Source organism: Nicotiana tabacum, chromosome 19, assembly GCF_000715075.1.
Source record: "Nicotiana tabacum cultivar K326 chromosome 19, ASM71507v2, whole genome shotgun sequence".
NCBI lineage: Eukaryota > Viridiplantae > Streptophyta > Magnoliopsida > Solanales > Solanaceae > Nicotiana > Nicotiana tabacum.
Genome location: NC_134098.1, coordinates 127,444,040 through 127,516,128, shown reverse-complemented (window position 1 = coordinate 127,516,128; position 72,089 = coordinate 127,444,040).

Here is a 72,089-nt window from a genome sequence, read left to right as displayed (position 1 = left end):
AAAATCAGTGGACAAGTTGAGACATGAAGTGACCAAGATAGCAGCAGGTGGTGATCTTCCCTTTGACTTACTGATGGAGACAGATCCATCAGTACCAGCCAACCCAGCAGCACCATCAGTGCCAGTGGCACCAGCTAGCCAGTTTAAGGAGCCAGACCTCGCTATCCACACAGCTGAGGCAGTGTTACAGATGTTCACCAACCTAGATACTCCCCGAGCAGGGGATGATGAGATGCAGTTAGAGGATCCTGAGGGAGGTGATGTTCACCAACTCTCTACTCTTTCCCTTCCTTGTTTTTATTTTGTTAAGCATTGAGGACAATGCTTATTTTTATTTAGAGGGATGGAGTCTATTTTGATTTGACATTTGACATTGGCTTGTAATAACTGATAAAATTCTCTTTTTATTTTTATTTTGGATTATGTATATATTATTCTCTCTCTATTGATGTATATATGCTCTTGCCCTTTCTTGGTTTGTATATTCATTTTTGCTTTCAGTAGTTTATTTCATAGATTCTTTATTCTGTTTTCTTAGTAGTTTAGCTTCTTATTTACTTTAATAGCTTCTTTTTGATTTAGTAGCTTCTTTTTATGTTTTAGTGATCAATAAGCCTTTGGTTTTCTTAATGCCACGGTTCTTTCCAAAGGTGGTTTTTGTGTGAACCGGGTGACTCTTCCCAACGATGTATGGCGTGACAACCTTCTTAAGGGATTGAGTACGTTTTTTATGTTTAGGTAAGAACAATAGTAATAATGAATAAGAGGATCTAATTGAGTCGAACTAGAAGAGTCAAGCATGCTTCACTTGGTACCAACACACTTAACTACATGCTTATGATTAAAAACAAGTTCTTGGAAAGATATAGCTCTAGTTAGTGACCTTTTGACTCTTGTGTTGACTTAAGCATATCATCGAGTGGTTTAGTCGAACCATTAGTGATTTTCAATATCGAATTTGGTTGTTGTGGACCCTCGACTCTATCCTCTTGAACAATCCAGCTGTGTGAGAGGTGAGATGTTTTGTTGCAAGTCCACGTACCCGTGCGAATGATCTAGAACTTGTCCCAAATGTGTTTCTAGGCAAAATTTTAAGTTTTTTTTGGATTGAGAAGTGATTGTAGGCTCTCCTTGACCTGTTTTGAAATTTTTCATGGCCCACCAATGATGTTATCCCTAGTCAACCCTTTCAAGCCTAAAACCTTTCTAATTTGATAACCATGTTACAGGCCTTTACCTGTTTTGTAGTGACCCTTTCTTGGCGCCTGAGCTTTCCTTAACACTCATGAGAAGCAAGTGGCTAAATCATAAGTTCGGGAGAGAGACGAGGAGTTTGAAAGTGGTATCAAGGTACAAAAAGAGAAAAGAAATGAAGAAAAGGAAAGGCAAAGAAAAAGAAAGAAAGAACAAAAGAAAAATGCAAAAAGAATGTGAATAAATTGAGGAGTTGAAGGGATTCAAAGAAAAGCAAAAACGCAAAGCATGGAGAAAACAAAGAAGGATAAAATGAATATCATGACCAAGAAAGAGTGATGTCAAGTCTCTCTAGTTCCCCCAAGGAAAAAGAAAATGCCTCTAAAAGTCGGCAAAGCATGAGCCAAAAAGAGAAAATGGAGTGCTTAAGGAAAAATGAACCCGTTCTATTCCAATATTTCCTACCTTCTTCATTACATCCCGAAAAATCCCTACGTGATTTGAAGCCGAGTGAACTTGCATTAGTGGTGATTTACATTAGGGGCAAGCATATGGTACTTAGAGCCGTACTTGTGACATTCTTTTGAGAGAGATGAGCGATCTTTTCACAAATCCTTGAATTGAGTGCTACATTCTTAAGTGAGATAAGCTAACAGAGAGTAGAGGAGGAGGAGTTTGGGATCCACAGTGACCTACATGAAAGAGAGAACTTCCTTGATGAGTAAAGTCAAATCTTGATGCTCAAGTGTCACATTAGAACTATTTGTGCTTAAAACTTCAAAATGTTGCCTTGTTGATAATTCATGTGTGTGGGTAATTGTTGGTCCCAATTGATGTTTGTTTGATTCACCGTAGATTAGCTGGAATAGGTCCTATTTTGTGGAGGTGGGAATTACCTTATTTGCTTGAGGACAAGTAAAATATTATGTTTGGGGGAGTTGATAAGTGGGGATTTTGACTACTTATTTGTGCCTTTTGACTTTCATTTTAGTTCAAAAATATTTAAAGGTATTCTAGAAAACTGATGAAATATGCTTACTTGCAGGAGTATTGGAAAATGATTCATTACGATGAAATCCAACTCAAGAAGGAGTGTTTTTGAACAAGAACAAAAATCAAGCACACGGGCTCAAGTGCGGACCGTACAATTCTATTTGCGGCCGCAGAATATGAAGAAGAATCAACAAAGCTTCAGTGTAAAGTGCCGACCACACAATAATTGTGCGGCCGCAGAAGTCAAAGTTCAGAGAGTTTCAAATTCAAGCCCAACAAGAACTACATACCGCATTATAATTTTGCGGCCACATAAATCAAATGTGCGGCCGCACCCAGAATTATGCAGACCGCAAAACTCAAGAGATGCAGCAGCAATCCAAAATTGTGCGGGCCGCAGAATCCACTCCTGTCAAGATCTGAAGAAAAGTGCGGACCGCACACAGAATTGTGCTACCGCAAAACCTCCGAAAGGGCAATTTTGTCCGAAAATTCCGGCTTTGTATAAATAGACTACTTTCACGAAATTAGGTCAAGTTTTTGAACATCAGAAAGTCTGTAGCCATTTGTTTTTCTCATTTAGGCAAGTTTAGTTTATATTATTGATTTTACATTGGATTTTCATCTATTAATCATTCAATATGGGTTTTTATCATCTTTTCTTTTTATTTTCTTCAATATCCACTATGAGTAGCTAAATTTCTAGCTAGGGTTGTAACCCAACCCTAGTGTGAGAACCTAATGGGTGTTTGATTTAGTGCTTGTTTATGGTTGGGTGTGTATTATTTAATCTAGTTCTTGCTATAATTATAGAATTAATGGTTGCAAACATTGGTTCAAGCCTATTTGACTTGGTCTCTACTTGAGAAAGAGAGACTTAGTTTAGGAAAACTTGGCTAACAAGAGTTTGGGATGAAATCAAGAGATTGATAGTCCCAATTAAAGGGTTGAACCTAGAGATAATAAAACCCGACTTGTGCAATTTGTCAACTATTTAGTTCAATGCCTATTTGGACTTGAGAAAGCCAAATTTGGCAAAACCACTCTCTTACCGAGAGGTATTGAGTTGGTATTTGAGTATTGATTGCTATAATATACACCGGCCAACGAAACTCGCTCTAAAGTCCACAAATCGTTAGGCAAGCACCTAGGGGGAAGTAACAGCCCTAGACCTTTTACATATTTGAAAAAAAATAACAAAAATATTCTTCTCTAGTTTTATATTTTTCAATTGCAATCCTTAGTATAACTTTAGAAGTAAAATCAAAGCAAAGTTTGTGAAAGTGCAACTTAGACAATTCACGTGCTTAGACCAAACACAAAGCACTAATCCCATCTACGCTCCATGTGGATTCGATCTCGACTCCTAGTTGGGTATTATTATTGCAATCGACCACTTCACAACCCCAATTTGAGGTGTGACTTGGGCGAGAACACATGCCGCAGCATGTTTTATTGATTTATGCTATGATCGACTTGTTATAGCGCTTGGGCTGAAGGAGTCCCTCTGGAATTTGTACATACCCCCAGTGAGTGCAGGTACCTATTGAGTGCGAGTGCTGAGTGATGAGAGGAATGAGTGACTGTGAGGTTGGAGTGAATGGGAGGACTGACTGAATGTTACCCTGAGAGGATGCATTGATTCCATTATTGCTGCATTTTAGTTGTCATATTTCACAGTTTTGGAAAACTTTGAAAGACATTATTTCCGTTTCAGTCAAATTTGATATGAAATTGCTGTGGAGTTTTAAATGTCGAACTTGAAAGCATGCCTACCTTTTTATGTTGGAAAGTATTGTACATGGACTTAGCTGTGATGCCTGTCACTACTTTCAGTTCTTTATTTATTATTATTACTTGCTGAGTTGGTTGTACTCATACTACACCCTGCACAGCGGGTGTTGATTCTTTCACACAGTTGATTTTCCTGAGATTCAGAGGTAGCTGCCATGTTTCGCAGACCTTGTCTCTCCTTCCTTATCCTTTTGTTTATTGTATTTGGTCTCAAATTATTATTGACCATGTTTTTCAAACATGTAATGTATAGATGCTTATGTACTCAGTGACACCGGATTTTGGGTGTGTATTTATTTCCAATATTTGTGGGATTTACTCTTAAACTTAATTATTATGTTTTCAGTCTATAAAAGAAATTGTGGGTTATTGGTGTTGTCGGCTTGTCTAGTATTAAGATAGGCTCCATCATGACAGGTTAGGATTTTGGGTTGTGACACTACTTAAAGATTATCAGGTTGAAAATGACTTACTTCAAGAAGAAAATGTGGAACTTCGCAAACAAATGAAAAGTTTACACAAATCTTCCCGTCATCATTTTGATCGACCGAACAAGCGGGCACATTTTCTTAATAACTCCAAGTTTACTGACAAGGGATCTACTAGTAGATGCCCTACTTTAAACAAGTCGACTCAGGAAAGCTTCAAGTCGACTAAGGCACCTGCTGGTAAATACTCTACTTCTTTTGTTACATGACACTACTGTGGTAATTTTGGACATAAGGCATTTGCATGTAATTATGCCAAAAGTCATGTTAGATCAAAATTTGATTGGAGACCTAAACAGCTACATGTATCTCCAATTATACAAGCTACTAACCATGAAGGACCCAAAAAGGTTTGGGTACCAAAAACAAACTAATTTGTTTTGCAAGAATTCCTTAGTCCAGCCATAAAAAGGATCAAAGATGTTTGCATATTGGTTGGTCGAGGCACATGTTTAAAGATGCTTCAATGTTCTTACATATTCAATAGAGGATGAAGAAAATACAACGTATGATCTAAAGAAGTGACTGGTATCACTAAAGTTTATTCAAGTTCTTCTCGCTACATTAGGTGATACATATCTAGTTATTGGTTTAGTAAAGTATAGCCTAGTATATGCATATTAGTCACCTATATAGACTTTGAGTCCACTAGCTACATCACATGTTATTCTATTTTTTATTATTTTTTATCCATCACTTAGAGACTTTAAATAGCTTGAGTACATGTCTTGCATGAACTATGTCATTTGCATAAGATATAAGGACAAGCAAGCATGTGATTATATTGATATCGTACAAACTTGACTCATGCCTATATGTGTCTTAGATTATTCTTGAAGTGAATTATATGTGTGATATTTTCTTTCCTGGTAAGAATACTAATGCTTCATTCAAGTGAAGAAAGTTATTCAACCGTGAGGTCAATTCTTCACATGAAAATTTTCGGGCAATACTCAAAAGATTGAATAAAAAAGGTATGTATTTGTACTATTGATGATTATTCACCTCAATTGGGTTATGTTATTGATCTATATTAGAGAACAATTCATATGAGATATGATATGAAGAAAAATCAATTGTTGATTATGTTCATCCTTTTGGTCAAATTTCGATCCGCTATCATGGAAAGGACAAAAATTGGTAAGATTTTGACGTTATCTTCATTAGCCCTTGCTACCAGCTAATCTTATGGACATGAATTTATCTTATTGGGCTTATGTATCTTTGAGCAAGATTATGAATGTATATTGGTACTGGTACATTCATACAAGCTGATCTAGAAAATCCATGAGGAGCATTGCGGTGAATGATGTATTCTAGAAATACAAGAATAACTGAATAACGTCGAAAGAGTCACAGCGTGAGAGCCGACCAAATGTATAACCAAGTATATTCAAAAGCTGAGCTTGATGGCAAGGTATTGAGAAACAAAGGTAAATTTACAGTTCAAGGTTTCACAGCAAGAAGAATTTTATAAAGTTTGCAAGGTGATTGAATTTGAGAGTACAAGGGAGAATTAACATTCCTCTTCAAGTCTCAAGATAATGCAGAGCAAGAAAGGAAGTTCATTCATATGGCAGAGAATTCAAAAGAATTATTCAAGAGGCTTGAATTAGAACTTTATAGTACATAAGTGTAACGACCCGGCCAGTCGCTTTGAATATTATAACCCTGTTTCTCTATTTACTGCTCAAATTATGTCTTGCAATTAATTTATGACTTATAGAGTTACTTGGTTAGGGTCCGGAAGGAATTCAGAGTGAAATAAGACACTTAGTCTCATAATTGAAAATTTAAGTTAGAAAAATAGACCGGATAAGGACCTATGTGTAAGAGACCTCGAATTTGAATTTTGATGATTCCAATAGCTCCGTATTGTGATTTTTATCTTAGGAGCATGTCCGGAATATTATTTGGAGGTCCATAGTGGAATTAGGCTTGAAATGCCGAAAGTTAAAATTTTGGGAAGTTTGACTTGGGGGTTGACTTTTTGATATCGGGGTCAAAATCCGATTCTGAAAATTTGAATACTTCTGTTATATTATTAATGACTTGCGTGCAAAATTTGAGTTCAATCGGACGTGATTTGATAGGTTCCTAAGTCATTTGGAGAAATTAAAAATTTCAAAGTTCATTAGGCTTGAATCTATGTGTGATTCGTGTTTTAGTGTTGTTGGATGTGATTTGAAGGCTCGACTAAGTTTGTATGATGTTTTAGGACTTGTTGGTACATTTGGTTGGGGTCCTGGGGGCCTCGGGTGAGTCTCGGATGGTTAACGGATCAAATTTGGACTTAGAAGAAATAGTTGAAGTTTTTGCCCTCTGCAGCAATCGCACCTGCAGAAATTCCATCGCAGAAGCGAGCCTGGTAAGCACAGATGTGCAAATGGACTGTGGGGCAGTGGTCGCAGGTGCGAGGGAAATTCCACACCTGCGTGAGCGCAGATGCGGAGCGACGCGCGCAGAAGCGGCTTGCGCAGGAGCGCAAATAGGCGCGCAGATGCGAGCAAAGGCGCAGATGCGTGAGTTTTTCCGCACATGCAGTTGGCGCAGAAGCAGCCAAGTTGCCGCAGGTGCAAAAACCTCTGGGCAGTACAAAAACAGAGGGGTTCCGAGCTTTTGCCATTTTTGGGCATTACAAGCTCGGGTTGGGCGATTTTGAGCAAGGTTTTCATGTGAAAACTTGAGGTAAGTCCCTTGTGATCATTTCTACTCCATAATATTGAATTATCATCGAATAATCCGACTAGATTACATGTTTTTGAGGTATAAATCGGGGGTTTTGAACTTAGGGATTTGAAATAAGATTTGATGATTTGGAGGTCGAGTTGATGTCGGATTTTGGTAAAATTAGCATGGTTAGACTCGTGGTGGAATGAGCTTTCGGATTTTGTAACTTTTGTCGGGTTCCAAGACGTGGGCCCCACGGGCGATGTTTGAGCTAATTTTTGGATTTTTATGGAAAATCATTATTTTCTTATGGAATTAATTCCAATGAATTTTATTGACTGAAACAAATTATTTATGACCAGATTCAAGGCGTTTGGAGACTAATTCACGAGGAAAGGACATTGCAGAATAAAAATTTCACGGTTTGAAGTAAGTAACAGTTTTAAATCTGGTCCTGAGGCTATGAAACTCCGAATTTTGGTATTATGCGATTATTTTGGAGGTGACGCACATGCTATGTGACAGGCGTGTAGGCGTGCACCGAGGGGATTGTGACTTGGTCCATCCCGGAAAACTGTAAAGTTGAATAATTTGTTGTTAGCTATATGCTCTCCATGTGTTGATAAAATTTGACTCTAAATCATGTTAGAAATCATGCTTAGGCTATGTGATAGTACTGTTGGGACCCACAGAGGTCGTGTACTTGTTGAATTGCCTGCTAAATTCTATATTTACTCAGTCTCAGTTTTTACTTGCACATTTTATCTCAGTCTCTTTTCTTATTATTGATACATCATATCATTGTTGTTTGGGCTGATTTCATGATTATTGAGAGCACGATAGACTGGAGAGATTTATGACTGAGAGGGGCCAAGGGCCTGATTGTAAGGATATGTTTTAGATCGGGGCTGCCCGCCTGCAGCATGCCTTATTGGCTTATTATTGCACGTGAGTTGGCCATGCAGCACGTGAGTTGGACGTGCGGATCCTTATATTATTATTGCATGTGAGTTGGCCGTGCAGCACGTGAGTTGGACGTGCAGATCCAGATATTATATTATGGCACGTGAGTTGTCCGTGCAGCACGTGAGTTGTCCGTGCTTATAGAGCTTGGGCTGTAGGAGCCCCTTATGAGTCTGTACACCCCCAGGGAGCGCGGGTACCCATTGAGAGTGAGTGATGGGGGCTGGGAGCCCAGGAAGTGATGAGTGTTGGGAGCCCAATGAGCGATTGTTGTCCTAAGAGGTTGTACTTGATTTCCATTTGTTGTTACACTTAGTTGCTATCTGTTATTGTTGTGAAATCTCTGAAAGATTGTTGATATACGGATTACATGAACATGAACTGTATAAAAATTGATTTGACATTAAACTGCCAGATTTGATAGCATGTCTATTCTTTTGCTGGAATTACTGGAAATGAACCATAACTATGTAGCTCGTTACTATCTTCAGTTCCTTATTTATTATTATTACTTGTTGAGTTAGTTGTACTCATACTACACCCTGCACTTCATGTTCAGATCCAGGTGTTCCCGGACATAGCGGGTGTTGATCCTTTCGCGCGGTTGATTTTTAGGAGATTTTGAGGCAGTTGCCGTGTTCCGCAGACCTTGTCTCTCCTTCTCTATCTGTTTGTTCACTGTATTTGGTCTCAGACTATTATAGACTATATTTTTCAGACTTGTATTCATATTAGATGCTCATGTACTCAGTGACACCAGGTTTTGGGGAGTATTTGTATTGTATTTAAATATTATATTTTCAATCTTGAGAGAAATTGTGGTTTATTGAGATTTTCGACTTGCCTAGTATTGAGATAGGCGCCATCACGACGGGTGAGATTTTGGGTCGTGACAAGTTAGTATCAGAGCCTAGGTTACATAGGTCTCACGAGTCATAAGCAGGTTTAGTAGAGTCTTGCGGATCGGTACGGAGATATCTGTACTTATCTTCAAGAGGCTGCAGAAACTAAATTTCTGCTATTCTATTCTCCCACAGATGGTGAGGACACGTACTACCGGATCGGACGGTCATCCACCAGTTCCACCAGTTAGGGCCGTGAGAGGCCGGGGCCGTGGTGGAGGCTGGGGCCGAGGTAGAGGTCGAGGTGTAGCTCATACCACAGTTGGAACAGCACCTGTAGTACCACCAGTTATTCCAGCACAAGAGCAGATTCCAGATATAGTTGAGCCGACGGGGTCAGCTCATGCACCAATTGTGCCCATTGAGATTGCAGGCATTCAGGAGACTTTGGCCCAGATATTGGCAGCCTGCACTGATCTTGCTCAGGTGATTTCGGTTCAGGCCGTACCTGCAACTTCTCAGGCTGGGGGAGGTACTCACACCCCTGTTGCCCGTACTCCAGACCAGGTAGTACAGGGACTTCAGATACCGGGAGCGATACCAGCCCAGCCGGCTATAGTTGCTCAGGCCCCGGTAGTTCCTGTTATGGCAGATGATGAGAAGATGAGGCTTGAGAGATTTGAGAGGCTTCGACCTCCACCATTTAGCAGTACTGAGTCAGAAGATGCTCAGGATTTTCTGGATAGGTGTCAATGGATGCTTCAGACAGCGGGTATTCTGGAGACCAGTGGGGTCTCATTCACTACTTTTTAGTTTTCTGGGTCTGCACTCAGATGGTGGGAGACTTACGAGAGACGTAGGCCTATTGGCGCATCACCCCTTACTTGGCATCAGTTCTCCGTGGTCTTTTTGCAGAAGTTCGTACCTCAGTCCCACAGAGAAGAGTTGCGCAGACAGTTTGAGCAGGTTTGCCAGGGTGATATGTCCATGACGTGATACGAGATGACATTTTCTGAGTTGGCTCGTCACGCAGTCTGGTTGGTTCCCACTGATAGGGAGAGTATTAGGAGCTTCATTGATGGCCTCACATATCAGCTGCGATTACTTATGACTAGGGAGAGAGTATCTGGTGCTACTTTTGATGAGGTAGTGGACATTGCTCAGCAGATAGAGATGGTTCGTAGCCAGGGACGTGGAGAGAGAGAGGCTAAGAGGCCTCGTGGTCTGGCTGATTACAGCGGTGTTCCTTCAGGGGGTCAGTTTCACCGAGGTAGGGGTCATTCTTATAGACACGCTCAGACAGGTCATCCAGCTCTTCATGGTGCATCAGCTAGCCATGGTTCTTACAGTGCTCACTCAGGCCAGTCTTTATTCTGTGCACTACCAGCGCAGAGTTCTCACCATGCCTCGTCCGCACAGGCTTCTGTAGGTCATTTCTCGGGTTATCAGGAGCAACACTTTTGTCAGAGGAGGGGTTGTTTCGAGTGTGGAGAATTTGGACATTTTAAAAGAGAGTGTCCTAGGCTGTTGAGTGGGGTTTCATAGTGGAGTTCTCGACCGATAGCACCAGCACCAGCACCAGTAGTTGCACCACCCTCCCTGCCATCTCGGGGTGGGGGTCAGGTAGCTAGGGGTTGCCCAAGAGAGGGAGGCCGATCAGGTGGCGGGCAGGCTCGATTCTATGCTTTTCCTACCAGGCCAGATGTTGTTGCCTCAGACGCAGTGATCACAGGTATTGTTTTAGTGTGCCACAGGGAGGCTTCTATATTATTTGACCCTGGTTCCACTTATTCATATGTATCATCATATTTTGCTCATTATCTGGATATGCCATGTGAGTCCTTAGTTTCACCTGTTTGTGTATCTACACCAGTGGGCGATATTATTACTGTGGATCGTGTGTATTGGTCGTGTGTGGTAACTATTAGGGAACTGGAGACTAGAGTTGATCTCTTATTACTCGGTATGGTTGATTTCGATGTAATCCTGGATATTGATTTCGGTATTGACTTGGTACAGGGTATTCAGCCATTTCTATTCCTCCGTATCGTATGGCACCAATTGAGTTAAAAGAATTGAAAGAGCAACTTCAAGAACTCCTTGAAAAGGGGTTTATTAGGCCTAGTGTGTCACCTTGGGGTGCACCGGTTATATTTGTGAAAAAGAAAGATAGTACTATGCGGATGTGCATTGATTATAGGCAGTTGAACAAAGTAACAATCAAGAATAAATATTCATTGCCGTGTATTGACGATTTATTTGACCAGCTTCAGGGAGCGAGGGTGTTCTCCAAAATTGATTGGAGGTCTGGGTATCACCAGCTGAAAATTCGGGATTCGGATATTCTAAAGACGGCATTCAGGACTCGTTATGGCCACTATGAATTTCTTGTGATGTCTTTTGGGCTAACCAATGCCCCAACAACATTTATACATTTGATGAATAGTGTATTTCAGCCATATGTTGATTTATTTATCGTGGTATTCATTGATGATATTCTGGTGTACTCACGTAGCTAGGAGGAGCATGCACAACACTTGGGTATTGTATTACAGAGGTTGAGAGAGGAGAAACTTTATGCCAAATTCTCTAAGTGTGAGTTCTGGCTTAGTTCGGTGGCATTCTTGGGACATATAGTGTCCAGTGAAGGTATTAAGGTGGATCCAGAGAAAATAGAGGCAGTTCAGAATTGGCCCAGACCATCTTCAGTTACTGAGATTCGGAGTTTTCTCGTCTTGGCCGGTTATTATCGTCTTTTCGTGGAGGGTTTCTCGTCTATTGCATCGCCTATGACTAAATTAACCCAAAAAGGTTCTTCGTTCAGTGGTCGGATGAATGTGAAGAGAGCTTTCAGAAGCTCAAGACAGCTTTGACTACAGCTCCAGTATTGGTGTTGCCTACAGGTTCAGAGTCTTATACTGTGTATTGTGATACGTCGAGGATTGGTCTCGGCGTAGTACTTATGCAAGACGGTAGGGTGATTGCCTATGCATCCAGACAGTTAAATGTACATAAGAAGAATTATCCAGTCCACAATCTTGAGTTAGCAGCTTTTGTTCATGCCTTGAAAATTTGGCGGCATTACTTGTACGGTGTCCAGTGTGAGGTATATACCGATCATCGGAGTCTACAACATTTGTTTAAATAGAAGGATCTTAACTTGCGGCAGCGAAGGTGGTTGGGGTTGCTTAAGGATTATGATATCACCATTCTCTATCATCCCGGAAAGGCCAATATGGTGGCCGATGCCTTGAGTCGTAAGGCAGAGAGTTTGGGCAGCTTAGCATACTTACCGGTAGAAGAGAGGCCTTTAGCCTTGGAGGTTCAGGCCTTGGCTAATCAGTTTGTTAGATTGGATGTTTCCGAGCCGAATCGAGTTTTGGCCTGTGTGGTTTCTCGGTCTTCATTATATGATCGCATCAGAGAGCGCCAGTATGATGATCCACATCTGCTTGTCCTTAAGGACACGGTTCAACACGGTGATGCCAAGGAAGTCACTATTGGAGATGAAGGTGTATTACGGATGCATGACAGGCTATGTGTACCTAATGTAGATGGTTTGCGTGAGCTGATTCTCCAAGAAGCTCACAGTTCGCGGTACTTTATTCATCCAGGTGCCGCGAAGATGTATAAGGATTTGAGACAGCACCATTGGTGGAAGCGGATGAAGAAAGATATAGTTGGGTTTGTATCTCGGTGTTTAAATTGTCAACAGGTAAAGTACGAGCACCAGAGACCGGGCGGATTGCTATAGAGACTTGAAATTTCGGAGTGGAAGTGGGAGTGTATTACCATGGACTTCGTAGTTGGACTCCCACAGACTTTGAGAAAGTTTGATGTTGTTTGGGTGATAGTAGATCGGTTGACCAAGTCCGCATATTTTATTCTAGTCGGTATTAATTATTCTTCGGAGCGGTTGGCTGGGATTTATATTTGCGAGATTGTTCGCCTACACGGTGTCCTGATGTCCATTATTTCAGATCGGGGTACGCAGTTTACCTCACAGTTTTGGAGGGCAGTGCAACGAGAATTGGGCACACAGGTTCAGTTGAGTACAACATTTCACCCTCAAACGGACGGACAGTCCGAGCGCACTATTCAGATATTGGAGGATATGCTACGCGCTTGTGTCATTGACTTTGGGGGTTCATGGGATCAATTTCTGCCACTCGCAGAATTTGCTTACAATAATAGCTACCAGTCAAGCATTCAGATGGCTTCATATGAAGCTTTATATGGGAGACGGTGTCGGTCTCCGGTGGATTGGTTTGAGCCGGGTGAGGTTAGACTATTGGGTACTGACTTGGTTCAGGATGCTTTAGAGAAGGTCAAAGTGATTCAGGAACGGCTTCGCACGGGACAGTCTAGACAGAAGAGTTTTGCCGACAGGTTGGTTCGTGATGTTGTTCACATGTTTGGGGAGAAGGTTCTGCTCAAGATTTCACCCATGAAGGGTGTGTTGAGGTTCGAGAAAAAGGGGAAGTTGAGCCCTCGGTATATTGGGCCTTTTGAGATACTTAAGAAAATTGGGGAGGTGGCTTATGAACTTGCTTTGCCACCTAGTCTATCAGGTGTTCATCCAGTGTTCCATGTATCCATGCTCCGAAAGTATGTCGGGGATCTGTCTCACATTCTGGATTTCAGTACAGTACAGTTGGACGGTAATTTAACTTATGTGGAGCCGGTGACTATTTTAGACCGGCAGGTTCGAAAGTTGAGGTCAAAGAACATAGCATCAGTGAAGGTACAGTGGAGAGGCCAGCCAGTGGGAGAAGCTACTTGGGAGACTGAGCAGGAGATGCGGAACAAATATCCACACTTATTTGAGACTCCAGGTATTATTCTAAACTCGTTCGAGGAAGAATGTTTGTTTAAGAAGGGGAGAATGTAATGACCCGGCTGGTCGTTTTGAATATTATAACCCTGTTCCCCCATTTACTTCTCAAATTATGTCTTGTAATTGATTTATGACTTATCGGGTTAGTTGGTTCGGGTCCGGAAGGAATTCGGAGTGAAATAAGATACTTAGTCTCATAATCAAAATTTTAAGTTAGAAAAATAGGCCGGATATGGACCTATGTGTAAGCAACCTCGGATTTGAATTTTGATGATTCCAATAGCTCCGTATGGTGATTTTGGGATTAGGAGCGTGTCCGGAATATTATTTGGAGGTCCATAGTGGAATTAGGCTTGAAATGCCGAAAGTTAAATTTTTGGGAAGTTTGACCGGGGGGTTGACTTTTTGATATCAGGGTCGAAATCCGATTCTGAAAATTTGAATACTTCCGTTATGTCATTTATGACTTGTGTGCAAATTTGAGGTCAATCGGACGTGATTTGATAGCTTCCGAAGTCGTTTGTAGAAATTGGAAATTACAAAGTTCATTAGGCTTGAATCTATGTGTGATTCATGTTTTAGTGTTGTTGGATGTGATTTGAAGGCTCGACTAAGTTCGTATGATATTTTAGGACTTGTTGGTACATTTGGTTGAGGTCGCGGGGGGCCTCGGGTAAGTCTCGGATGGTTAACGGATCAAATTCGGACATAGAAGAAATAGCTGAAGTTTCTGCCCTCTGCTGCAATCGCACCTGCGGAAATTCCATCGCAGGTGCGAGCTCGCAGAAGCGAGCCTGGCAAGCGCAAATGCACAAATGGACTGTGGGGCAGTGGTCGCAGGTGCGAGGGAAATTCCGCACCTGCGTGAGCGCAGATGCGGAGGGACGCGCGCAGAAGCGGCTTGCGCAGGAGCGCAAATAGGCGCGCAGATGCGAGCAAAGGCGCAGATGCGTGAATTTTTTCGCACACGCGGTTGGCGCAGAAGCGGCCAAGTTGCCGCAGGTACGAAAACCTCTGGGCAGTACAAAAATAGAAGGGTTCCGAGCTTTTGCCATTTTTGGGTATTTCAAGTTCGGGTTGGGTGATTTTGAGCAAGGTTTTCACGTGAAAACTTGAGGTAAGTCCCGTGTGATCATTTCTACTCTATAATATTGAATTATCATCGAATAATCCGACTAGATTACATGTTTTTGAGGTATAAATCGGTGGGGTTTTGAACTTAGGGATTTGAAATAAGATTTGATGATATGGAGATCGAGTTGATGTCGGATTTTGGTAAAATTAGTATGGTTAGACTTGTTGTTGAATGAGCTTCCGGATTTTGTAACTTTTATCAGGTTCCGAGACGTGGGCCCCACGGGCGATTTTTGAGCTAATTTTCAATTTTTTATGGAAAATCATTATTTTCTTATGGAATTAATTCTAATGAATTTTATTGACTCAAACGAATTATTTATGACCAGATTCGAGGCGTTTGGAGACCAATTCACGAGGAAAGGACATTGCAGAACAAGAATTTCACGGCTTGAAGTAAGTAACAGTTTTAAATCTGGTCCTGAGGGTATGAAACCCCGGATTTTGGTATCGTGCGATTATTTTGGAGGTGACTCACATGCTATGTGACGGGCGTGTGGGCGTGCACCGATGGGATTGTGACTTGGCCCGTCCCGGGAAACTGTAAAGTTGAATAATTTATTGTTAGCTATATGCTCTCCATGTGTTGATAAAATTTGACTTTAAATCATGTTAGAAATCATGCTTAGGCTATGTGATAGTACTGTTGGGACCCACAGAGGTTGTGTACTTGTTGAATTGCCTGCTAAATGCTATATTTACTCAGTCTCAGCTTTTACTTGCACATTTTATCTTAGTCTCTTTTCTTATTATTGATACATCATATCATTGTTGTTTGGGCTGATTTCATGATTATTGAGAGCCCGAGAGACTGGAGAGATTTGTGACTGAGGGAGGCCGAGGGCCTGATTGTGAGGATATTTTTTGAATCGGGGCTGCCCGCCTGCAGCATGTCTTATTGGCTTATTATTGCACGTGAGTTGGCCGTGCAGGAGTTGGCCGTGCGGATCCTTATATTATTATTGCACGTGAGTTGGCCGTGCAGCACGTGAACTGGCCGTGCGGATCCTTATATTATTATTGCACGTGAGTTGGCCGTGCAGCACGTGAACTGGCCGTGCGAATCCAGATATTTATATTATGGCACGTGAGTTATCCGTGCAACATGTGAGTTATCCGTGCTTATAACGCTTGGGTTGTAGGAGCCCCTTATGAGTCTGTACATCCCCAGTGAGCGCGGGTACCCATTGAGAGTGAGTGATGAGGGCTGGGAGCCCAGTGAGCGATTGTTGTCCTAAGAGGTTGTACTTGATTTCCATTTGTTATTACACTTAGTTGCTATCTGTCATTGTTGTGAAATCTCTGAAAGATTGTTGATTTACAGATTACATGAACATGAATTGTATAAAAATTAATTTGACATTAAACTGCCAGATTTGATAGCATGTCTATTCTTTTGCTGCAATTACTGGAAATGAACCATAACTGTGTAGCTCGTTACTATCTTCAGTTCCTTATTTATTATTGTTACTTGCTGAGTTAGTTGTACTCATACTACACCCTGTATTTCGTGTGCATATCCAGGTGTTCTCGGACATAGCGGGTGTTGATCCTTTCGCGCGGTTGATTTTCAGGAGATTTTAAGGTAGCTGCCATGTTCCGCAGACCTTATCTCTCCTTGTCTATCTCTTTGTTTACTGTATTTGGTCTCAGACTATTATAGACTATATTTTCCAGACTTGTATTCATATTAGATGCTCATATACTCAGTGACACCAGGTTTTGGGGAGTGTTTGTATTGTATTTAAATGTTATATTTTCAATCTTGAGAGAAATTATAGTATATTGAGATTTTCGGCTTGCCTAGTATTGAGATAGGCGCCATCACGACGGGTGAGATTTTAGGTTGTGACAATAAGTACTTCTGTGAGCCGTCTACTTCTCTAACCAAAGAGAAATATGCCAAAGTAAGGTAACATGGAAGTATGCTTTGAGGATATTGAAACATTTTCTCAATTTGAGGATATCCTCGTATATCCTTTTTGGTAAAAATGATTCATTATCATCTTACCTCTTTTGTGTTTATCATTTATGTAATTTCAAATCTAGGATAGCATGTCTGCGGTTCGATTCTATAAATAGATTCAAAATTGTGTCGTACTACTTTACGTTATTAGAAGTCTAATAATTCTCTTTAAATATTTGAAATTATTTTTGGTTGACCTAAAATGAACTACAATTCCTCGTGTTTCGTATAGTCAGCAATGATTTAGTTACTCAAAAGTTTTTTCAACTGAATCAAACCTTTGGTATTAGTTACTTAGTGTTTATTATACTTGTCGTTGGTTTTACATTAGACTAGATGAATTAATGGATTGTGCATTTATCTAATTGAGAGATTCTTGGAACATCTATTTTTTGTTTAAATTTATTGAGCGTATGCGTTATTATTGGTTCTAGTAATTTACATCAAACAATATGTATAAAAGTTCAAAAAGCTCGAAAATTCAGGTAGAATGCATGGAGATAGGGGGAGCATAACTGAGGAATGCATAGAGTGAGGGGGAGTTCACACTTGATGTACTACAGGCATTTCGAGAAGATTACTTCGGGGAAGTAACCAGTTTATCTAGCTTATCCCATTACTGCCTTTAATTAAGTCTTTGATTAAATTTTCTTATTTTGTACTCAATGGTTTGCCATCATCAAAAAGGGGGAGATTGTTAGCTTCAAGGTTTCACGTATTGATTTTGATGATAACAAACCAATATAATTATTAATCAAAGAATATTTACTTGTTGTAATCTTATTCTTGCACATGCCTATTCAAGAAAGAAGATGATGGTAAAGATCCAAACAAATATGGGAAAGAGAATACCATGTGATGAATTTATCAAGGAATATTATTTTCAGAAATTTAATCTCCAAGCGTCATGGAAGGAATAATATTTGAAAGTCGTATTTCAAATATTGAATAGTTTACTACAATATCAGAAGAAGACTCGACGGAAATTATGAAAGAAAAGTTCTTAAATATCTTGAGACGAAGGTTGCTAAAATCCTGGAGAAGATCTATTATTTTGTGCAAGGAACATATTATATGAAAAAGATACTACAAGGACAAGGAAGAATATATTCTCTATGGAAAGAAAATATATTATGAATATAGTACAATCTAAATTATGGAAAGAGATTATTTTCCAAGATCAAGAAAGGAATATTTTCAATATAAGAAGAATATATTTTCTATGGAAAGAAAATATATTATGGATGTAATACAATCTATATTATGGAAGGAGATTATTTACCAAGATCAAGAAAGGCATATTTCCAATATAATAGGAGTTCAAAGATATATTGAGATTTTCATATTGAAGACAATAATCACAACCCAAAATCAAAGGAAGATGATCTTGAAATTCTTTTGGGTTGTCTACATAAAAGCTCATACTTGAAGAAGAGTTCACAAGTGTTGGGTTTTACTATAATTTCAAGGCAAACTATTAAAAAGACTTGCCAAGTCACTACAAGCTTTTGATATGAAAATAAATTATATTTTCAAGATCTATGTAAACAAGAAAAGTTGTAAATCAATTTTGAAAGGAAAGAAGGAGACAAAGCGAGATTTTATTTCCACAAGTTAAGAGGTAAGCATCGACCTGAAATTCAAAAGTGTTTACAGACAAGGATAGAAGAAGGAAAATAATGAAGTTGTACAAGATTAACCATAAATGAAGAGGAGCAAAACTTGGAAAGGAAATTTACAGTTATGAAGAAAAGAAGAAGCAATATGGATGGAATAAAAAGATTGCCTGGGATTTACTACACAAGAAAAGAATATTTATTTGTGGGAAAGAATCAAAATTAGGAAGAATATGTTAAAAGAGCACAAAAAAGATTTTCTTAAGAAGGAAAGCCATCATATATCACATTGACCATGATATAAGAATCATATATTCAGCATTAATGAGAAAAATTAGCAACGGTCATATTGGAAGCAACAATATAAGCTGAAGAGCAAGCGAGAAGAAGATTCACGCAGCCTTCTATAAAATTGTCTACCCAACTACAAGTTCTTTATTCTACCCTTAATAAGAATTGTAATTTACTTTTAGTAGATTTACTGTGTACACAAAAGAGTGAAGAGAGACAGAAAAATATTGGAGAGGCAGTGTGTCCTTAGAGGTTGTGTCATTATTCGTTTCTTTGGTGAGCGGATGAAAACCAAAGAGTCGTTGTTGGTGAGCGAGTAAAAATCAACCTTTTGCGTTGTTGGTGAGCGTGTTAAAACCAACCCTTGTTCGTTATTGGTGAACAAGTGAAAACCAACATTGTAAATGTTGGTGGTGAACGTTGAAAATCACACAAGCTGTACTTAACTCATATTACAAAGAGCTAAAGAGATAACCTCCTTGCAACCCAAGGGAACTAGAGTAGGATACCACATTGGTTCCGAACCAGTATAAAATTCCTGGTGTCATTCACCTTACTGCTTTCATATTTTATTATAAGCAATTACTGTTTATTGAGATAAGTATTTGATTGAATCGAAGTACTAACAATATTGTGCAGGCTTTCTCCGTATTAGTCGACTAGGTCTGAGGAGTAGTCGACTAAAAATTTAAAAAAGTTACAATTCACCCCTCTTGTACTTTCAGTAACAAGTATTACATTTGTCCTAAACTCGAGTTTTCGCACCATGGCTTGCTCTTCTTTAAACACCAAAACAAATGCGCCCAAAATATATCGTCCTATAGTATTGCCAACCCTGCCACCATAGGACAACATACCTTTGACATCCCATGTGGTAAAATTTGTGCATTCTTTTCTCATCAGTCACCAAGGAATATTATCTCCTATGGGTTAGAGGTTGTGCAGTTATAGAATTCAATATGCTTAGACTTGACTTATTGGTGTCCAATAATCAGAATTTTGATACAGGCTGGAAAGATTGTAACAAGTTGAACATGAAGTTGTGTAGTAAGAGTAATAATATGTATTCTTTAATATTTCCTTCGGATCGAGGATCTCATATAATTAAATTAACGGCAAAGGGTCTGATCTGCCCCTCTACTATTATCAATAGTTTAAATAAAATCTCCGTTATACTATTAGAGCATTAAAGCCCCTGTCGTTATACTATTAAACACAAATACCCTTATTTTAACAGATGGGCTATGTGGCAACACCAAACTCATTCAGTTAGTTCTAATATAGATCCGACCCAAACCCATTACCCAACCCGGCCCTAAAATACTAGACCCTTCACCCTTATTGATACGTGAATCCTTCACCCTTATTGATATGTGAACCCTAATTTGTTCGTTCCCTCATATCTGCAGATGTTCACTCTTATCTGCAATTATTATAACATAAAAATCTATTCCTCATTAAAGAAAGAAAAAGTTAACAAAAACCAAAAAAAAAAGTTTTAAATTAATCAAAAACCTAATTACCTAAGTGAACAAGCTCAGAAGTTTTGGTTATTTTTCTTGATGATCTCCAAGACTACTCTCGAAACACGTAGTTGTTACAGATTCCTCTGAATTTCTTGACGGAGTTCGGGGCCGCACGATTTCACTCTGAAAACCACGTGTTAATAAACTGAGATCAAGATTTTCGAACTGCAACACTTTTGCTGGTGCTTCATCTGAAGAATGACACCGCTTTTGCATCTTCGATCGCATATTTTGCGTATGATTTTGAAGCTTAAACACGTTTGTGCACTCAGATTCCTCATCAACTTCTGGTGACTTATCGAATAACTCCGGTATCGGGCTTAACGTGTCGCCTCGAAGGACGGTCTACACCGCCGCTTGACAAACGTGCCAATTGCCAGTCCCTAATAGTCCCACAACTCCGTTCACTGGGTTCACTGTCCTTCCAGCTGCTTCATATAGCAAGGATTGAATTAGTCCTGCCAATACTTCCAATTCTCAGTTCAGAAACAAAAAATAGAAGAGGGATTGAAAGAAGAAAGCAAAGAGAAATTGAGTTTAATTAGTCAACTTCTATACATGACAGTGAAATAAATTAAGTTTAATGAGTGGAACTAGAAATTGGAAATGAAGGACATGAGACCGGCACGGCCGAAGAACTTAGCAACAAAAATGGTAGCATGGCCTTGAGCTTCAGGAGTTTCAATCCATTGCAGATATGAGTGAACAAATTAGGGTTAAGGGTTAAGGGTCTAGTATTTTAGGGTCGGGTTGGGTAATGGGTTTTGGTCGGATCTATATTAAAACAAACTGGATGAGTTTGGTGTTGCCACGTGGCCCATCTGTTAAAATAAGGGTATTTGTATTTAATAGTATAGCGGCAGGGGCTTTAATGCGCTAATAGTATAACAGAGGTTTTATTTAAACTATTGATGATAGTAGAGGGACAGATCAGACCCTTTTCCGTATTTTTTTTATCGACTTGTAACGACTCGACTTGTCATTTTAAGAATCTATGCCCCATTCATCTACTTAAGGTCCCGAGCAATTTCGTAATACGTATTATGACTTGCGTGTGCGGTCGTTTGAATTTCGGAAGATTCAGAACTTAAATTGAAAGAACAATTCTCATTTTTGAAGCTTAAATGAAAAGAGTTGACCGAAGTTTGACTTTTGAGCAAACGACTTCGGAATAAAATTATGATAATTCCAATATGTATGTATGATGATTTCGGACTTAGGCGTATGTTCAGGTCGAGTATCAGGTAGCCCGGGAGTATTTCGGCGCCAATTACTGAAGGTTGGCATTTTTAAAGTTTAAAAATTTCCTAAGTTTGGGTTGAAGTGGATTTTGATGTTATCGATGTCTGTTTGGGATTCCGAACTTGGGAATAGCTCCGCATGGTGATTTGAGTGTCTGTAGGTCATTTCGGGGTCATTTGGCGAAAGTTAGAAATTTGAAGGTTTTTGGAAAGTTTGACCGGGAGTGGACTTTTTGATATCGGAGTCGGATTCTGATTCCGGAAGTGGGAGTAGGTCCGTAATATCAATTATGACTTGTGTGCAAAATTCGAGGTCAATCGGATTTGATTTGATAGGTTTCAGCGTCGAATATAGAAGTTTGAAGTTCATAAAGCTTGAATTGGTATGCGATTCGGGGTTTTGATATTGTTTGATGTGATTTGAGGCCTCGAGCAGGTTCGTGTTATGTATTGGGACTGGTTGGTACGATTAGATAGGGTCCCAGGGACCTCGGGTTTGATTCGGGGTGGTTCCGGACCAAATTTAGGTGTTTTGATGTTGCTGGTTGTTGCTCCTGGTGTTGTTCTTCTCGTTCGCGAGGAGCCTCTCGCATTCGCGAAGAAGGATTTTGCTGTTGGGACTTTGTTCTTCGCGTTCGCGAAGAGGCTCTCGCGTTCGCGAAGAAGGAAATTTTGCTGTCAGTTGTCAGACTTTGGAGGCTCATATCTCGCAATCTATAAGAAATTTGGAGATGAGCAACAAATAAAAGTTATAGCCCTTGGAGTCTAGTTTTCAGAAATTTAAACCATTCATCATTTGGAGTTTTGTACAAAAGGTTATGACCGTTATACTAGAGACTGTCTGAGAAGAGTTGGAAAATGGCTGTTGGAGAATTTGTTCATCGCAAACATGAGAGGAGGGTCGCAAACAAGAAGAACAAACCCCTGGGCAGCAGAATAAAGTCCACATTCGTCTCATTCTTCCATTTTTGTACCAAGGAAGCTCGGGTGAGGCGATATTTCGAGAGTTTTTCAAGGAAAACATTGAGGGTAAGAATTCCTAACTTAATTTTGGTTAAATTACATGAATATATTGTTGTTTTAATCACTAAATTAGTGAATTGTGTTGAAAATGGTAGAAATCCTCTAGACTTTAATTTAAGATTTGAAGGGCTATCCGTTATCAGAATTTGATAATTTTGGTATGGTTGAACTCGTATCGGAATGGGTGTTCGGATTTCGAAAGTTAGTGTTTTATTATCCGGAATTATTTTCGATGAATTTTAATAAAGTTACAAAATTAATTTTGATAGACTTGAGTTGTCTAGAGGTCAATTCAAGCAAGAAGGCTATTTCGGAATATCGGCCTAACTTCAAAAAGGTAAGTATCTTGCCTAACCTTGAGTGGGGGAATTACCCCTTAGGCATTGAGTCTTATGTGCCATTTGTGAAATGTGAAAAGCCGTGTACGCGAGGTGACGCGTACGTACTCGGGCTTATATGTGCAAAATTGATTGGGTTAAAGTCTTAGGCATATTGTGTAGTAAATTGGATAATTGTTGGCATTTATTAAATTATCTATTTGCCATGCCTCAATTCGCGTTTGTTGAATTTGTTTTTATATGACAATTTGATGTGGTTATTGCTTGTATATTTATGTGAATTCCGTGAGTTTGGTGATTTGATATTTTCTGGAAATAATTATATTATGAATTTTCCATATGCAAATAATTAATGAAATAAGTTGAAACCGAGGCATTATATAATTATCAAGAATTTGAATTAATGAAGGTGTTGCCCTACTGAGTATTTTCCATCTCTGTTGTTGTTTTAAGGTTTTATAAACATTGTGTGGAGCCTTGGGCTATTTGTTATGAAACTAATTGATTTTGTTATATCTTTAAAATTGGTTGTGGCCATTGGGCAAATTGTGATATGAATTGATTTTCTTATATTGCCGTAACAATATTCCGTGTAAATTGCTGTGTTATTTGAGTTATTATTTTGAGGATTGTAACGACCCGTCGTTTTGAGCATTTACACTTAGATCGGTTGTTTGAGGACATGAGTAGCTCTGTATGATGTATTATGACTTATGTGAATCGTCGGTTTTGGGTTTTTAGGTTATTCGTACATGATTTGGGAGAATGATTCTCAGCTAGAAGTTTTAAATTTGAAAGGGTTGACAAAGTTTAACTTTTTAATATTTGACCTCGGATTGGATTTTTGATGGTTCCGTTAGCTCCGTTGGGTCATTTTGGACTTAGGAGCGCGTCCAAATTGTGATTTGGAGGTCCGTAGTAGAATTTGGCTTGAAATGGCAAAAGTTGAAATTTTGGAAAGTTTGATCCGGAGTGAACTTTTTGATATCGGGGTCGGATTTTGATTCCGGAAGTGAGAGTAGGTCCATAATGTCAAATGTGACTTATGTGCAAAATTTAAGGTTAATCGGACGTGATTTGATAGGTTTCGGCATCGGTTGTGGAAGTTTAAAGTTTCCAAGTGCATTGAATTCGAATTTAGGTGTGATTCGTTGTTTCGATATTGTTATGTGTGTTATGAGGCCTAGATTAGGTCCATGTTATGTTATGGGACTTGTTGGTATGTTTGGACGTGATCCCGAGAGGCCCGGGTGAGTTTCAGACGGGTTTCGAGCTATTTTTTCCCTTCATTCTTCACTGCTGATTCTGCTGATGTCTAGTGCACCCAGCAGCTGGTGTGATTTTTGGCCGATTTTGGGTTTGAATTAAGGATTCGATCTTTATCATTTGGAATTGTTTCCTTGGGCCTTATTTGATGTATTTGAGTTGCTTTTGGCTAGTTTTGAGCCGTTCGTAGGTCGCTACGTGCGTGAGGGCATTTTTGGAGCATTGCTTGGATTACTCGGCATTGGAATTTGCTTGTTCGAGGTAAGTAACTCTTCTAAACTTAGTGTTGATGGTATGAAACCCCGTAATACGTGTTACGTGATCGGTATTGAGGTGATGCACATGCTAGGTGACCGGCGTGTGGGTGTGCACCATGTGAATTGGGACTTTGTTGCTTCTATGGCACTACATAGTTATCCTACTTTGCTGATATCCGTGTTTCCACCATGTGATAAAGTATTTAAGCTGTCAATCATAATAGATGTCATGTTTATGCATTATGCTAATACTGTTTGGACCCATAGTGGTCTTTTCTTACTGTCATCTCACTGATTTCATTGATATTTTTTACTCAGTCATATCCATGCATTCATACCATAACTCAGTGATCATCTATATATATGTTGACTATTCTATGAGGGCCCGAGTGAGAGTGACATTTTGGGATCGGGCTGCACGCCGCAGCATATTATATTGATTATATTTTATGGGATCGGGCTGCACGCCGCAACGATATATTGATTATGGGATCGGATTGCACGCCACAGCGATATATTGATTACATTTTATGGGATCGGGCTGCACGCCGCAGCGATATAGTGCTTGGGCTGAAGGAGCCCCTCCGGAGTCTGCACACCCCAGTGAGCACAGTCGACTATATATATGTGGATCGGATTGCACACCACAACAAGTATTGTACATCGTTGAGTGATTGAGTGTGCTGAGCATTGAGCATAGTGAGAGAGGATGCGAACAGTGAGATTGAGTACTATGAGAGTGTGAGTATACGAGGTCATCTTCGAGATGCATTGCATTTGATATGCGTACTTGAGATACATGCATAGAGATGCATTTCCTTCTGCTACCCAGTTTGGGACATTTATGATTTTACCGGTATCTTGACATATAGGAATAGAGACGTACTTTCCCCATGCTATCTGAAAATGAAACATCTTACTTATTGTTGAAAGGATTTTTGGGGAAAATCACAGTTTTCAAACTGTCACGACCCAAAAACCCCACCACAAGCGTCGTGATGACACTTAGTTTCTAAGACTAAGTAAGCTAATTATAATCATAATTCAAGCTATTTTTTTATAAAGATATAATTTAATACACGTGTCGAAACTAAAAGTGGAAATAATTTTAAAAACCTTCCAAGACTGGTAGTACTGAGTCACGAACTCTAATTGAATAGATGAAATGATCGCAAGTATCGAATACCCAATACTGTTTGAATAATAAATAACAATACAATAAAATGGAAAAGACTCCAAGGAACTGCGACGACCAAGAAGCTCTACCTTGAATCCTTGCGATCCCGCTCTAACTCTGTCCGAGTCCGATATCTCCAATACCTGGCTCTGCACAAAAATGTGCAGAAGTGTAGTATGAGTACACCACGGTCGGTACCCAGTAAGTATCAAGACTAACCTTAATGGAGTAGAGATGAGGTACAGTCAAGACACTCACTAATCTAATAACATATGCAATATGATATACAAAATAATAGAAAACAAATAGCAGTGATAGAAACACAAATCAACTAGTGATTTAAACAGCAAGGCAACAAGAATACCGCAAAATATTACTCAAACGAATAATAAACATAGGTACAACCAATTAATCAAGTCCTTTCAATATACATCTTTTATCTATAAGTTTTTCAATAAAAGTCTCTAGAATATAATCCTTTTCAATAAATATATTTCGAATATACTTCCTTCAAATAAATATCCTTCCATTATAATTCTTTCAAATAAATATCTTTTGAATATAATTCTTTCAAATAAATATCTTTCAAATTTAATTCTTTCAAGTAAATATCTTTCAAATATACTTCTTTCAAGTAAATATCCTTCAAATATAATTCTTTCAAATAAAAGTCACCTTGTGACACGTCATTTAACTTTCCTGGCGTGAGAAATATATTCAACGTATCACACCAAATGGCATGGCAATACCTTCGTGCACTTGTCTCATTCTCACCCAATACATATATGTAGATCAAATCAATTGGCACGGTAACACCCTTCGTGCATTTATATCTTTCTCACTATGCATACATATAACAGTACCAACTAGGTGGGAGAAATGACAATAATAATAAAAGAAATAAAGTGGAGGCACACAAGAAGCAACAACGACTACAAGTTACATAGAAAACAAAGGTGCACAATAACATCTCAAGATAAAGGCATGAATGTATACACAACAAAACGATATCACAATATAATGTATGTCTCTCGTCCTCGCCTGCACAGAAACACCCTTCGTGCCATGAATATATGATAATATAAAAATAATTGCACGGCATCACCCTTCGTGCTTTTACTCTCATCCTCACCTGATAATATAAATGAAATAGCACGGCATCACCCTTCGTGCTTTAACTCTCAAATGGCACGGCATAACCCTTCGTGCTTTACACTCTCAAATGGCACGGCATCACCCTTCGTGCTTTACACTCTCCCTCGCATGATAATATAGTTCAAATGGCGCGGCATCACCCTTCGTGTATTACACTCTTCCTTACCAAGCACATGTATATCATTAACAAGCAAGGTAGGAAGCATAAATAACATCAAGGAGAGTGTTTAAATCACAACACAATACAACAATTCATATCATAATTTGCCACTGACCAAAACCAAATTCCAAATATGTAGCAGAATCAATAAATTCTTCAACAAATAGCCCAAGGCTCCACAAAACGTATATAAAACCTCAAAACAATCAACAGAGGTGAAAAATACTCAGTATAGGGCAACACCTTCATCAATCCAAATTCTTGATAATTATATTAACTCCTCAATTTAAACTTATTTAATAAATATTTGTAGATAAGGATTCCATCATGAATTTAATTCCAAGAAAAATATCAAATCAACAAACACACTTAATTCACATAAAATCCAAATGACAATAACACCAAGTTATTATATAAAATACAAACTTGACAAATAAGGAATGAGGCGTAATAATTAAAGGATTTACTAATGCCAATAATTATCTAATTTAATACATAAGAATGCCAAAAACTTTAAAACAATAAAATTTGCACATATAAGCCTTAGTACGCACTCGTCACCTTGCGTACACGACTTTCAAATCACACAATTTCCACATAAGACTCAATACCTAAGGGGTAATTCCCCCACTCGAGGTTAGGCAAGATACTTACCTTATTGAAGTTATGCCGATATTCCAAAATCGCCTTCTTGCTTGAATTGACCTACGGACAACTCAAATCTATCCAAATTAATTGTACCACTTCATTACAATTCATCGAAAATAATTCCGGATAATAAAACACCGACTTAAAATTTTATTCTAAAAAGTCAGTGCGGGGCCCGCCCCTCGGAACCCGACAAAAGTTGTACGAAATCCGAACACCTATTCCGATACGAGTTCAACCATACCAAAATTATCAAATTCCGATGACGGATCTCCCTTCAAATCTTAAATTAAAGTCTAGAGGATTTCTACCATTTTCAACCAAATTCACTAATTTAGCGATAAAAACAACACTAGATTCATGTAATTTAACCAAAATTAAGTTAGGAATTCTTACCCCCAATGTTTTCCTTGAAAAACTCTCGAAATATCGCCTCACCCGAGCTTTCTTGGTCCAAAAATGGAAGAATGAGACGAATTTGGACTTTATTCTGCTGCCCAGGGATTTGTTCTTCGCGTTCGCGACCCTTCCCTCGCGATGAACAAATTCTACAACAACCATTTTCAAATTCTTTTCAGATAGCCTCTAGTATAATGGTCATAACGTTTTGTACAAAACTCTAAATGACAAATGGTTTAAGTTTTTGGAAACTAGACTCAAAGTGCTATAACTTTATTTTGTTGCTTATTTCCTCATTCCTTATCGATTGCAAGATATAAGCTTCCAAAATCAGCCCTGTGCAACAGAGATTTCCAAACTCTTCCCAGACAGCATGTAGTGTATCTACCATAACGTTTGGTACATAACTCCAAATGACAAATGGTTTAACTTTCAGAAAACTAGACACAAAGGGATATAACTTTTATTTTTGGATCATCTACAAATTCCTTATAGATTGCGAGATATGAGCCTCCAAAGGCAGACTATTGCAACAGAGATTTCCTTCTTCGCGAATGAGAAGAACAAAATCCCAGAAGTCAAATCCTTCTTCGCGAACGCGAGAGGCTCCTCGCGAACGTGAAGAACAACACCAGATATCAGCAAATCAGCATCCAAAGTAGCCCAAAATGATCCCAAACACACCCGAAACACACCCGAGGTCCTCGGGACCTCAACCAAACATACCAAAGTGTCCCATAACATCATACGAACTTAGTCGAACCTTCAAATCACCTTCAACAACACCAAAAATACAAATTACACACGGATTCAAGCCTAATGAACTTAAAACTTTCTGAATTCCACAAATGACGTCGAAACCTCCCAAACCACGTCCGAATGACCTCAAATTTTGTACACAAGTCAGAAATGGCACAACGAAGCTATTTTCAATTTCCAGAATCGGATTCCGACCCTGATATCAAATAGTCAACCCCCCGGTCAAACTTCCCAAAAATTTATCTTTTGCCATTTCAAGTCTAATTCCACTACAGACCTCCAAATAATTTTTCGGACACGCTCCTAAGTCCATAATCACCATACGGAGCTATTGACATCATCAAAATATAATTCCGGAGCAGTTTGCTTACAAGTCAACTCTCCGGTCCACTCTTTATATTTAAGCTTCTAAATAAGGATTGTTCTTTTAATTTAATTTTGAATCTTCAGTAATTCAACTCGACCACACATGCGGGTCATAATACATATTGTAAAACTGCTCGAGACCTTAAGTCACTGAACGAGGCGTTAATTCTTAAAACGACAAGTCGGGTCGTTACATTCTCCACCTCTTAAACAAACGTTCGTCCTCGAATGTGCTAAGAATTATTCTGAGGTTACCAAATTGATGATTTTACTTTTACACATATACTCCCGGTTGATCCTACATTACCGCATTTGAGATAAGCCCGACAACACCATATTTGTAAACTTTAAGACCAATTTCTTACACTCCAAACATTTCCAAAAAGCCTGATTTTCACAACAACGCACGGTATTAGTCTCAACTGGCTATAGCAACTCGTGCATACGCACACATCAATTTTCTTTATAGTATTAAGTACTTCAAAATTTTTCTGGGATGTTACATTCTCCCCCACTTAGGATCATTTACCCTTGAATTAGAAGTAGAGTCTGCTCTCAAACACATAACATAACGTATCTCTTCTTTCGCACGTCTGATTCCCCCAAAGTTTACTAACTCCCAAATTTTACAGAAATTTCGGCAGAGTCTCCCCTGTAAATGGGGCTTATCCACCTGCCAGAGTAATACTAAAACAACTCCTAACAAAACATCCACAACCCAACAAAGCACCACAATGTATATATCAATAACACTAATCTCATCATTACAAGCACCGCATTATCATAATGATATCAGGATATGAAGTACATAATATGTATGCCCATCACCACATCTCTGGTCTTAAATAGTTGTTCATAATCGATTATAACATCGCCAATTAACCTCATATTAACCAAAACCTCGTTTCGAATTTTCACAACACTGACAGTAAAATATGAGGCATGAAGACCTCATAACTATTTACCCGACTTAACGAGTCACATTTAACGCCACCTAGACACTCACCTCACAGGCTAAAACTCAATAATTATAGCACAATTATGGCACAAAAACACATAAAAGAATTATCACATAAGCCTATCAGGCATAACTCCCTATTAGTACTATAGTACAAATTAAACTTCACAAAGGGAGAATTTAAACTCATAAATATTTCACCACAAGGACCTCGTCCTTATATAACCTCCACCGCGGCTTGTAGCCCGTTTTAAATATTTCACATCATATAAAAATACGAGGATCTCGTCCTCAACTCCGAATCACAAGTATTTTGCACATTGCGCCAATTGACATTTTCAATTTCCTTTCTTTCTTCTTTTCAATAAATTTCGTAAACACATAATGAACCCTCATACCGGTAGGGCACAAAATTCTTTTTAAAAAATTGGAATCAATTATTCCGAAACACATAAAACCCACTGTAGTGAATAATAAAAATTACTTTTGGACTTATAGCTCTCAATGGTGCACAAAAATAAAAATGACTGACAGAGGCTCACATCTTCAACTCTCCCAACAGGGATAAACATATAAGTGGGTCACACAATTTAGAAGCTCACCCATAAGCGGAGCATAATAGGAGGACTCACCTCAATATACAGAACCGAATCAAATTTAGGAAAAATATCCTTTTATAACAGAATCAGGATCGTACCTGTAACGACACCATCTGGTGTATCGGCCTCAGCCAAAATCATAACGATTATATCAACGAGTCAGGCCTCCACCTCTTAGACGCCCTCTACCCGCCTGTCCTCCACCTCTAACTGACCATTCACGTGGAGTATTAACTAGAATAACCACTGTAAGAACCCTGTGCTGATGGTGCATTAAAAGAACTTACTGTAGCACCCCGAATATTTTTAAATTGTTGTTGTGACCCCGCTGGTACTGAAATGAAGAATTATTTAGGATGCAGGAATACCGCAAGCCCCAGCATCATCCCACACAAATCTCACCTCTTAATCATATACAAGTTTTGGAGAACCTTTCATTACCGCATAAATACATCTCAGGCCAAAACTGATATAACACATGACCCCGCAATCTGATCGTTGATAGTGGACTCCCCTCACTTAGTGCGAAGCCATAGGACACATGCCGATGATCCACAATACTAACCTTCACCGGTCATAAGACACCTCAAGCCATTTATTTGGCGCATGTCACCCTCGTGACAATTAAAATCGCTTTCTCCAGTGCCTTGGCTACCAGTATGTACCCTTCGCTAAATAGAATTCCCACACGAACTACTTAGTCTTTAATACTACCAACTATTTCAGATCTACATCCACCTCGTGACCCTACCACAATTTTGATGATTAGGCAATTAATTAAACCTTCCTTATATCATACTTATCAACCAGATGTCAGAACCCGTTGCACCCCAATGTGCACAACAGAATGATCTCTCAATACTTTCGCATCCTCGATCTGGACGACACGTCGTAATAATGGTTGAGCAACCTTGGCTCCCTTATAATCCCTCTGTAGTATCCCGAACCGTTGGCGCATAGTTGATACCGAGTGCGCAATTTCATACACGAGTGGATGCAAAAGAACATAAGATATATGCTTCAAGCTGAATAAATGCCGCACGATAAAGAATGAAAGAAGTGAAAAATTTTTCCTACTAACTCTGTAGCCTCTCGAAGATAAGTACAGATGTCTCCGTACCGATCTGCAAGACTCTACTAAACTCGTTCGTGACTCGTAGAACCTATGAACCTAGAGCTCTGATACCAACTTATCACGACCAAAAAATTCCACCACAAGCATCGTGATGGCACTTAGTCTCTAAGACTAAGTGAGCCGAATATAATCATAATTCAAGCAATTTCTTTTTATAAAGATATAATTTAATACACGTGTCGAAACCAAAAGTGAAAATAATTTTAAAAACCTCCCAAGACTAGTAGTACTGAGTCATGAAATCTAATTGAATACATGAAATGATCGCAAGTATCGAATACTCAATACTGTTTGAATAATAAATAACAGTAAAATAAAATGAAAAGACTCCAAGGAACTGCGACGACCAAGCAGCTCTACCTTGAATCCTTGCATTCCTACTCTAACTCTGTCCTAGTCTGATATCTCCAATACCTTGCTCTGCACAAAAATGTGCAGAAGTATAGTATGAGTACACCACGGTCGGTACCCAGTAAGTATCAAGACTTTGAAAGATATTTATTTGAAAGAATTGTATTTGAAAGATATTTATTTGAAAGAAAGAGATTTGAAAGAGATTTATTTGAAAGAGATTTATTTGAAAGTATTATATCCTGAAGATTTCTATTTGAAAAACATATAGGCGAAGGATTTATATTGGAAGGACTTGATTAATTGGTTGTATTTGTATTCATTATTTGTTACGCAATATTTATGGTGTTCTTGTCGCCCTGCTGTGTATATCACTAGTTGATTATTGTTGCCATCATTGTTATTTGTTTTCTAATATTTTTGCATACTATATTGCACATGTTATTAGTCTAGTGAGTGTCTCGACTGTACCTCGTCACTACTCCATCAAGGTTAGTCTTGTTACTTACTGGGTACCGACCATCGTGTACTCAAATTATACTTCTGCACATTTTTGTGCAGAGCCAGGTGTTAGAGATATCGGACTCGGACAGAGTAAAAGTGTGATCTCAAGGATTCAAGGTAGAGTTTCTTGGTCATCGCAACTCCTTGGAGTCTTTCCATTTTATTGTACTGTTAATTATTAATCAAACAGTATTGAATATTTGATCCTTGAGATCATTTCATGTATTCAGTTATAGTTCGTGACTTAGTATTACCAGTCTTGGGAGGTTGTTATATTTGTAATTATTTCCGTAGTTGGTTTATATATATAAAAAAAGGCATGAATTGTTATTATAATCGGCTTACCTAGTCTTAGAGACTAAGTTCCATCACGACGCCTGTGGCGGAATTTTGGGTCATGATAAATTGGTATCAGAGCTCTAGGTACATAGATTCTATGAGTCACGAACGAGTTTAGTAGAGTCTTGTGGATCGATACGGAGACGTTTGTACTTATCTTCGACAGGCTAGAGAGCTAGTAGGAAAAAATTTCACTTCTTTCATTCCTTATCGTGCGGTATTTATTCAGCTTGAAGCATATATCTTATGTTCTTTTGCATCCACTCGTGTATGAAATTGCACACTCGGTATCAACTATGAGCGTCAGTGGTTCGTGATACTACAGAGGGGTTATAAGGGAGCCAGGGTTGCTCAACCATTGTAACCACGTGTCGTCCAGATCGAGGATACGGAAGTATTGAGAGATCATTCAGTTGTGCACATGGGGGTGCAGCAGGTTCTGACATCTGGTTGATAAGTACGATCTTAAGAAGGTTTAATTAGTTTCCTAATCATTACAATCGTGGTAGGGTCACGAGGTGGATGTAGATTTTAAGATAGTTGGTAGTATTAGAGACTATGTGGTTTGTATGGGTCTTCTATTTAGCGAAGGGTACATACTAGCATCCAAGACACTGGAGGAAGCGAGTTTAACTGTCACAAGGATGACATGCGCCAAATAAATGGTTTGAGGTATCTTATGACAGGTGACGTACGAGCGATAAAGGTTAGTATTGACCGGTATCTTATCATCGGAATGTGTCCTATGGATTCACGCCAAGTGAGGGGAGTCCACTATCAATGATCAGATTGCGGGGTCATGTGTTATATCAGTTTTGGCTTGAGATGTATTTATGTGGTATTGAAAGGCTCTCCGAAACTTGTATATGATTAAGAGCTGAGATTTGTATGGGATGGTGTTAGGACTTGCAGTATTCCCACGTCCTTAATAATTCTACATTTCAGTACCAGCGGGGTCATGGAAACAATTTCAGAATACTCGGGGTGCTCCAGTAAGTTCTTTTAATGCACCACCGGCACGGGGTTCCTATAATAGTTATTCCAGTTATCCGGTACAGACTCAGTATAAGCAGCCGAACCCGCCGAGGGGTTGTTATCAGTGTGGTGATACAAGGCACATCATGAGAGATTGTCCCAGACTTGGGAGAGGGGGATTTCATGCGAATACTCATGCTACAGGCTCTATTCCAGTTACTACCCCACATGCACAGTCAGTTAGGGGTGGAGGACAGGCGGGTAGGGGGCGCCCTAGTGGGGGAGGCCCGACCCACTAATATAATTGATATGGTATGGCTAAGGCCGCTACACCATATGGTGTCGTTACAGGTATGATATAATTTGTAATAGAGGAGCATTGTTCTTATTTTGATTTAATTCCAATTATCGGGGTAAGACCTCCTATCATGCTTATGGTGAGTTAGTGATTTTGTACATCACTCACGTGTTTATCCCTGTTGGGAGATTCGATGATGTTAGCCCGTGTCTATCATTTTTATTTTTGTTCACTCTTGAGGGCTATAAGTCCAAAAATGACTTTCGAAAAGAACCTACACGAACGCGGCCCCTTGCTCGTGAACGCAATGAAGAAGCCATGAAGACCTGTCCAGCTTAGCTCTACTATAAGAACGCGTGCACACCTACGAGAACGCGATGCTCGATTTGCAGTAACCTATGCGAACGCGGACCCATATTCGCCAACGCAATGAAGGAATAATCAACCACAATTTTTCTCTTACGCGATCGCATCCCTCAGTCCGCGATCGCGAAGAACACTAGGTGCACCAGACATCAGCAGAACCAACAGTGAAGAATGAAGGAAAAAAATAGCCTGAAACCAGTCTGAAACTCACCCGCGCCTCTTGGGAACACGTCCAAACATACCAACAAGTCCCATAACATAATACGGACCTAATCGAAGCATCAAAACACACATAACAACATTGGAACGACGAATCACACCTCAATTCGAATTCAATGAACTTTAAAACTTTAAAACTTTAAACTTCCACAACCGATGCCGAAACCTATCAAATCATGTCCGATTGATCTCAAATTTTGCACACAAGTCATATTTGACATTACGGACCTACTCCCACTTGCGGAATCAAAATCTGACCCCGATATCAAAAAGTTCACTTCCGGTCAAACTTTTTAAAATTCCAACTTTCGTCATTTCAAGCCAAATTCTACTACGGACCTCCATATCACAATCCGGGCGCGCTCCTAAGTCTAAAATTCCCAACGGACCTACCGGAACCATCAAAACTCCGTTCCGAGTTCAAATTCACAAAAAGTCAAACTTGGTCAATTCTCCCAATTTAAAGCTTCAACAATGAATCCATTCTTCTAACTCGATTTTGAATAACCTGGAAATCAAAACCGACGATTCACATAAGTCATAATACATCATACGGGGCTACTCATGCCTGTAAACTACCGAGCAAAGTGCAAATGCTCAAAACGACCGATTGGGTCGTTATATTCTCCCCCACTTAAACATACGTTCATCCTCGAACGCGCTAAGAGTTGTTCCAAAAGCCATCAAATCGCCGTGTAACCGACAACACAACATAACTGTAGTTTCTTAATTCCACCTAGCCCATAAATCTTAGGATCCAATTTCCAACATCTAGAATTCCTATAAGATCAGAATCTCGCATCTACACACTGTATAAGTCTGAACAAGCTATATCATTGTCACGACCTGAGCCTGGGGGGGAGTCCGGCACCCAGTGCCTCACCTATCCTTGCGTACCACTTGCGACTAAGAGACTCTGAACATGTAATGTCATACTTTGTCCATGGGCTACATTACAAGATAATGTGCGATGCAAAATATAAAACTGAATAAAGACTAACGCTGACTAAATGTCAACATAAAGCTGGGCCGGCAAGGCCGTCATAATTACTTCAACTGACAAGCCAACAAAATATAAGTACATGGCCTACAAGCCCAACATACTACACTAACTGACAGAATATGTCTACAAGCCTCTACTGATAGATGTACTGTGATAGAAACGGCCCCGACCTACCCATAACCTAGCTACATATATACACAAGATGTACACAAAACTTCTAGACCCGGCAACTCCGAAGGACGGGGAGCTTACCGATAAAGCTGAACTCGGGCAACACCTACTGAGGAGGTCTACTCGTCTTTCTGTCTGAACCTGCACGCATGAAATGCAGCGCCCCCAAAAAGGGACGTCAGTACGAAATAATTTACCGTACAGAAAGCTAAAACTGAACTGATAATCTGAACATATGCTTACCTGCTGATACTGACTCAATTCTCTCAATATAATAAGTAAAATAGTTGTCCGGCCCTATAAGGCTCGGTATATATATATAACTGCTCTGCCATAGTAGGCTCACTCATAGGCGCTCTGTCGTAGTAGGCTCTCTCATAGGCGCTCAGCCATACTAGGCTCTGTATCTCGGCCAACTAGGCTCGCTTATAGGCGTTCGGCCACAGTAGGCTCGGTATATAACTTACCATCTGATCAGAGGTTGCCCAATAGGGGCCTGCCCATCGATTATAGCTCGATGGTAATGAAAATACTGTAATACTGTATATATAGACTTTTTCCTCTCTTGACTGGAAAAAGAAAATACTCAAATGAATATGAAGTCCCGATAAAGATAATATTGTAACTTACAAAACTAGGAAAATATACGTAAATTTCGGGATATGAATTTTTCTTTATGCCTCATTATCAAACTCGTGTAATTACGAGATCATGCCAAAATAAAAGAAGGGCTTAGCCTTAACATACCTGGAGTAAGAAAAAATCCGTATAATATTTTTGAAAAAGATTACACCGTACTCCTTTAGAACCGCAAAATTTTACGTTGCTACGATTTTATACAAGAATTTCGTTGAAACCTTGTAGGAGAATTCGATTGCAAGAAATCTCGTTGTTAATGTCTTTGTAGGAACTTGAATTGTAAAAGTTTCTAACGTTCTGTTATGAAGGAATTTTGTAAGACTTTTCTAAGCAATTTCGTTGCTAAGGTGAAAAGCTCACCTTTGAGTTGTAGTGTCCTGTAGTTAAAAGCTAATGTTCTGATTGTGTCTTTGTATTCAAGACATGAGAAGATGAAATTTTGTTGAAAGCTTTGTGAAAATGGCTAACGTTAGTTTGCCACCTCAAGTCTTGAGAATGAATATGTAATGTTTTTACATTAGTTTGCCACCTAAGCTCATATGACTACTTAGTCATATATATTAATGGTGGCTTACTGCCACGTGGGGTGGTGGTGGGAAAAGTTAATCTTATGCAATAATTAATTAACTAATTAGGTAATATCCCGCTATCCGGTAATTAACCAATTACCCGCATAATTAAGAATTGTCTCAAATTACTTAAAATTCTACTTATTTTTAATATACTTTATACATCATACTATCACGGTCATATGGTACCTTTTATGGTACTAGTCCATAAATACCGGGTATTATCGCTAGATCCATATTTTATCCCAAATCGGCTACCTTTAACGAAACTCATTTTATTTAATTTGTGTACCCTTTCCTTCATGGCACTTACTTATTGCTTGTTATAAATAGCATAAATATGCTAACCTCAAGATAATCTCATCCCCGAGTTTATGTCAGTTAACTGAAGACAAAACTTTAACGTACGAAAAATGGGAGATGTAACAATCAAGCCTTCACCATAACCCAAGATATAATCACATGATGTACCTCATAACTCAAATACTCATAGCAATAATTTCAAATCACAGTAGCTGCTCAAAACAGCCCAATACCGGTAATAAGCCTCATATCAAACAAAGTCTCATTCTAAAACCTTCGTACACTGCCGATGATGAAAGAAACATGCAGAATTCATAACCATTCATTAGATCAACAAGTCATAGAGATCCCTCTCCTTCTACAAGAACTATAGCCAATTTCTAAGCCGACTTTCGATATTATCCTTCCAAATATACCACAATCAAATTCGATAGCATCCATTCTAAGTCCAATGACCTCATCTCATCTAACACGACCACTCTAGTGACATGGCACATCAATACAATCTTAAGCCACAACCCGTGCAATACGTGCATCAAATAGCAACATTCCAAATATACTCAATCATGGAAAATGACTCAAACGAGAGAACCGTCTCGCAAGCTCAACAAGTACCACCACAATGAAATGCTTAAACCCATCACACACCATGGAACTATAACACATGAATCTAACACAAAGGATCATATTTTCATATAACTCTGCTGCAATGCGCGACCCTATCCAAATACCGGTTCATATGAAATACCTCAAGCCACCCTGCTAAAAAACAATAACCATGCGCAATTCGACATCAAGTACTCAAAGTGCATTACCATAACCAAGAAGAAGCAAATGACACCATGCCACACAAAACCCGAAAGAGCATAACCAATACGCCATCAACTAAGCAATACCCAATACTCTTCTCGCTCAAATTCCGCTATAAGGCCACAATAGAACTGTATCATGTGTGCATACAGCCAACGAATCACAACCCCTCGTAGTATAGCAGAGTAACTCACAGCACCTATCAGAATACGAATAAGCTCAACACCAACCGAATGGTACATCCCTCAACAATAGAAGTATGAAGCCAACCAATCCGGCTCAGTGTAGAATACACATCCTAATTGGGCCTACCAATGGACCCCCAAATCAACTCCGGGCACCCACAATTAGATAAATAAACCTCTGAAAGCCCACAATGACTGAATCATAACACATACTATCATCTGGCTAGCTTCGTCCATAACTTCAAAGTCCACAACCATGAAACAATCCGCTCCTGAGAACTCTCAGTCTCCAATTCCATAGAACACACGAATCACCATAGCTTATCCCAACTCCACCGCCAGAATGTCTAACACATCTCTCATACATGATCATCCTACGAGGAATACTTCTAAAATTCTTCCGCTCCACATAGCAAAATTTAAATATCAGCAGTCGATCAACCAGGAGAGTGTCGCAGTACCAGTGAAGTATCCATTGATAAAAACACATTGCCCCTTCTGAAATGTATACTCTCGTCAAGTCATACCAAATAGTAATATCATTTACCTAGTCATCTCAAACCATCCATGCTGCCTAAGAATTTTATGACCTTCCCTTCAAAACTGAACTGTGACCTCGCTCAGGCAAATCTCAATCCCACACAACACATCGCATATACCATGCCATCATATAAAAAATACGAAAACTGCATAATTCACTCCGAGTCACAAGAAACTACATACTTAATTAGCCAAGGACCTTCCATTTGATTTCATCCAGGAGAAATTCACCATACACCACATGCTCCTCACGCCAGTAGGAAATATACCCCCCGAACCTTGGTAAAAACCATTGAGAACTCTTCGAAGCCCATTTGTACATAACCAAGCTATCAGAATCTCTCTAATTCAACCAAGCCACGCAGCTCGCCAAAATCCAACAGCATTGCCACGAAACACCTATAGAGACTAGCCACATCATATGTACCCAAAGAACCGATTATATCCATTACTGTGTTGATCCAACCTACTACCAAGTTGTCCTAACTCTCCGAGTTCTTCCCAAATTGCCTTCAAATTGATACTTCTCCTTGCTAGAGCACTACCACCCTTAACCAAAACTTGCCCCACGAACTCAAGCATAGGACCACACCTCCCTAAGGCTTATAAGCCACTGAATTCCCTCTTAAGTACCCCAAAAGTATCACAACCGAGATACATACTCCGAAGAGACCTTCTGCGAATTCTAAAGTTGTTTCCTTCACCTTCCTGCCACTGAAATGTAGAATCCATAAGGATATAGAAATGCCACAAGTCTCGACACCATCCAATATAAATCTTAGTTTCTAGCTATATACACATCCTGAAGATTCCTAATTGCTACATATAGATCTTAAATCCATTAGAACCATTCTTGAGAGTCATCCACTCTGCTCAAATCTCAATTAAATTGATCAAACATACCGAACGACATGTGCCCCATTTGCACACTAACACCCTAAGAAGTAATCCACACTTCTAAGCAACCGAGTGAATCCCTACTCCATGCACACTACGTCCTTTACGAATAACAACTCAATCATTCAATATTTCCTATATACCCATAAAGCATAATACAACCCGTATCCAGAAATTCCTTTACTCGAGTCATCCTCGATCTCAGCCTCTGCAAATCATAACTTATTCACGTGTATACCTCAAACTGAAAACAATACAACACATAGACGTACAATCAACTTATCAATAACAAACTCCCCCACTTGGCTCAAAGCCAAGGAATAAAGCATCTAATAACTTACAATAGCCACCCCCCATACTGGCATAATACCTCAGTGAGATTCCACTAAATCCTTCATCCGCTCATGCAACACAAACCATCTAGTACCTCAAATCATCCGCAAATTTCGCGTTCATCCTCGTGATGGTTAAGCCAACTTCCATAAGTGATCCAAACTCAAATTGCAACATATATCATTCACTGGTAAAAGAGAACTCTCTACAAAACATCATAGGGATCACACAACCTCGGACACCTCGCAGGAGATAACCCACCTGATGTGCCTCAAACTGACATCTCTAATACTCTTTCACAGCCACAACTACTAAACAATCACTTAATCTCCCTGAGTCTGAACTCATAACATGACATAAAAATCTACGTCACTCTACAACTAAATAACATGAGAGGTCCTTCAACACACCCATAACTCGAGGCCCTATGCCAAATCAAGACATAAATCAAACACCCAATAGCCCTTGCTATATCTTAATTAAACTCTTCCAGTCACATTCGAACAATCTGAACACATCTCATAGTCACATCATACTCACCACATAGTCATCCAATCACATTTGTTTTCCACTAATAGGGACACCAACAGACATATAAGACCCAAAAGCACCTGCTCACACAATCGAAATCTCCGTTCTCAGGCTACCGTCAAAACCCAACCTCAAGTCCTCCAGACTGGCCCATCATCAGCATGCCAAAATCACATCTCGCACCTCAACTATTGAATCACAATCCGTCGATGCATAGCTAATACCGAGCGCTCATGTGCGTATACGAATGCGTGGAAGGAATTCAAAGGGTTACACTTCAAAATGAATCAATGTCGCATGATAAGGAAAGAAATATGGGAAATATATCCTCAATGTCCTATAGCCTCTCGAAGATAGGTATGGACGTCACCATACCGAACCACAAGACTCTACTAGACACTTGCTCATGACTTGTAGAACCTATAAACCTAGAGCTCTGATACCAATCTATCACAATCAAAAATCCACTAGTCGTGATGGCACCTAACCCAACCCGCTAGGTAAACCAACTAATAACTATCTAATTTCAATAATAGTTAACAGGATAATTAATCAAAAGAAATTATCTGAATCTTATACATTTCTCAAGGACTGGTAGTACAAATTATGAGCTTCTAAGAATAGAGTTTACAAAGCCGAAATGAAATAAATATATAGTCTGTTTGAAAAGTACATAAACTGCGTTTTATAGATCTAACGCTATGACGAATAAGAGGCAGCTACAACCGGGACGCAGGTACATCTTCAATCCAGCTCCCATCGAACACAGCAATATCAGCAGCCAACATCTGCGCACAAGGTATAGAAGTGTAGTATGAGTACAACCGACTCCATGTACTCAGTAAGTAACAAACCTAACCTTAGGTTAAAAGCAGTGAAGAGCTAACACAAGGTCGGGTCCAATACCAATATTCTACAACAGTTCATAACAACATAATACAAGTAATAAAAGATGTATCTCAGAAGTAAAATGCTCGGCACGTTCGCAGTTCGTCATGCTTTTCATGTATCTTAGTGAAACCCAAATCTTTTACTGAAAATGCCAAAAATACGAGTAAGTTTGAAAACTGTAATTTTTTCAAATATCCTTTCCACAATAAATAAGATGTTTCATTTTCTTTCCAGATAGCAAGTGTGAAATACCTCTCTATGCCCACATATCAATGTGTGTAAAAAGTCATGAATGACATGATACCGTACAGCATGAGGAAAATGTATCTCTATGCCTGTATGTCATGTGTGCATGCTAACGCCATGTATCTCAGAGATGAATCATGTACTCACACTATCAAATTACTCAATCTCATTGTCTCACACTTTTCGCTCATCATGCTCAACCACTCGGTACTGTATATGGCCCAGGGAAGATCCATCCCGGAATATATACATCACTAACCATCAGTCACTCAGTACCGAGGAAGGCCAATCTGTCCCCATGGAGAAGATCCATCTCCAGGTATATAAATGCTTCGGAGAAGATCCATGTCCAGGGAAGATCCATCCCTCAATATAATCAACCACGCTCACTGGGGGAGTACAAACTCCGGAGGGGCTCCTACAGCCCAAGCGCTATAATCCGCACGGACAACTCATGTACTGCACAGACAACTCATGTGCTATAATATCAATATCTTATCTGCACGGACAACTCACATTCTGCACGGACAACTCACATGCTATAGTATCAATAACCTCACAAACAGGCCCCCGACCTCACTTAGTCATCAATCTCTCCAATCTCACTCACGGGCTCACAATGTTATGAAACTAGCCAAACAACAATGATATGATGTATCAATAAATAATAACTGAGACTGAGATATAGTATGAATGCATGGATATGACTGAGTATGAAATATCAATAAATTCAGTGAGGTGACAGTAAGAAACGACCACTATGGGTCCAAACAGTATCGGCATAATGCCTAAACATGATCTCTAACATTATTGACAGCTTAACTACTTTATCACATGGTGGAAACACAGATATCAACAAAGTAAGACCACTATACAATGCCATGGAAGCAACAGAGTCCCAATTCACATGGTGCACGCCCACACGCCCGTCACCTAGCATGTGTGTCACCTCAATACCAATCACATAACACGTATTACGAGATTTCATACCCTCAGTACTAAGTTTAGAATAATTACTTACCTCGAACAAGCCAATACCAAATGCCGAGCAAGCCAAGCAATGCTCCAAAGATGCCATCACGCGTGTAGAGACCTCCGAACGGCTCAAAACTAGCCAAAAGCAACTCAAATACATCAAATACAGCCCAAGGAAACAATTTCAAATGATAAAGATCGATTCCTCAATCAAAACTCAAAACCGTCCAAAACTCACACCCGGGCCCATGCCTCAAAACCCGACAAAACTCACAAAATCCGATAACCCATTCAATTACGAGTCTAACCATACTAATTTCACTAAATTCTGACTCCAAGTCGATGTTCAAAACTCAAAAACTCATATTATGAAACTTTAGGCCAAAACTCCCAATTTCCTCTTTAAAGTTCATCAACCAAACGCTTAAATCGAAGATAGATTCATGAAATATAACCAAAACCAAGTAGAGAACACTTACCCCAATTTACAAGGTGAAAATTGCTTCAAAAATCTCCTCAATCCGAGCTCCATAGCTCCCAAAATGCAAAAATGATCGAAACCCTCGAAATTTAGTACTTTATATATAATCACTTAGCAAATCAATGAATCGCGATCGCAGAAATACCCTCACGATCCTGAAGAAGAAAATTCACTGCCCCTAAAAATACACTACGTGATCGCGTAATAAGCTATGCGATCACGAAGAGAACCTACGCGAACGTGGCCCCAGGCTCGCGAACGCGATAAAGAAGCCATGAAGACCTGCCTAGCTCAGCTCTAAAATGCGAACACGATGCTCGATTTGAAATAACTTATGCGAACACGGACCCATATTCGTGAACGCGATGAAGAAACACTCAGCCTCAATTTTTCCCTTACGCGATTGCATCCCTCTGTCCGCAATCGCGAAGAACACTGGGTGCACCAGACATCAACAGAACCAGCAGTGAAGAATGAAGGAAAACAATAGCCCGAAACCCGTCCAAAACTCATCCGAGCCTCTCGGGACCACGTCCAAACATACCAACAAGTCCCATAACATAACACGAACCTACTCGAGGCCTCAAATCACACATAACAACATCGAAACGACGAATCACACCTCAATTCGAATTCAATGAACTTTGAAACTTCAAACTTCCACAACCGATACCGAAACCTATCAAATCACATCCGATTGACCTCAAATTTTGCACACAAGTCACATTTGACATTACGGACCTACTCCCACTTTCGGAATCAAAATCCGACCCCGATATCCAAAAGTCCACTCTCGGTCAAACTTTCCAAAATTCCAACTTTTGTCATTTCAAGCTAAATTCTACTACGGACCACCAAATCACTATATGGGCGCTCTCCTAAGTCCAAAATCAACTAACTGACCTACCAGAACCATCAAAACTCCGTTTCGGGTTCAAATTCATAAAAATCAAACTTGGTCAACTCTCCTAATTTAAAGCTTCAACAATGAATCCATTCTTCCAATTCGATTCCGAATAACCTGAAAATCGAAATCGACAATTTACATAAGTCATAATACATCATACGGGGCTACTCATGCCTGTAAACTACTGAGCGAAGTGCAAATGCTCAAAATGACCGATTGGGTCGTTACATGAGGTTTTATACACATTGTGTGGAGCCTTAGACTATTTGTTGTGAAATTAATTAATTTTGTTATATCTTTGGAATTGGTTGTGGCCATTGGAAAAATTATGATATGAATTGATTTTTTTATGTTGCCGTGATAATATTCCGTGTAATTTGCTGTGTTATTTGAGTTATTATTTTGAGGATATAAGGGTGGCATTTCACTATTGATATTATGTGGGTATAAGGGTAGCATTTCACTATTGTTATGTGTGTTATGATATTGTCTGGGCGGAGCGATAAAAGTGAATATAGGAGAGATAAGGGTGGCTATAGGAGAGATAAGGGTGGCTAGTGATATTGTCAGGGCGAAGGGATAAGTGAGGCTATTATAGGAGTGAGAGGGGTGGCTATAGGAGAGATAAGGATGACTATAGGAGCGATAAGGGTGGCTATTGATATTGTCAGAGCAGACGGATAAGTGAGGCTATAATAGGAGTGATAAGGGTGGCTAAAGGAGAGATAAGAGTGGTTATTGTCAGGGATGATATGTGATAATGTGGGGTTATTGCGTTGGTAATTTTCATGTGATGTTGTAATTTTTTTTGTGTTTATTTTTATACCTTGTTCAATTTATCTTATTGTTGGTAAATTGATAATAGTCTCATCTATGTTGAAATTGGGAGCTTCTGGTTATTGCCGGGCGGATTATGAAATGAAATATGGGCACGAGGTGCCGCAAGTAAATAATGATGATATTGGCACGTGAACTGTTCGTGCAGTTGTGATATGAAATATGGGCACGAAGTACCGTGAGTAAATAATGATGATATTGGCACGTGAATTGTCCGCGCAGTTGTGATATGAAATGTGGGCACGAGATGTCGTGGTTAAATGATGATGATATTTGGCATGTGAGTTGTCCGTGCAGTTGTGATAGAGAAATTGGCACAGGATGCCGTGAAAATATAAAAGTGGGTTGAGACCCGTATTTTATGATTTTAAAATGTTGTATCATAGGGTGACTTATATTCGAAAGAGATTTATTTGAAAGATATTTATCTGAAGGAAAGAGATTTGAAAGAGATTGATTTGAAAGTATTATATCCTTAAGATTTCTATTTGAAAAACCTATAGGCGAAGGATTTATATTGGAAGGACTTGATTAATTGGTTGTACTTGTATTCATTATTTATTGCGCAATATTTATGGTGTTCTTGTCGCCTTGCTGTGTATATCACTGGTTGATTATTGTTGCCATCATTGTTATTTGTTTCCTATTATTTTTGCATACTATATTGCATAGGTTATTAGACTAGTGAGTGTCTCGATTGTACCTTGTCACTACTCCACTGAGGTTAGTCTTGATACTTACTGGGTACCGACCGTGGTGTACTCATACTACACTTTTGCACATTTTTGTGCAGAGCCAGGTGTTAGAGATATCGGACTCGGACAGAGTTAAAGTGTGATCGCGAGGATTCAAGGTAAAGTTGCTTGGTCGTCGCAGTCCCTTGGAGTCTTTCCATTTTATTGTACTGTTAATTATTAATCAAATAGTATTGAGTATTCGATCCTTGAGATCATTCCATGTATTCAGTTAGAGTTCGTGACTCAGTATTGCCAGTCCTGGGAGATTGTTATATTTGTAATTATTTCCGTTGTTGGTTTATATATAAAAAAAATGGCGTGAATTATTATTATAATCGACTTATCTTGTCTTAGATACTAAGTGTCATCACGACGCGTGTGGCGGGACTTTGGGTCGTGTCAATACTACTATTTATTGGATGAATGAATGTTTTTATAATGGTTATTATCACACTTGCGAACTGTCAATCATTATATTTGACATAAAAAATGAGGAATTTGATGTGATATCTCATCCGCGAGGAATATGTAATATCCAGAATTTACACGGAGGATATAGACAGATGCACCTCTTTGAATTAATGGAAGGCCATGTCTCCTTCTGCAAGTTTTCAATTTTCAGCGATGGTAAGACGTCAATGGATACATGGATTTTAAGAGATGATCACTATACGTGGCGCCGAAGGCAGACAATCATTCTTGATATGACTCATGAGCTGCATATTTATGGGTATCCAGGGGACGTAAAACCCATTGGAATCTTAAATGGTGAGTTGATCATTCGTTGGGGTTTGTCAAAATTGTTTGCTTACCATCTGCAGCGACGAAGCTAATAGAGTGGGACTGGGAATACTCCTACGTCACCAATATGTGCATACACAGGAATACCATTCTTTCTTTGAAAAACTACTCCAAATTCCAAAATCATTGCTGTTGCATGCCGAGGTGAACGTGTTTGCTATCGAAGTTGAAAAAACATGTACCCTAATATAATGGATTTAGAGTTGCGTGAAATATATTTTCACCGCTACAAGTTTGAGCATTTTAATAGTCTTTTCTTGAAGTCATATATGGTAAATTTATTGAATTCTATTTTCTTTTCTTCTTTTTTTCTTTGTAATTCGTTACTCCTCAAGTGGAAAGGATGCATGACGCTTAGATGATTTGACGAGTAGGATTAGGAATAATCTTGTGATTTTTCTTTTTCTTTTTCTTTTTTTAATTTTGAAAGATTGAAATATTCATGTTATCCTTGGTGGACGAGATTTGATTTTTTCGCTTTGCCAAGCTGAAGAACCTCTAGATCAAGTGGTTATAGTAGAAGGGAAAAAAAGTGACATTACAAATATTAATTTAGTGATATGGCCTTCTCATAAAATATTGGTAAAAAATAATACCGTGAGATTTTAAGATGTCTAGTATATCATTATTAGTTTCATGATGTTTACTTTGGAGAAATATAGTAGTTATTCCACTACAACATTTAAGGCCTCCAGCCATCCTGAAAAGTGTGGCTTAAAATGTCAAGAAGTGTAGTATTTGATCAAAGGCAACACTTTACGCCTTTAGGCTACGCTTTTACGGGGTGGCCTAAAGAACCGTAACCTTTGACCTATGGCCACTCTTATTACACGTCGCCTTCGAAGCCACGCTTCAAAAGTGTAGCCAATGCGGTAAAAAAGCTACGCTTATATTTTCTCTTATAGCCACGCTTTTATGACTTAAAGCTACATGTTTGAAGTGTGGTCTTTGGTTCCTTATAGACCACACTTTTAAAGTGTGGCTTCTAAAGCAATAATCATCAATCATAGCGCCAAATTGCCTGTCCCTATGGCCACATTTTCTAAATGTGGCAATTTTGTGTATGCTTTAAAATTATTTTTAAAATATTTATATTTGCCACAATTGTGTGATTAAGAAATTTAAGTTGCCTACAATAAATTCTGTATTCACATTTGTTTCAAGCATATACATTATGATCTCAAGCATTAAATAAGATAATAAGTAACAGAATAAAAATATGTCAAATGCATATACTTGAAATAGACCTAAACAAAGAAATATAATATCACGATCCAAAATTCAACTAGTCGTGATGGCACCTAACCCAACCCGTTAGGTAAGCCAATTATCAACTATCCAATTTTAATAATAATCATTAAAGCAATTTAAGTGAATAAAGGTCTTAATCTTATGCAATCCCCAAGAACTGGTAGTACAAATCATGAACTTCTAAGAATAGAGTATACAAAGCGGAAATAAAATAAATACATAGTCTGTTTGAATAATACATAAATAGAGCTTTTATAAATCTAAGATTACCCTGAACAGGAGGCAGCTACAACAGGAACGCAGGTGCATCTTCAAATCCCGCAACCATCGAGTACAGCAACAACAGCAGCCAACATCTGCACGCAATGTGCAGAAGTGTAGTATCAGTAGAACCGATCCCATGTACTGAGTAAGTAACAAACCTAGCCATAGGTTGAAAGTAGTGACGAGCTTCCACCAAGGTCTGGTCCAAACCACTAGTCCACAATAATTCATAACAAAATAAGGCAAATAATACCATAAGTAACTCAGAGATAAAATGCTCAGCCAAATCATGATTTCAAAAATAATAGTTCTTCCTTTCAAATTCATTAGTGAAAACCCAAATCGTTTGCCGAAGTTGTCAAAAATATGTATAGTTTGAAAACAATAAATTTCTCCCAAAATCTTTTCAATAATAAATAAGATGTTTCATTTTTCTTCCGGATAACCCGTGTAAAACAAATGCATCACTATACTTGTATATCATATTTGCATGCCAATGCGATGCAACGTAGTGATAAAATCATAAACAGCCCCTCGGGCAGAACATCACTCATATGCAGCCCCTCGGGCAAACCACACAGTCACCCATGCCTCTTGGGCATACCTCACAGTCACTCATGCCTCCCAGTCACTCGGCACTGGTACTCAATAGGTACCTGTGCTCACTGGGAGGGGTGTACAAACTCTGGAGGGGCTCCTACAGCCCAAGCGCTATAATCTGCAGGGACAACTCACGTGTTATAATATCATATCAGAATCCGCACAGACAACTCACGTGCCATAATAAGCCAATAAGGCCTGCTGCAGGCAGGCAGTCCTGATCCATATAATAGTAATAGTATATATAAAGCCAACATGGCCTGCTACAGCGTACAGCCCGATCCCAAAATATCCTCACAATCAGGCCATCGGCCTCCCTCAGTCTTCAATCTCTCCAGTCTCTCTCTCATGAGCTCACAATGTCATGAGAATAGCCCAAAAATGATGATATGATGCATCGATAAATAACAACAAAGACTGAGATATGATATGCAATGAATTGAATATGACTGAGTATGAATTTTCAATTTAAACAAATAATTCACAGCAATATGATCTCTGTGGGTCCCAATAATACTGGCACATAGCCTCAACATAATTTTTAATATACTTTTTAGCTCAATTTCTTTAACTCATAAAACCGCATGGAAAATGCCAGGATTATTTAACTACAAAATTTCACAGAAATAATTATGTCACAATTTCTATAGAGCACGCCCACACGCCCGTCACCTAGCATGTGCGTCACCTCCCAACAATTCACGAAATACATATATTCAGGGTTCATACCCTCAACTCTAAGATTAAAAGAGTTACTTACCTCGAACAAGCCGAATCCAATGTCGAGCAAGCTAAACAATGCTCCAGAAATCATATTATGCGCGTATCAACTCCCGAACTCGAATCTACCATAATTAATTTGATTCAGTCCACACAATTTATAGGAATTAATTCCATATCAAAATGCTAATATTTTCCACACCGAAATTATGTCCCAAAAATCTCCTATGGGGCCCACGTCTCGAAATCTGACGAAACTCACAAAATACGACAACCCATCCAATTACAAGTTCTACCATACTAATTTCACTCAAATCCGACTCCAAATCGATATTCAAACTTGAAAAATTCATTTTGTGACATTATAGAAATTTTCTTCTATTTCTCTTGAATATTCAATAATCTCACACCAAAAATGAAGATTAATTCATGGAATATAATTACAAGGGAGTTAAGAACACTTACCCCGAGTTGTGTGAAAAATTTCCTCTCCAAAATCGCCCAACCCGAACTCCAAAATCCGAAAATGGGTGAAAATATCGAACCCTCGAATTAAAGGTTCTGTCTCATCGAGTTCCCCATCTGCGGAGAAGGGGTCGCACCTGCGACCCTCGCTTCTGCAGTCAAAATTGCGCGCCTGCGGAAATAGCCGGCCTTCTCAAACCTCGCATCTGCAGTGCCATCTCGCATCTGCGGGCTCGCAGATACGCATTCCCCTTCGCACCTGCGTTCGCCCTACGCCAGCCCCAGTCCGCATCTGCGCCAACACCTTCGCACCTGCGGCCTCGCAGATGCGGTAAATTTCTCGCCCTGCGAGCGCTGCCTAGTTCCAAACTTCGCCGCTTCTGCGACTGATTTCGTGCACATGCGGCTTCGCACCTGCGATCAAAATCTTCGCAGGTGCGATCACACCAGTAGGCAGCAGTTCCAGCATTTCCTTAAGTCCAAATTTGATCTGTTAACAATCCAAAACTCACCTAAGGCCCCCGGGACCTTAACCAATTATACCAACAAGTCCCATAACATAATGCGGACCTATTCGAGGCCTCAAATCACACCTAATAATATTGAAACGATGAATCACATCTAAATTCGAAATCATTGAACTTTGAACTTCAAATTCTATATCGTGTGCCGAAACACATCAAATCAATCCGGAATGACTTCAAACTTTGCACAGAGTCACATTTCACATTACGGACCTATTTCAATTTTCAGAATTGGATTCCGACTCCGATATCAAAAAGTCAACTCCCCGGTCAAACTTCCCAAAAATTCATCTTTCGGCATTTCAAGCCTAATTCCACTACGGACCTCCAAATAATTTTTTGGACACGCTCCTAAATCCAAAATCACCATACGGAGCTATTGGAATCATCAGAATTAAATTTCGAGGTCGTTTACACATAAGTCGACATCCGGTCACTATTTTAACTTAAACTTTAAACCTTGGAACTAAGTGTTCCAATTCATTCCAAAACTTCGCCGGACCCGAACCAATTACCCTGACAATTCATACAACAACATTAAATAAGATAATAAGTAACAGAATAAAAATAAGTCAAATGCATATACCTGAAATAGACCTGAACAAAGAAATATAGTTTGTGTAGTATTGCCCATACTAATAAAGCACTACTTCAAGTTCACCGGCAATAAATGCTACAAAACAAAATTTGTTCATATAACTATCAATAATAATAAACATCACAATTCTTCAAAAAGTCTTCCCCATTCACTTCAATAGGTCAAATTGATTTGTAGCCACCACTTCCAGTTGCATCACCCACATTTTCCTACACATTCAAAATAAAATTAAAAATTAGGAAAAACCTACATATAATATGCATAGAACTTTGCCTTGATAACTCACAAAGTCAATATGAAAGTGTATGCATAATAGTAGTATGTAGATCTGAAAAAGACAAGAATCATTGAATATCTTCATAAGCTTGCATAAACAGAGTCTCAAACCCAATCAAGAAAATAAGGTGTCTATAACACTGAAAAAGAATCAAACTGCTTACAGTATACACATAAAATAGTCAAAGCTGTCAGTTTATACCACAACAAACCATTCATCAACACTAATTAAAATGCATTAAGAAAATTTGACAGTAATCTGGACTCCAGTTTAAGTAGATCTAATATTACCTTCAGAACACACAGACACACATGCACACAGAAAGTGCGCGATCAAGAAGTTCTATGTATTGAAAAATATTATAACAACTGATGTTAGGTTTCCAATAAAAAATCTTCACTATCATATTAGGCAAAGTCATCTTACCATTGCCAAATGTAGTTACTGAAAATACTTCTTTTTATGCTATTACGTGGAAGTCATATCTCGCACAAAACTGCTAACACAACTAGAGGAATCCAAGGATGATTCGAATCGGTTGTTGAAGACGTGGAATGGCTATTGACAACCACAAAGAAATGTTATGTGCATGAATCATATCACAAGATTCACAACATACCATCTTTATGTAGCCTTAATTCTTTTTCAGCTAAATGATAAATTTTCTCCAATAGACCTCAATGAAAGCAATCCTAATATTTTAATCTATGACAATTTGCTCCAAAACGACTACAGATAAGCAAATTATTGTACAAGATGAGGTGCATGCATCAAATTCAAGTAGCTTTTTGATATACAATTTAAAATATCAAGCCATTTCATAAAACTTTTTATAGTCCTCTTCACCTCTTTGTACTATTAGCATATATATACCAATAATCTGACTCTACATATCAATAAATGGGAGAAACAGATATAGAAAACAAGTTAAAGTACATGATTAATTCCATGATCTAAAAATACAACAAAGCAAATCAAGTAGCTAAAAGCCAGTAAAAGATTTATTCTTTTTCCAGATTATAGGTTTAAAACATCATATATATATATATATATATATATATATATATATATGTAAGGACGAGGATTATCTCGAACACAAAAGTTTTTGGTAGCCTCAGTGTGTTAACTTTTCAGGTAACCAATCTGTCATTTTCTTTTAAGTTACTTCAAACAGGTTTTCCCTAGGTACATGAGATTAGTTGATTTTTCTTACATATTTACATCTATTTCACTCTCTATATATTAAGATTTAAGATTTGGTATTACAATTGAACATGTTCTGCAACAGATTGTTTAACTAATTTCTATTTAATGAATTATTATTCTTTATACATGTCTCCTCGGGTTTCTCTATTTACACTTCATAATTTCAAATAAAGCATCTTATTAGTTGAGTCACCAGCCGTATCTCTAGACCACTAAATTAACATAGAGACGAAGTAAACGAATTAACAGCAGGGAACCGAGAAGAAAAAAGGACTAAGCTACCTATTAAAAGACTGAAAATTAGTGGACAACCCATATTAATAATAGTGTTATAACACCAATCTATCCCTTCCATTTTCATTCATATTTACAAATATTCTGAACCTTTTGAAACAATTGATATCATTTAACTTTATACATTTTAACTGTCAAAGAAATAATGGATTCACTTGGTATCATTGGAGAAGGCTTCCTCTTGTTCAAAATTAAGTTCATCCAACTCTTAAAAAATTTTCCTGTTATTCTGTGGGCTCACTTGGTATCCTAGGACATTTTAAAAATCACTTACAAAAAATAAATTCTATTCCTGAAACATATTTTCCAACCGTTCATTCATAACTCATGTTATGTAACACAACCATAAAAAGCAAATAGTTTACCTTCTAAAAAAAGCAAATAATTTAGAAAAGCATGGTGTTGTAAGTTAACCTGAGGTATTTTTCAATAGTGTGAAATATAAATACCTTTTCAAGACTCGAAGCATGAGTTGAGCCAGAAGAATGTGGTAGATTTTGGCCTCTCATAGCTCGTACGCTACTTGCATCAACAGGTGAAAGAAGATTAGATCCGGCACACCATTGTATATCATGAATATCGAGTCCAGGGTTATTTTGTACCAACTGAATACAAAAGTTTCGCATTTCTTCTCTCATCATTTCCTTCATTTCTTCTTTCAGAGAAATCATTTCATTAGCATGCTTTTGTTTAAACTTGTTGATTTTATCATCTTTTTTCAGAGAGCTTATCGTGACCGATCTATCATAGCATCTAATCCGACCAGGTTGCTCCTTTCCAAATACAGTCCTAAATGCATCATCTTGTGTTTCTCCATAACTTTGATGATTTTGAAGTTCAGACTGTCAAAAAAGAAATATTACTGAACATGACTTACAAGTTAAAATAGAATGAACACTAAAATAAGTTTCAACAAGTCAGGTTAGATTAATGTTCTTTATGTGAAAATTCCTTCAATCGAACAAAAGAAACACACAACAAAACAATACGAGCAAGAACTTATTCTTAGAGTTAATTGTCTAGAACTAACAATAACTTTTTAGTTTTTGTAACATTGTAAATATTTTTTAAAGAATAAAGCTAAAACATTACAAGAAACACATTCAGTTAAAGAGAGAAAAAAAATATAATAACAAGATCTTAGCTTGCAACACGGCTTACTATTGCAACTTGAGTATCTGTATGAACTTCCTTCCCTTTCTTTGTACGGGTTGTAATAAATATTTCAGACTTTGATGGTTCCTCATTGTTCTCTTTGGTTGCGCGCTATAAATTACATCAAAGAAAGTAAAAACCAAACATCAATGTGTTACGATAAAGTACAAAAAGAAATAGAAGTCAGATTTTTTACAAAGTATCGACTAAATATTACCAATGCCACGCGTACTCTTGCAAAATTAATAGGACCCATTCGATGCCTCCACTTTTGTTTTTTCCGGTTTTCAGAATTTAACTGGCTCATAGCCTAACACCAAAAGAAGTATATTAATTAATAAATCAAAAAGTAAAAAAGATATAATGCAACAGAGTAGAAATGCACAGTTTAAATCTTACTTGGACATTTGAGTACTTCCAATACTCAATCAATTGGCGGAATTGAACTCCTGGTATCTCATTCGGGCGATTTTGTAGCATATCTTCATCAGTAGCATTCCTATTGAAATATTTCATCTTAATACTTCTCTTGTGCCTCCTCCAAGCATCACGAAGACCAGCCATTACCCACTTCTTTCCTTCCGATGGAATTATGAACTTGGACTTTGCAAAATAACGTATATTTATCTTCACTTATGTAACGACCCGACAGGTCGTTTTGAGTATCACAACCCCATTTCCCCATTTACTGCTCAATTTATGCCTCACAGTTAATTTATGACTTATCGGGTTAGTTAGTCCGGGTCAGAAAGGATTTCAGAGTGAAATGAGACACTTAGTCTCATAATTAAAAACTTAAGTTGAAAAAGTTGACCGGATATTCACTTATATGTAAATGACCTCAGAATTTAATTCTGATAATTCCAATAGCTCCGTATGGTAATTTTGGACTTAGGAGCGTGTCCGAAAAATTATTTGGAGGTCCGTAGTGGAATTAGGCTTGAAATGCCGAAAGTTAAATTTTTGGGAAGTTTGACCGGGGGTTGACTTTTTGATATCAAGGTCGGAATCCAATTATGGAAATTGAAATAGCTTCATTATGCCATTTATGACTTATGTGCAAAATTTGAGGTCAACCGGACTTGATTAGATAGGTTTCAGCATCGAATGTAGAAGTTGGAAATTTCATAAGACTAAAGTTTCAAGTGAATTCGAAAAAGACCTAACTTCAAATGAGTATAACTCTCATGATACGAAGTGTTATATGGTGTATTATCTATAAAATAAAATATCTTTGAGTCTAGTTTCTAACGCTTTAAACCGTTCATCATTTGGACATTCCTACAAGAAGTTATGACCAAATTACCAAAGGCTGAAAAAATGTAATTCTGCGACCAATTATGCGATCGCAAAACAGTTATGCGATCGCAAAACTGCTTCTGCGACCGCAAAACATGTCACAGAACGAACCAGAAGAGCCCAGTTTTGGGCGCCAATTTTGCGATCAATTTTGCGGCCCGCATACCCATTCTGCGATCCATTATGCGACCGCAGACCTGCTTTCGGAGGGTTAATTTTTCTATTTTCATAACCCGACCCCATTTTGATAAATAGGCTTTGGGGCTTATTTTGGGGCAATTATCTGATGATTTTAGAGAGAAGTGAGAGTGTTCTAGAGAGAAAAAGTAGATGAAGTGTCTTGTTCATCAAATTCTTGTCCAAGCCTTGAAATCCAACAAGAAATCCCTCAAGTTCTTCATCAAAGAGGTAAGGTTCTAACCCCTAATCTTCAATTTTGAGTTTGGGTAAAGATGGGTGATTAAGAGTATGATTCTTGGGTGTAATAGTATTATTTATACATATCAATAAGGTTTATGGAAAGATTGTTGAGTTCAAATGGGTAAAGATTGGGTTAAAAATGGTAAAAATCTTCAAAGATTTTAATTGAGGATTTGAAGGTCGAGTTGATGTCGGAATTTGGTGAAATTTATATGGTTGGACTCGGGGTTGGATGGGCGTTAATATTTTATAACTTTTGTCGGGTTCCGAGACGTGGTCCCCACGAGCAATTTTGAGTGTAATTTCGGATTTTTGTGGAGAAAATTAGTATCTCCTTATGAAATTAATTACAATAATTGGTATTGATTGAATCGAATTAATTGTGGCTAGATTCAAGGTATTTGGAGGCCAATTTACGAGGTAAAGGCATAGCGGAGTAAAGAATTACACGGTTTGAGGTAAGTAACTCTTCTAATCTTTGAGTTAAGGGTATGAACCCTGAATATATGTATTTCGTGAATTGTTGGGAGGTGATGCACATGCTAGGTGACGGGCGTGTGGGCGTGCACTATAGAAATTGTGACATAATTATTTCTTTGGAATTTTGTAGTTAAATTATCTTGGCATTTTCCATGCGGTTTTATGAGTTAAAGAAATTGAGCTGAAAAGCACATTAAAAATCATATTGAGGCTATGTCCCAGTATTATTAGGGATCCACAGAGGTCATATTGCTGTGAATTATTGGCTATGTTGAAAATTCATACTCAGTTATATTCATTTCATTGCATATCATATCTCAGTCTCTGTTATTATTTATTGATACATCATATCATCATTTTTGGGCTATTCTCATGACATTGTGAGTCCATGAGAGAGAGACTGGAGAGATTGATGACTGAGGGAGGCCGAGGGCCTGATTGTGAGGATATTTTTGGGATCGGGTTGCACGTCGCAGCAGGCCATGTTGGCTTTATATATATTATTACTATTATATGGATCGGGGTTGCCCGCATGCAGCAAGCCTTATTGGCTTATATTATGGCACGTGAGTTGTCCGTGCAGCACGTGAGTTGTCCTTGCTTATAGCGCTTGGGCTGTAGGAGCCCCTCATGAGTCTGTACACACCCCCAGTGAGCGCAGTCGACTATAAACAGGGATCGGGCTGCACGCCGCAATAGGTATTGTATAGCCCTGAGTGATTGAGTGTGCTGAGCACAGTGAGAGGGAATGCGAGATAATGAGATTGAGTACTCTGAGAGAGTGTGAGTACATGAGTTCAATCTCTGAGATACATTGCATTGATATGCACACATGACATATATGCATAGAGATATGTTTTCCTCATGCCGTACGGTATCACATTATTCATGATTTCTCACACACATTGACAGATGGGCATAGTGATGCATTTATTTTACACTAGTTATCTGGGAAAGAAAATGAGATATTTTATTTATTATTGAAAGGATTTTGGAAAAATTAATGTTCTCAAATTATTCATATTTTTGGCAACTTCGGCAAACGATTTGGGTTTTCACTAATGTATTTGAAAGGAAGAACTAATATTTTTGAAATCATGATTTGGCTTAGCATTTTATCTCTGAGTTACTTCTAGTATTATTTGCTTTATGTTGTTATGGACTGTTGTGGACTATAGTGATTTTGGACCCGACCTTGGTAGAAGCTCATCACCACTTTCAACCTAAGGCTAGGTTTGTTACTTACTCAGTACATGGGGTCGGTTGTACCGATACTACACTTCTGCACATTGCGTGCAGATGTTGACTGTTGATGTTGCTGTGCTCGATGGTTGCGGAATTTGAAGATGTACCTGTGTTCCTGTTGTAGCTGCCCCCTGTTCATGGTAGCCTTAAATTTATAAAAGCTCGTTTATGTACTATTCAAACAGACTATGTATTTATTTCATTTCTGCTTTGTATACTCTATTCTTAGAAGCTCGTGATTTGTACTACCAGTTCTTGGAGAATGTATAAGATTAAGATCTTTATTCACTTAAATTGGTTTAATAATTGTTATTGAAATTGAATTATTGAAAGTTGGCTTATCTAGTGGGTTGGGTTAGGTGCCATCACGACTAGTTGGATTTTGGATCGTGACAACTTAGTAGGAAACATACAAAATAGTACAATTGAAAAATTAATTATTCTTACGTTGACATATTCCCACATTCGTTGCTTAATATTTTTTGACACAGCATGCCAACTAGTATGCACCAAGGGGATAAATCTAGGATTTCTTGCAATTGTTCCTATAAAGTTGGTCAAATCAGACACTCTCTTGTCAGTTGGTCCCACTGCTTGTCCTTTGTCAAATGTCACCTCCTCTCTTTCTTCAAAACTTCTTGCATGAATATTCTTACATGTTGTTTTTCCTCGAAATCTTTTCTTCTCTGATGTCCCTAGATTGATATAACAGCCAAGACATAAGAAAAAAATTACAATATGTAAAATAATTACAAGGTTTAAGACATAGCACTTGTAGCACAATCGGTGTTCATATCCCCGTCTCCTACAAACTCATCGTCACCAACTTCTTCTTGTGCAGCAAAATTATCCAATTCTATTTCATGCTCATCAATAAGAGGGGATGACATAAATCTGACTTCATTTACTAGGTGATTATGAGGATGTTTTTCACCACCAACGTGTATCCCATATATTTTTCAATAAATTGATTAAGACTCGTCGATGGTAGGACTGAGTTTGTATTTACCTTTTAGCAATTTTGTAGCTCCTGGATATCAAGTAGTTTCTCTCCTTCATCTTGTGTTCTTCCAATCATACGGAAAATATTACGATTTACCTTTGAAGATGATTGGAGCATGGATGTGTGCATAGGTAATTTACTCATTCCTTATTTTTGAATGGGCTCCTCCAATTGAATTAACCTTTGTTTACTTTGTCCTTTTCTTACAATATTATATGAAGTGTTCAGATCTTCCCTTGAAGGCGATTGGATTGATTTGTACATAGGCAATTTTCTCCTTCCTAATTTTTGAACTGACTCATCGGATTGAGTTAACCTCTGTCTACTTTGTCCTTCTGATGTTGGAGGCATATGATTCTTCCTTTTAACTTCAAGTAATGCCTGCTCTTTCGCAGCTTTGTCCTTGCAATCACTAGCAAGATTTTCTCTCTTAATCTGAAATTGTTTGGCTAACTCGGCACTTGATCGGTATTGAAAATCAAAACCTATATTCTTCATTGGACTTTGAGCTTTGTTTGGATTCGAAACTTTTTTCTTAAGAGTTGCCGTTTGATTCATCCTACATACAAAAACAATTAAATTACTTTAGCCCAACAACTAGTAAGAATATATAACAGTATGTGAGAAGGTAAATATTTAAGAAATTAAACACATAACAACCCCTAGTCTACATTTGTTTTCTTGGATACAACAATAACCACAACAACAACATACTCAGTATTATCTCACACCGTGGGGTCTGGAAAGGGTGGATACTACATTATCAAACCATTAAGAAACCCAACACAAAAAGGATAAACTGATATTCCAGGGAAGATAAGATATGCAAAATCTCAAAGTTGATGAGAATGCAACAAGGAAACAACTTGAGACAGAGGAGAAATAAAACAACTCTAGTCACATGTCAAAACTCTTACACATACATTGCCAATACACCAGAAACAAATAAAGGTTAACTAAAACATCTCTTTCTTCTGGCACCAGTGATCTTATTGTGATAAATTAATTAATATTTTCCAAATGTATCAGTTTGAGTAGTAGTACAATAAATGAATGGTCATTCTTTTGCTTATTCGTGCCATACTTTATCAATATATAAGGGACCCCTACCTTATTTCAACATTATATATCTTCTGCTTATTTCATACAACTTTTCATTTAGATGTAAGTCTTAAACCAACCATCTCTGAGTGAAACAAAAGAAAGAAAGAAGGAAAGGTATTGTTTAATGGAAAATCACAAATTTAGATTATCAGATATGCTACCAAATGCTTGGTTCTACAAGCTAAGAGACATGAGCAAATCCAAACCCCATAAAACCTCTGCCTGCAAGAAGAAAAACCCTTCTTCTACTATGCAAAAAATACAACTTTCACAACCAAGATCATCCTTTTATTATGTTACAGAGTCTATTAGAGTTGACAATTCTGCTGCAAATCTCAAAACTTTGAACTTTGATGAAACAAGAAGATCATCTAAGAGAAGAAGCAAAAGAATGACCATTTAATAAATGTATCAGTTTGGGAAAATATAGTACAACTGAGTTCGAACTTATTTTTGTTGCTGTCTACAAAGGAGCAAAAGTTTTCAAAGTCAGAGATTTGAAATTTGTCCCCCCAGAATAACATATACAGTACCAAATGTCATCTTAAACCTGGAATAATTACTTCATCTCCGACCATTGAACATCATAATTAAGAATAATTACTTCATCTCCGACCACCGGAAAGCAAAGATAAAAGAGAAAGAAGATTCCAGAGCATATATAAATAAACAAAGTTATAAAGATACCTGTTCGATATCTCTTGGTTCCTTAAAATTTGTTAGTCCACTATCTTCTTTAGTTGTATGTACATCACCTGATAATAATAAAAAACAAATATGTATATACATTAAAACTTGCTTTAATACTATATATATATATATATATATATATATTGCTTCAATACTCCATGTAATAGGACAATACAAATTCAGAAGCATAATTTCTACTTACTCACGTTCACTTCTCTAGATATTTAGCTAAAAACTAGAGGACAAATTCTCGATCCATATATGATACAATATGGTTCCTCAAATAAATTGAGGCAAACTTAATAATAACCCAAATGCCTCAGAAATCAAGAGCAAAATACTTTAAACATAAAACTACCTATATTAACTAGACAGAGTCAAAGAATAACCACTCAACTAATTTCTACTAGTACCAAAAGGGACACTTTGAAAATATATGAGAAAAATATATATATGTGCATATAGAAGAAATCGATTAGCAAAAAAATATTCAATATTGAACTTGACGAAATAGACAACATCAATTTAAATATAAACCAACAGTCCTTAATGTGTCTCTAGCTATTAATCAAAAAATGGCTAAGCTATTTTCTATTTGAATTAGAATAAAACTCATGACGTGTCTTCAAAATCAAACTCTTCATCCGATTCAATTTCAAGTCGTTGTGCTAGAAATCCTTCTGGAGGTACATCAAGAATGGTTGCTGGAACATCACTCCTTACTAAAACAACTTCACCATTAGCTTTCGGTATAGTTGGACCAACCAAATATTCAGATGGCTCATTTTCATAACAATGTGGGGCATTAGATTCAAGTTCATCACTTATGCTAAACAAGTCTCTCGGGACAGTCTTCATGACATAATATTTATCTTGATCATATGGATCTTGCACGTAGAAGCATTGGTGTACTTGAGATGCTAGGACAAAAGGCTTGTCCTGATAACATTTCTTGTTGAAGTAGACATAACTAAGGCCATAAATATCTTCTTCAACCTCATACCAGTCGCACTTAAATAAGACAATGGCCATAATAGTCTAACTCAACTATATCAACTATTCTACCATAATAAGTCAAATTTGCGTCAATCAGATTTTTATCTTTTGAGCTTGCAAAACTTGTAGTTAGGAAAACTAATGTAACACCGCTATTTTGTGCTTTACGCCTTGCATCATGCTGCCTCGTATGGAATCTATATCCATTAATGAGATATCCAAAATATCTTTTAGCAATTGAATTTAGTGCGATGGACAATTGTTTTTTAAGATTGGGCACATCCTCTTTTATAGAACGAGTTTCAAACCATTGAGAGAAGTTTTGACTATGCTTCTTGGCCTTGCTCCATTTAGATCCTCGTCTCTGATTACTAAACTCAACCTCATATTCTCTACACAACAAGTATTTTTATTTGTTAGTAAAATGATAAATAAAGTAATTTAATAACAATCTACATAAATAAATGCTATAAGTGATTAAATTACCTTATATATTCTTGAACTTCATCACAATTATTCAATAAGTATATATGTGCCTGATTTTGTAACCTGTCATCTAAAACAATTGGATCATTCTTTTGCGCTCCTAAAGGACAACCTGTATTAGGGAACAAACTGAAAGCTTGTGCATTAATTGAATCATATTCATCATTGTTTCTGGGTCTTCGATTAAATCGAGTCTTTACACCTCCATGTAAGTATCTAGAGCATAAAGTCAAACATTCTTCAACCAAATATGCCTCAACAATAGATCCTTCTGGATAATTTCTGTTGCGAATATATGAATTTAATATACACATATATCTTATTGATTTTGAACTGGACCTCCTAACCTTACCTCATTCCCCAAATGAATAGGCAAATGAATCATTATATCAAAAAACGTTGGAGGAAAAATTCTTTCCAATTGATTCGCTGTTTCTCTAATCTCTACTTCCAAGCAATCTAGCTCTTCCATTGTGATAACTTTTTGACATAAACGGCGAAAGAGAGAACTTAGACGAATCAAAGGGATAGCAATATGATCAGGAAGTATGCTTTTAACTGGTATTGGCAACAAGTAATGTTACATGAAGTGGGCATCATGCGTTTTATAACCAGATAATTTTCTTTCATCTAGCTGCACACGCCTAGATATGTTGGAAGCACTACCATCAGGTAGCTTTGTTGTCTTTAAAATACCACAGAAAACTGATTTCTCACCCTTGGTCATTGAGAAGCATGCTTTTGCAAACTTTGTTCTCTTGCCATCATTTGTATCCTTTGGTTGAAGGTTCTTCCTAATGCCCATCTCTTTCAGATCATAATGAGCATTTGCATGATCATTTGTATTGCCAGGAATGTCCAAAAGAGTTCCAATTACATTATCCACTATATTTTTCCCTATATGCATTACATCAAGGTTATAACGTAACGAGTGGTGCTGCCAATAAGGTAATTCGAATAATATTGACCTTTTTTTTCAGAGGGCCATCATTTGTTCTCTTTCGCTTCTTCCCAAACACATTGTTAAAATTCCGTAAGCTATTAAGCACAACAGTTCCCTTTAACAAAGGCGGAGGAGGCCTAAATTCTGTTTTTCCATTGAAATACCTTTTATTGTCATCTACGGATGATCCATAGGCAGAAAAACACGATGATCCATATAACACATTTTTTGACTATGTTTAAGATAACGAGAATTAGTGCCATAATTACAACAAGGGCAAGCCCACTTTCCCTTTGTACTCTAACCGGATAGCATAGCATATGCAGGAAAGTCACTAATTGTCCATAAAAGAGCTGCTCGTATTTGAAAAGTTTGATCTCTTGAAGCATCATATATTTCTACCCTGGACTCCCACAACACATTTAACTCTTCTATTAATGGTTGTAAATAAACGTCATTTTCAGGTTATCGTGGCCCAGGTATAAGCAAAGAAAGCATACAGTATTCTGGTTTGATGCACATCCAAGGAGGTAAATTATATACCATTAAAATAACTGGCCATGTGTCACGACCCAATTTTACCTATATGTCGTGATGGCTCCCCAACACTATAGCTAGGCAAGCCAACTTAATAAATTAAGCATATATTGACAAAATTTAAAATCAAAAAAAATAATAAAATATAAAATTCTACCAGTGTGTGTGCCAAGACCTGGTGTCACAAGTTTATGAGCATCTAGTAGATTATACAAAGCCTCAAATACTGTCTGAAATAAAAATAGACAGAATAAAAAATACAAGAAAAGACACTAGTAGCTGTAGAACGGCTCAGAAAGGCAGCTCACCACTATGCCCCTGGATAATGTGGGTGTAAGACGATAGGTCCCCCACTAGTACTTGCCTCAGGTCCTGCACAAAAAGTGCAGCAAGTGTAGTATGAGTACGTAAACAACGTATACCCAGTAAGTATCAAGCCTAATCTCGAAGTGGTAGAGACGAGATGACCAACTTTGACACTCACTATGGGTCAATAATAATAACTGAAATACAACTAGAATATCTAAATCAGCATGATTCACAGAATTTACAATAATTTATTTAACCAGCGGAAATAATCATATTCCTTCAAATGCAACAATTCTCAATATATTAATTAAATTCCTTAAATTCAAATAATTTCCAATTTATCAATTAATCTCATTTACAGGAATAATAATTAATTCCTTAACGAGCAGGAATAATAATTCATTAAATTTCAAGGATTCTCCAATTTATCAATTAGCTTCGCAAGCTTGAAATAACTATTAAAGTATCGTGTAATTATTATTATTAAGCACGATTTCTGCCGAGAACCTACGACCCGATCCAGAGTGTCGCGTACATTGCCGAGGGACGTGCGATACGATGCATATATGCATCTATCCTGCCGAGGCATTCGGCTCGCTCCACAAAAAAGGAGGAAATTTTCTTATGTACCTCCGGAAGGAGAGTATATTTATTATAAGATAAATTCGGGAGGAAGAATAATTTTTTTAATAATTAATTAATTTAAACAGAAAATCAAGCATATGAGATTTCCATCCTTTAATATCTTTATCTAACAATTCACAATATATTCATATATATATCAATTAATATTAATTAAACAAAGAATACAATGTACACAAGTAATTCATGCTTTGAATCCTAAACTACTCAGACTTTAGCATTAATAATAGCTACGCACGGACTCTAGTCACCTCGTGCGTACGTAGCCCCCACAATTAGCAACAATTATTCAATTTAATCCCTATAGGATAATTTTCCCCTCACAAGATTAGATAAGAGACTTACCTCGTCTCAAAGTCCACTTTCCGATTACCACGTTGCGTTGAATTCTCGATTAGATGCCGAAAAATCCGAAACTATCCAAATATTATACAAAATAATTAATATATGCTAAATGATTCAAAATTTATCTATTAAATAAATTACCTTATCCAAAATGATAAAATTCCTAAAATTTATCCCCGGGCCCACGTGCTCGGATTCTGGAAATTTTCGGATGAAAACGTTACCCATAATCTCAAGAACTTAAATATATAATTTCTACCCAATTCCATAACTATTTTCATGGTTAAAATCTCACTTTTATAAAAATCTAGGTTTTTCATCTAAATCTTTAATTTCTAAGATTTACTAGTTATAATCTACTTATAATCTATGTATTTAACTCAAGGGGTATGGAATTAAATTACCTTTAAATTGCTAGTTGAAATCCCCTTCTCAAAAGCTCCGAAATTGCCCAGAAATGGAGAGAAAACGGGCAAAAATGGTGGATTCCCGTTCTTTTAAGCTTTCTTCCAAACATGCCTTTCGCACCTGCGGAGATTGGAATGCACCTGCGGCTCCGCACCTGAGGAAAATCCTCGCAGGTGCGAGTTCCACTTGACTGGCCAATTTTCGCATCTACGCGTCTAGCCTCGCACCTGCGCGTTCGCAGGTGCGCCCAATATTCTGCACCTGTGGTGGCAGGCCTCCCATTCCTTTTCCGCTTTTGCGAAGAAATCTCGCATCTGCAAGTGTCGCACCTGCGAGTTTCTATTGCATCTGTGAATGTCGCGCCTGCGAGCTTCTATCGCATCTGCGAATGTCGCACCTACGACTGGCCAAGCGCAGGTGCGATTCTGACAGTAGTTGGGAGTTTCAGGTTTTGGCTCCCAACTTCCAAATTAGTCCGAGCCTCGTCCGATTGACACTCGGGCCCCCCGAGACCCCGTCCGAACATACCAACAAGTTTGAAATCATAAAACAGACTCATTCAAACCCTCGGAATGCGTAAAACAACATCAAATCTAAGAATCATACCCTAAACCAAATTGATTCAAACTTAAGAAATTTTCAAGTTGTTCAAATTACTTCCAATGCGCCGAAATATACTTAAACTACTCGGAATGACACGAAAATTTGCGTGTAAGTCTTAAATCACTATACGAAACTATTCCCATACTCGGAATTCCAAACGGACTTTAATTACTCAAAATCCTACTCCAAACCAAATTTAAAGAATTTTAAACCTTCAAATAGTTAATTTTTATTATTAAGCGTCAAAACGCTCCCGGGTTATCCAAAACCCGATTCGGACATACGCCCAAGTCCAAAATCATCATACGAACCTATTGGAACCGTCAAATCCTAATTCCAGGGTCGTTTTCTCAAAATGTTGATCGAAGTCAAACTTGTCCATTTAAAGCTAACTTAAGGAACCAAGTGTTCCGATTTCAACCCACACACTTCCAAATCCCAAACCAACCATCCCTGCGAGTCATAAATAAATAAAAGCATGTTCGGGGAGTTTTATTTTAGGGAACGGGTTTCTAAAAGTTAAAATGACCGATTGGGTCATTACATTCTTCACCTCTTAAACAAACGTTCGTCCTCGAACGGGTTTAGAATAATACCTGGAGTGCTAAATAAGTGTGGATATTTGCTCTGCATGTCCTCCTCGGCCTCCCAAGTCGCTTCCTCGACTGGTTGGCCCCTCCACTGGACCTTTACTGTAGAAATCCTCTTGGACCTCAACTGGCGAACTTGTTTATCAACAATGGCAAATGGCTCTTCTTCATAACCCAAACTCTTATCTAGTTGAACTGTGCTGAAGTCCAACACATGTGATAGGTCAGCATGATACTTCCGGAGCATAGATACGTGGAAAACCGGATGAACTTCTGATAGACTGGGAGGCAATGCAAACTCCTAAGGGACCTCCCCAGCTCATCTCAACACCTCAAATGGGCCTATAAAACTTGGGCTCAACTTGCCCTTCTTCCCGAATCTCATAATTCCCTTCATCGGCGAAACTTTCAAGAGAACTTTTTCACCTACCATAAATGATAAACCACGCACTTTCTGATCCGCGTAACTCTTCTGTCTGGACTGTGCTGTACGAAATCACTCCTAAATCAACTTTACCTTTTCCAAGGCATCCTTTACCAAATCTGTACCATATAACTTAGTCTCACCGGGCTCAAACCATCCGATAGATGAACGACATTGACGGCCATATAAAGCCTCAAATGGAGCCATCTCGATGCTGGATTGGTAATTGTTATTATAAGCAAACTCGGCCAAAGGCAGGAAACGATCCCACTGACCTCCAAAGTCAATCATAAATGCCCTGAGCATATCCTCCAAAATCTGAACTATCCGCTCTGACTACCCGTCGGTCTGCGGATGAAAGGCTGTGCTGAGCTCTACACGGGTCCCTAATTCACTCTGCACTGCTCTCCAAAAATGTGAAGTAAACTGAGGGCCTCTATCTGATATGATAGAAATTGGCACACCGTGCAACCAAACTATCTCCTGAATATAAATCTAAGCCAACCTCTCTGATATATACGTAGTCACAACAGGAATAAAATGTGCCGACTTGGTCAACCTGTCAACACTCACCCAAAATGCATCAAACTTCCTCAAGGTCTGCGGCAACTCAACTACAAAGTCCATAGTAATTCGTTCCCATTTCCACTCTGGTATGGTCATTTGCTGAAGTAGGCCACCTGGCCTCTGGTGCTCATATTTAACTTGCTAGAAATTTAGACACCTAGCTACATACTCAACTATGTCCTTTTTCATTCGTCGCCACCAATAATGTTGCCTCAAGTCACGATACATCTTCGTAGCACCTGGATGAATAGAGTACCGAGAACTGTGTGCCTCCTCCAGGATCTTTTTCCTCAGTTCATCCACATTAGGAACACACAGACGATCCTGGAGTAGCAGAACACCATCCGCACCAATAGTAACTTCCTTGGCACCACCTCATAGTACCATTTCTCGAAGAACCATTAAGTGTGGGTCATCATACTGGTGATCCTTGATCTGCTCCAATAGTGAAGTCTGAGCTACGACACATGCAAGAACTCGGCTGGGCTCTGAAATATCTAGCCGCACAAGTCTGTTGGCCAAGGACTGGTTATCCAAAGCTAATGGCCTCTCTTCTACTGAAATGAAAGCCAAACTACCCATACTCTCCGCCTTTCTACTCAAGGCATCTGCAACTACATTTGCTTTACCTGGATGATATAGGATAGTAATATCATAATCTTTTAGTAATTACAGTCATTTGCGCTGCCTCAAATTTAGGTCCCTCTGCTTGAACAAATGCTGCAAACTACGATGATCAGTATAAACTTCACAGGACACCCCATAAAGATAATGCCTCCAAATCTTAAGAGCATGAACAATCGCAGCTAACTCCAAATCATGTACCGGATAATTCTACTTGTGGGGCTTCAACTGACGTGAAGCATATGCAATAACTCGCCTTTCCTGCATTAATACACAACCCAAACCAACGTGTGAAGTGTCGCAATACACTATATACATTCCCAAACCGGAAGGTAACACTAACACTGGTGTTGTAGTCAATGTTGTCTTGAGCTTCTGAAAGCTTGACTCACAATCATCAGACCATCAGAACCGAATGCCTCGGCAGGATAGATGCATCTATGGATCGTGACGCACGTCCCTCGGCAGTGTACACGACACTCTGGATCAGGACGTACGTCCTCGACAGAAATTGTGCTTAATATTAATAATAATAACTACACGATACTTGAACAGTAATTGGAGCTTGTAAAGCTATTTGATAAATTGGATTTTTTATTGAAATTGAAGGATTTAATTATTATATTAAGAATTGTTGCATTTGAAGGAATTTAATTATTTCTACTTGTTAAATAAATTATTGTAAATTCTGTGAATCATGCTGATTTAAATATTCTAGTTTTATTTCAATTGTTATTATTGACCCATAGTGAGTGTCAAAGTCGGCCATCTCGTCTCTACCACTTCGAGATTAGGCTTGATACTTACTGGGTACACGTTGTTTACGTACTCATACTACACTTGCTGCACTTTTTTTGTGCAGGACCTGAGGCAAGTACTAGTGGGGGACCTATCATCTTACACCCATGTTATCCAGGGGCATAGTGGTGAGCTGCCTTTCTGAGCCGTTCTGCAGCTACTAGTGTCTCTCCTTGTATTTTTCATTCTGCCAATTTTTATTTCAGACAGTATTAGAGGTTTTGTATAATCTACTAGATGCTCATATACTTGTGACACCAGGTCTTGGCACACACACATTGGATGTCTTTGGTGTCTTATTATTTTTCTTGATTTTAAATTTTATCAATATATGCCTAATTTATTAAGTTGGCTTGCCTAGCTATAGTGTTGGGCGCCATCACGACCTATAGGTGAAATTGGGTCATGACAATATGGTATCAGAGCACTAGGTTCACGTAGGTCTCACAAGTTATAAGCAGGCCTAATAGAGTCTTGCGGATCGGTACGGAGACGTCTGTACTTATCTTCGAGAGGCTATAGGGTGTTAGGAAACTACCTTTCTTCATATACCATCGTGCAATTAATGTAGCACTAAATATCCTTCTCTTATTCTCTCATATATGGTGAGAACGTGCTCGAATGAGCTTCCAGACCAGGGAAGAGCTACTCCCCCAGTTTCTAGAGGTCGAGGCAGAGGTCGAGGGAGGGCTCCAGCCTATGGTAGAGGGCGAGGATATCCCAGGACTGTTCCAGTTATGCCGCCAGTGGGTCCAGCAGACAATCCTATCATTGAGGAGAAGGGTGAAGTGCCTGTGGCAGAGCCAGCTCCAGTGGATTTAATATCTGTATCGGGATTTCAGGATGTTATGGGTCGTACGCTGCGATTCATGGACAATATGACTCAGGCCGGTTTATTTTCTGTAGACCCAGCCACATTTCAGGCGGGCGGGGAAGCATAGACCGCTACCGCATAGGCTCATGGACAGGCAGCTGCTGTATATCAGACTCAGGGTGCACTACCCGTGGGTGGAGCCCAGCTAGTGGCAGCAGCTACACCTGAGCCCAGGCCAGCTGTAGCCGCTGATCCTCAGAAACTATTGGACAGATGGACTAGACTACATCCTCCTGTCTTTGGGGGTGAGCGACACGAGGATCCCCAGAATTTCATTGATCGGTACAACGATAGACTGTACAACATGAGGATATTGGAGTCTCATGGGGTAGACTTTGCTACTTTTGAGTTAAAAGACAGAGCCCGTAGATGGTGGCAGTCTTATATTCTTGGCAGACCAATAGATTCTCCTCCCATAACTTGGGACAGGTTCACCCGTATCTTCCTGGACAGGTATATTCCACCCTCCCAGAGGGAAGAGTTGCGGTTTCAGTTTGAGAAGCTCCAGCAGGGTCAGATGTCAGTGACCGATTATGAGGCGAGGTTTTTTGAATTATCTCGCCATGCACTTATGATACTCCGTACTGAGGCGGAGAGAGTGCGGAGGTTTGTAGCCGGTTTACATACTGGCATTCAGGCCACTATGGCTGGAGAGGTTGAGATGGGTACTTCTTATGAGCTAGTTGTGGAGATAGCTCGGAGGATTGAGGGTGTGCGTCAACGGAGCCGAGAGCAGATTATGAGAGATAAGCGGTTCAGGTACTCTAGAGAGTTCAGAGGTGCTCTGTCTGGGGGCAGAGGTCAGTTCGTGAGGGGGCAGTCTAGCAGACCCCTATTTCCAGCACCACCACCTCCTCGGGGTACTCCAGTGCGACCTTATCTCAGTGCTATACCAGAGAGTTCTTACCGCCCACCAGTTATTCAGGGTCCTCCCAGTGGGTATTCAGGTCCCTAGGGCCATACTCTTAGTCAGCAGCCAACCGCACCGAAGAGTTATTACGAGTGCAGGGATCCCAGCCACATGCGGAGATTTTGAACCAGGCTTCGGGGTAGACCAGTACAGCATGGTCAGCAGCCTATGCTTACCGGACCAGTTGCTCCACCAGTAGTTCGACCACCAAGAGGTGAAGGACAGGTGGGTAGGGGTCATCCTAGAAGTGGAGGTTAGCCAGGCGGAGGCCAGCCAGTTGGCACTCCAGCTAGGTTCTATCCTTTTCTGGCTAGACCAGATGCAGAGGCCTCAAATGCTGTGATTACAGGTATTATTTCTGTTTGCTCCAAATATGCCTCAGTATTATTTGATTCAGGATCTACGTATTCATATGTGTCATCTCTATTTGCTCATTTCCTGGGTGTTTCTCGTGAGCCCTTGAGTACTTCTGTTTGTGTGTCCACTCCTGTAGGCAATTCTATTATTGTGAACCGGATCTACCGGTCTTGTATTATTACATTCAGTGGTTATGAAACTAGAGCAGATCTCTTATTGCTCAAGATGACCAATTTTGAAATTATTTTGGGTATGGACTGGTTATCTCCATATCATACTATTCTAGATTGTCATGCCAAAACTGTTACCTTGGCTATTCCATCTTTTCCTAGGCTGGAGTGGAAGGGTTCATCTGTTAGTTCATTTAATCGAGTTATTTCTTTTATAAAGGCTCAACACATGGTTGAGAAGGGTTGTTTGGCTTATCTAGCCTATGTTCGGGATACTACTGCAGAGACTCTGGCTATTGATTTTGTGCATGTAGTTCGGGAGTTCTCTGATGTATTTCCTTCAGATCTTCCAGGTATGCCACCTGATCGTGATATTGATTTCTGTATTGACTTGGTTCCAGATACTCAGCCTATATTTATCCCACTGTATCGCATGGCTCCGAAAGAATTGAAAGAGTTGAAAGAATAGCTTGAAGAGTTACTAGCCAAAGGGTTCGTCAGACCGAGTGTATCACCTTGGGGTGCACCGGTATTATTTGTGAAGAAGAAGGATGGCACAATGCGAATGTGTATTGATTATCACCAATTGAACAAAGTTACTATTAAGAACAAGTACTTGTTGCCACGTATTGATGACCTATTTGACCAGTTGCAGGGTGCTAGGGTGTTCTCTAAGATCGACTTGAGGTCGGGGTATCATCAGTTGAAGATTCGATATTCGGATGTTTCGAAAACTACTTTCCATACTAGATATGGTCATTATGAGTTTCTGATAATGTCTTTCGGTTTAACTAATGCCCCGGCAGCGTTTATGGATTTGATGAACAGGGTATTTAGGCCATATATTGATTCATTTGTCATTGTCTTCATTGATGACATTTTGATCTACTCGCAGTAAGGAGGAGCACGAGCAGCATATGAGAGTAGTGCTTCAGATATTGCGGGAACAAAAGCTATATGCTAAGTTCTCCAAATGTGAGTTATGGGTAGAGTCTATAGCATTTTTGGGGCATATTGTATCGGGTGAGGGTATTAAGGTTGATCCTAAAAAGATTGAGGCAGTTCAAAATTGGCATCGTCCCACTTCTGCGACTGAGATCAGGAGTTTTCTGGTTTTAGCAGGTTATTATCGTCGGTTCGTGGAGGTTTTTTCATCTATTTCATCACCATTGACCAAATTAACCCAGAAGGTACTCTGTTCCGATGGT